This window comes from Thamnophis sirtalis, unplaced genomic scaffold, assembly GCF_051295495.1.
Source record: "Thamnophis sirtalis isolate CommonGarterSnake01/CBP01778 unplaced genomic scaffold, rThaSir2_p1.2 scaffold_18, whole genome shotgun sequence".
In the NCBI taxonomy this organism is placed as follows: domain Eukaryota; kingdom Metazoa; phylum Chordata; class Lepidosauria; order Squamata; family Natricidae; genus Thamnophis; species Thamnophis sirtalis.
In genome coordinates this window covers 37,687-108,097 of record NW_028261398.1, presented here as the reverse complement: position 1 = coordinate 108,097, position 70,411 = coordinate 37,687, and the positions used below count along the sequence as shown (strand labels likewise).

General features: G+C 47.3%; 3 protein-coding genes across 3 annotated transcripts in view; 2 read left to right on the top strand and 1 right to left on the bottom strand.

The window, feature by feature from the left end:
- The window catches only part of LOC148042286 (SLAM family member 6-like), a 979,974-nt gene extending 960,448 nt beyond the window's left edge, over positions 1 to 19,526 (top strand). Inside the window, exons 2-6 of the mRNA XM_087703035.1 lie at positions 5,116 to 5,439; positions 6,078 to 6,335; positions 13,901 to 13,936; positions 16,331 to 16,382; positions 19,451 to 19,526. Coding sequence (XP_087559161.1) covers positions 5,116 to 5,439; positions 6,078 to 6,335; positions 13,901 to 13,936; positions 16,331 to 16,382; positions 19,451 to 19,526 — 746 coding nt within the window. The remainder of the gene's footprint in view (positions 1 to 5,115; positions 5,440 to 6,077; positions 6,336 to 13,900; positions 13,937 to 16,330; positions 16,383 to 19,450) is intronic.
- Positions 19,527 to 30,247: 10,721 nt separating this feature from the next.
- Positions 30,248 to 46,009, top strand: LOC148042285 (SLAM family member 6-like). Its single transcript, XM_087703015.1, has 4 exons — positions 30,248 to 30,375; positions 33,066 to 33,386; positions 42,102 to 42,374; positions 45,668 to 46,009. The coding sequence occupies exons 1-4, from the start codon at positions 30,321 to 30,323 to the stop codon at positions 45,877 to 45,879; spliced, it is 861 nt and encodes a 286-aa protein (XP_087559141.1). The 5' UTR covers positions 30,248 to 30,320; the 3' UTR covers positions 45,880 to 46,009.
- Positions 46,010 to 53,478: 7,469 nt separating this feature from the next.
- Positions 53,479 to 55,677, bottom strand: BGLAP (bone gamma-carboxyglutamate protein). Its single transcript, XM_014070615.2, has 4 exons — positions 55,617 to 55,677; positions 55,366 to 55,410; positions 54,670 to 54,730; positions 53,479 to 53,667 (listed from the first exon to the last, which is right to left on the bottom strand). The coding sequence occupies exons 1-4, from the start codon at positions 55,675 to 55,677 to the stop codon at positions 53,517 to 53,519; spliced, it is 318 nt and encodes a 105-aa protein (XP_013926090.2). The 3' UTR covers positions 53,479 to 53,516.
- Positions 55,678 to 70,411: the final 14,734 nt, after the last annotated feature.

Sequence of the window (70,411 nt, the reverse complement as noted above, 5' to 3'; positions counted from 1 at the left end):
GCAGTTAGAAAATTGTAATACTACCAGAAATACAAAAGTGGGCGGTAGGTATAAAAAGGTTGACTACCCCGGTCTAAACGCATGTCTCCAGGCGATCCGTGAGGGAGCTGGGCCATAATGGTTCTTCAGCTTCACAGTGAGTGTGTCCTGTGGAATGGCATAGGCAGGCATGGGGGCTGACAGGGCTTGAGCCGTATTGAACATCTCCAGACCGAAAGAGCTCAAAAAACAGCCCCTTTTCCGGTCGCTCGACAGTTCTGTGAAATCGTTGGCCTGTAAGAAACATTCAAACCACTCCAAATAAGCTTCCCGTGACTCATTTGCTGGGCTAAACACCACGAAACTGGGAATTGTGACCGTCCTGACTGGATCGGCTAGTATGAGGAGACCATTATGGTCCCGACAGAATGGTGAGAAGCTCTACATCAAAATCAGAGTCTTTCAGAATAACAAATCCTATTGAAAGGAATCAGATTTTGTGAGCGGCTCCCAACTTTAACACTCACAATGGACTAAATAGACTGAGATGGAATTTAATCAAAATGTCAGTCCTGAAGCAAACCTGGCTGAGGCCATCTTGGGGACTTCAGGATAGTCAAAAGGCAGAAGAAGAGAAAGGGAAGGGAAAAGTAGATAGCTGGAGTTTTGTAGTCAAGTTGTAGTCAAGACAAACAAGTTTCCTGTGGGAACCAAGGAATAGCAACAGGTGCCTGAGAGAGAGGAGTAATGCAGTAACCAAGCAACCAGCCAGCACCTCAATTGGACAATGTGACTGATGACTTGGGGGAAGGGGGAACTTTCACTTTTTAATTAGTTGAAAACCACTGGAACTTTCAGAGTCAATTTTCAGTAGTTGTGCCAATATCTCCAATAAAACTGTTCTTTGAGGAATGTACCGACCTTAGAGTTCTGCTTCCTATGGGTGTACTGCTTGGAAATACTGACATTAAACCAACTCTCCTAGTTCTCCACTCCAACCAGAGCTGCTCTCTTGAGTCCTGAGACCTACTCCTCATCCGATTTACTGAGGGAAGACTCAGGGAAGACTGCAGAGATGGAGAAAAAGAAGAGAAAGCTGCAGGCACTAGCATTGCCCCCTGGAGAGCCTGAAGACCCTCATTGATAGCCAGCAGGTAGTAGAAGTGGTGGTGGAGATCACCTGGAAAATGACCCAGCTGAAGGTCCACACACCTGACTACCAGAGATCTGCACCAGGCAGAGGAGGACTTCAGATGCCAAGGTTCAGTCCAGGAGGAACCTCCCAGTGAGCTCAAGGAGGGAATTGGTGACCACAGTTCTCCAGTGAAGAGCGAAGGGACTGCTGGACCTGAATGAGTCGGGGGACTGGAGATACTGGATGGCATTTCACAGGCAGACCTTGGAGGGACTAGTGGAGGGGTTCAACCGAACGAGTCTCAAACACCTGGGGCAAACAAACGGGCCTGAACGGACAAGAGTGATCATGAGCCAATCTACCCTGAGGTTCCCTCCCCAACAGGACAAGGCTTCTGCTTCAGCAGTTTGATTGGCATTCCCCGCCAGCGGCCCCATCAGCCCAATTAATCTTGGGCCACAATAAAGAGTGCTAACATGCCATAGAGCAGATAGCCCACTAGGCCACCCACATCACCAGCCAAGGTGGCAGATGCTTCCCAGTTGGGCTTACTACCCCAGACACATCTGGGTCCAAGCTTAGTGGGCTCCTATTCCAGAGCCATGGTAGCCCCCTGCAGCATCTCCTCCAACTCCCCATCCCGCCGCTCCACCGTCAATCAAAGCCTTCTTTGTTGGGGACACAGATAAGCTCACATTCTTCCTGAGCCAGGTGTAGGCCCACATCAACGAGTATGTCTGTGACTACCCCACAAACCAAGCCATGGTCCAAGCGAACCTAGAGGGAGAGGTGGCTGGATGGGTGGCCCATGCTTCATGATGAAGATGCACCAGAACTGGGAAACATTGATGCCTTCTGAAGGAGCTGAGGGTTGGATTCGAAGACCCTACAAGCCAAAGCGGAGATCCATGAAATCAAACCAAAGGGTCATCCTGCCGAAGAGTTTGTCAGGGAGTTCAGAAGAATAACGGGGAAGCTGTGGCATTGGCCAGAATGACTCCTGGTCTACTTCTTCAAGAGCTGCTTCACACATGCATCTGCTGAGCGGTCCCTGATCATATCCATGAGTGGTACCGAATGGCAGTGGCCATGGACCTCGTACTCAACTGGTATAAGAAATGTAGGTCAACTGAGAGGAAGCCAAAGAGTCAACCTGAAAAACGTCAGCTTGGCCAATGGTCCAGCCCCAGCCAAGCCGAAGAGCCAAGAGGGACCTCAGGACAATCCATCAAATGCTTCCATTGAATGAGTCGGCACTGGGGACTCATCAATTTTGTGGTGGTGCCAAAAATGACCAAAGCAGTGATTCTAGGCCTGGCATGGCTGGACAAATGGGCCCCCACCATTTGGTGGGAAGGATGTAACAGAAAGCTGAGACTGGGAGTGGGGCCCTCCCCTCCCTCCCAGTGCTGCTGCGGGGGAAGCTGTCCAGTAGATGAATGGCATTGAGTGAAGCGAGAGAGCTGCAGCTACATCTGAGCCACTCCCAGACACTCCCCAGGTCCCAAAAGAATACCAGGACCCAGTAGGGGTATTTAGTGAAGAGACGTGTAATACCCCACCCACACCACAGACTGCCATAGAATTGGAACCTGGGGAGAAATTACCTAAGCCGAAGATGTACTCCATGACCCCCAAAGAGATGAGAGAGTACATCTACATGAACCTAGCCTGGGGATTCATTCAACCACCAAATCCAGAATGGCCGCCCCAGTCCTCTTTAAAGTAAAAAAAAAGAAAAGAAAAGTTGATGAGGCTAAGATTGGAATTTACAAGAATAAACTCTGTTTGCATTGAAAATACATACCCACTCCCCCTCCTGACAGTGACGTGCGGTGAGGTTCATGGCCAGTGAGGCAAGCTGGCAAAAGCCGCCCTATGTCTGCCAGTGCTGGGGCTTCAGTGGGGCTTTCCAAAAGCCCCGCCAAAGCCCCGCCGCTGTGTCCACCATAGAGTGGGATGCATCCCGCTCTATGGCGGACTCAGCGCCGGGACTTTAAAGCCCTGCCGCCGGGGCCCTGCCGCCACAGTGAACCACTGCTCACCTCGAACATAAGCGAGATCAACATGGAGAGCACCAGGCAGTAGCCGATGTCAGCGTGGTTGTGGATGAGAAACTCCTGGCTGAAGAGTGTTTGGCTCTTCGCCCACCTGCGGAACGCCATGGGCGGTAGGGACGCCAGCGAGCGATCAAAGGGAAAAACGAAAAAGCAATGTTTCCAGGTCTCAACCTCCAACCTCCAAGTGGCAGTGAAACTTCTTTTCCCTCTAAGATTACCCTCTTTATATTCCTTTTATATCTTCTTTATTTTTCAGGGTTAGAAGAAACAAAATTCTTAAATGAAACAAAATAAAAAGAAAGAATCCATTCCAATCAGTATTGTAGAAATAAAGGAAAAGATTTAATCTATAGGAAAAAGAAATAGCAGAAGAAAATCTGATACTTTCACTTTAAAAAGTAAAAAATGTTCACAAAACTTCTATCAATGGAAAATAAAAAATAGAAAAAAGATAACACACTGTCCAATAATGCTTAATTTTGCCGCTTATTTCCTTTTCTTTACAAGTTTAATTTAACTTCAATCTTTTTTGGGCACTCTTTTATAAAAATTAGATTTCCTCACCAGATGGACACACTTTCTCTTTCCGCTTTCCTTCTGTTGCGGAGCTGTCCCAACTTCAGCAGCTTGAGCCTGTGCTTATTGCCGCTGGCTTGAAGAGATTCTCTTGACTCAATCAGGGACTTTGCGATGTCCCTGAGATCAGCAAGACATACTCTTCCCTGTCACCTTCTCTTCAGGATGGTTTAGGTATAAATGGACCGTCCAGCGGCAAAAGTGTCGACTGTGATCTTTGAGCTCCAAGGTCGCAATTCATACCGTCGTGATGTCAGCTCCTTTCGCAGGTCGCGGAATTCTTTGATGCATTCAGCCACCATTCGGCGTCCTTGCCTGATGTGCTTGATGCCGTCTCTGGCCTTTTGGTCAGATAGGGAGTCTTCCGTCTCAAGGCCATCATAAAGCAGTTGAAGTTTCAAAGATCTGGGGTGTCGGCATTGGGGAGAGTCACCATTCAGCTTTTAAACTTTTAAAAGTATGCTGGTACTATTTTATATCTTGGGGTTTAAATTCTAGGAATTCTAGGCTTTTTCAGATTCTCAATTTTCCAGGAGCATAACATTTGTAGAGTTGGGAAAGACCATGAGGAACATCTAGTCCATCAAAACTATTCCAAGGCCCCTACCTTGCTATTTCCACTCTTATTGGAGGGGGGGAAATGGTAAGCCAATAACAGAGGCATCCTGTGAGGGGATTGATGACAATTTGCTGCAGCCAATTATACTTGGCCAACTTGCTATGGTCAACTTGCCATGGGACAACTCACCAGTCAACTCATCCTGGGACAACTCGCTGGAGGACAGGAGTTACACTAATATCAAGGAAATGGTGGAATAGAATCATTCAAGAAAGAATGCAAAAGGAGGGAGGAGTTGAAATCTGAATGACAAAAATTAAAATAAAATTAATTTTTGTTTATTTTAAATAATTAAATTTTATTGTGAAATAGTCCCACAGCCAGTTGCCCCTGGTGAGTTGGCCACAGCAAGTTGGCTGTGGCAAGTTGTCCTATGCCACAGGTGGGGTTCCAGGAGACCAGCCTGGTAGCAGAAAGAAGCTAAACCCAAGCAAAGCTTCCAATGATCACTCAGGTGTTCTCCAGGACAGTCCTTCCTGTGTCCTGGTCCTTCTGAGGCTTGGCGGACTGTTGAGTCTCTCTGGTGGGGCAGATCCTCCTTTTAAGCAGGCTCAGCTCCCACGTGGGACATTTGAACCCCACTTGCTACTCTATGAAAGAAAGGCCATTGCCCAGAGAGCCCTCATCATGTCTTCTATCTTGGAGCCATTCTGTCCTTGCTCAGAAAAGGCTTCCAGGGCCAGAAATGGGATGCATAGAAGGTCTCTTCTAACCCAACTTTGAAGGATTCCTCTTTCTTCTTGCAGGAACGTTTGGAGCAGAAGAACTGATTGGCATTCTGGGGGAGTCTGTCACATTCCAAGTGAAGACCTCTCCACCATTTGAAACAATTTCCTTTAGTAAAATTGTCAACAGCAATTCTATAAATGTTGCTTTGGTGACCTTCAAGGAGCTGCCATGTGCCTTCTTGTTCCTCCGCCCAGACTTTCAAAAGCGACTGAACATCACCAGTGACTGCAGAAATTTACATCTTGGCCCTCTAAAGAAAGAGGACACTGGCAGATACAGTGTAGAAATTTTTTTACCAACTAAAAGGACAGTGGTCGAGTTCTTTGATCTGCGAGTTTTTAGTAAGTATCCCAGCCACAAATTCCTGGAATCTCTCCTTTGCCCAGGAAGATGTGGAGAGGTGGGGGAGATTTCTGTGGGAGGATGGAGGGCTATTAGAAGCTGAAATCAAGCAATATCTTGCACCCTTGGAAGGAGGTCTATGGGGGTCTATCACAGCTCCCTTCAGGCTCCCCTGCCCATGGGGCACAGGCTGGACTGGATCAGGCCAAAAGTGGATTTCCATGAGGATGAAGAGAGAGGCAGGTTGGCTTTGAGGCTGGAATCTCCAGAGAGTCAGTTCAGGATCCTCTTTGTGGATCTGGTGGGAGTGGCTGGACCCACAAACTCTTTGGGGAAGAGTCAGGGGATCTTTGAGGGTCTGAGCCTGGAGCCTCATCCTCTTGCCCTCAATCCATGGCTTGGTATAAACAGGGTTTGGAGGAATGCAGAGGATGAAGGGTACCTCCCCCCACAAACGGTGGGCCTCTCTCTTCACAATGAGTGTCCCATGTGAGAGGGGAGAAATTCATTGTCAGAGAAATGAGTTGACACATATTTTGCTGCTCTAATTCAAGCAAAACTATTCATTGACTTTCAACTGTTGCTGCTTGGCCTTCTGCTCTTTCACAAATGGTGTCTCTCCATCTCTCCTGCCAAGAACGTTTGGTGGACTCTGAGCTGAAAGTGACCTGCACTCCTGAAGGGACTGGAAACAGAACCTGGCAGCTGAATTGCTCTACAGGGACCTGGGAAGACAGAGTGAACATCAGCTGGACCTCATCTGCCCAGAGCACAGGTCCTACCCCTGGGAGTTCTGTGATCCGATTTGTCTCCCAGGAGCTCGATGCAACATGCAGAGGAGAAAACCCTGTTAGCCAGGCATCCAGGACAGTCTCCTTAAAGGAAGTTTGTTCAGGTATGATTTTCTCCTCTTAAAAGAGCCCGTGAGACCAAAGATGTATCTGAGATTCTCTGGAATGGTATAAGGTCTCCTTCTTGAGCAGGGGTGTCAAAGTCAATTTCATTGAGGGCCACGTAGGGGTGAAATCCAGCCAGTTCTGACAGGTTCTGGAGAACCAGTAGTGGAAATTGTGAGTAGTTCGGAGAACCGGTAAATGCCACCTCTGTCTGCCCCACCCCCATCTATTCTATGCCTCCGGAGACCCAGCTGATGGGGAGGGAATGGGGATTTTGCAGTATCCTTCCCCTGTCACGCCCACCAAGCCACGCCCACAGAACCGATAGTAAAAATGTTGAATTTCACCACTGGGGCTGCATCAGGGCTGTAGTTGACCTTGAGGGCCAGGTGGGCATGGCTAACTGGGTGGGGGTGTCCATCTTGATGCCACTCCCCAAATTGCTGGCATGTTTCCTCTTCACATTCGGTAGACTGGGCCAAAGTGACGTTGGCCAGCCCCTTACATTTTCCAGGACAGTCCCACAGGCTGGTTCCAAAGACATCACGGGTCGAATCCTGCCCACAGACCTTGTGTTTGACACCCTCCATGGGGTTGGAGTAGGAGACCCCCAAGAAGACATAGAAAATCTTCCAACTCTGTTATGCTGTTACATTTAGCCAAGAGACCAAAGTTTCTGGAGAAAGTAGATCTTCCCATGCAGAAGAACCATGGGATTTGGAAAGGGGTTGAGCTACAATCAACAATCCAGAAATATGTCAGCATTTCAAATAGCACCCAAAATTAAATCAGAGTCTGTGGCAAAGTATTGTTCAAAATTCCCATTTATTAAGAGAGCCATGTTGGCACATCTGGGAAAACCCACATCTGAAAGCTTCCCGGTTTTCCCCACCCAGTTGAACATTCAAGATCTTGCCCCCACATCCATAAGTCCATCCCATGGTCCCATCTTCCATTGCTGTGCTGGCAGTTCCACCCATCCAGTTCCAGTCAGGTGTAGAGACAAAGGATGACCTTGGCTTTCTAGAAAGGAATTTTATTTTGGCTACATAGTATTTAACTCCGTGCAAACATAAACAAAACATAGTAGAATGAAAAGGCCAAAGATCCAAAAGGAATATGGCTGCAGGCCTGACAGGCAGCCTCTCCTCAGAAGAAAAGTGTTTCCTGAAAAGAGAATAATGTAGAGGTTAACATAAGCAGAACTAACCACCTTCCCCTCCCCCCCCCCGCAGGGGTGCCTGGTGGCTTATCGGGAAACCTATCATGGAATTGTTTTACTAACTTATCAGCTTTTACATTCCAAGTTTTCACCCAAGTAGCTTCGGACAAAGGGTATCCCTTCCGATGCACTAAATATTGCAAACGGCCTCTATATGAGTTATGAGTTATGAGTAATTTATTTATATGCCGCTCTTTTCCCTGGGGGAACTCAGGGCGGCTTACAACTCGAAAAGGGGGGGGACAAACAAGTAACACATAGGACAATACATCATTAAAAGCACAACATTCATACCCGGAGATCAACCAGTAGTCAGTGCAGCTCGCGGAGGATAGGTGTAACGTGGGTGAAGCGAGGTGCACCCACGATCGCTCGCGCGGCCGCATTCTGGACTAGCTGAAGTCGCCGAATACTCTTCAAGGGCAGCCCCATGTAGAGCACATTGCAGTACTCCAGCCTAGAGGTCACAAGGGCATGAGTGACTGTTGTGAGAGCCTCCCGGTTCAGGTAGGGGCGCAACTGGTGCACCAGGCGAACCTGGGCAAATGCCCCCCTGGTCACAGCTGACAAATGGTGTTCAAAAGTCAGCTGTGGGTCCAGGAGGACTCCCAAGTTGCGGACCCTGTCTGAGGGGTGTAATATTTGACCCCCCAGCCTGAGGGATGGAATACTTGCCGAATTAGTGGGAGGGAAACACAACAGCCACTTGGTCTTATCTGGGTTGAGCACAAGCTTGTTAGCCCTCATCCAGTCCCTAACAGCTTCAAGGCCCTGGTTCATCACGTCCACCGCTTCATTGAGTTGGCACGGGGCGGACAGATACAACTGAGTATCATCCGCATACTGGTGGTATTTTATCCCATGCCGCCGAATGATCTCGCCCAGCGGTTTCATGTAGATGTTAAAAAGTAGGGGGGACAAGACCAAACCCTGCGGCACCCCATGTGTTAGGGGCCTGGGGGTCGATCTCTGCCCTCCAACTAACACCGACTGCGACCTGTCCGAGAGGTAAGAGGAGAACCACCACAAAACAGTGCCTCCCACCCCCACCTCCCGCAGTCGTCGCAGAAGGATACCATGGTCGATGGTATCGAAAGCCGCTGAGAGGTCAAGGAGAACCAGGATGGAGGCGTGGCCTCCGTCCCTGGCTCTCCAGAGGTCATCGGTCAATGCGACCAAAGCAGTTTCTGTGCTGTAGCCAGGCCTGAAGCCAGACTGGAATGGGTCAAGATAACTAGCTTCCTCCAAGGACCGCTGGAGCTGAAAGGCCACCACCTTCTCAACAACCTTCCCCACAAAGGGGAGGTTGGAGACTGGACGATAGTTGTTAAGAACGGCTGGATCCAAGGATAGTTTCTTCAGGAGGGGTCTCACCACCGCCGCCTTAAGAGCGGGGGGAAAGACCCCCTCCCGAAGGGAGGCGGTAACAACCGCCTGGATCCAGCCCCGTGTCACCTCCCTGCTGTTAGCAACCAGCCAGGAGGGGCACGGGTCCAGTACACATGTGGAGGCACTCACAGCTCTCATGGCCTTGTCCACGTCCTCAGGGGCAACAGCTTGAAACTCAACCCAGCGATGGCCTACCAGATTATCCCCCTGTGCCCCGCTGGATCTGCGAAATTGGAGTCTAAGTCCGACCGAAACCGAGCAACTTTTTCCGCTAGAAACTGGACGTAATCCTCAGCCCTACCCTGCAAAGGATCCCCCGTATCCCTCCTATTTAGGAGGGAACGGGTTATCCTGAACAGGGAGGCTGGGCGCGACTCAGCGGAGGCAATCAAGGTGGCAATGTAGGTTCTTTTCGACGTCCTGATTGCCCTGATGTATTCCTTGATGCAAGATGTTAAAAGTGCTCGGTTCGATTCGGATTTATTGGATCTCCATAAGTGCTCTAGGCGTCTCTTCCGGCGCTTCCTCTCCCGGAGTTCCTCAGTAAACCAAGGAGGCCTCCTGGATCCACTGCCTCGGAGCGGCCGTAGTGGCGCAATCCGGTTAAGAGACTCCGTCGCTGCTGAATTCCAAGCAGCAACCAGAGTCTCTGCCGGACTGTGGGCGAGAGTATCAGGAATAACCCCAAGCTCCGTCTGGAACCTCAAAGGGTCCATAAGTCGCCTGGGGCGGAACCACCTGGTCGGTTCCTCCTCCATACAGTGGGGGTTTGGTCTCCGAAAGTCAAGCCTCAGTAGGCAGTGGTCTGACCACGACAGGGGTATGATCTCGCTACCCCTCAGACCAAGATCACAAGTCCACTGCTCCGAGAGGAATACGAGGTCGAGCATGTGACCCGCTGAGTGGGTTGGGCCCCGAATTACTTGGGTCAAGCCCATGGCTGTCATGGAAGCCATGAACTCCTGCGCTCCATCAGAGTGTTCAACGAGCGAAGGCAGATTGAAATCCCCCAGGACCATAAGCCTGGGGAACTCAATTGCCAGCTCGACTACTGACTCGAGGAGCGAGGGGAGGGCTGCTGCAACACTGTTGGGAGGCAGGTACGTTAACAGCAAACCCACTTGACCCTTGAGGTCCAACTTCACCAACAGGGACTCGCACCCGACAAGCTCCGGAGCAGGGATCCTACGAGGTACTAGAGACTCTCGGATAACAATAGCCACACCCCCACCCCTTTCCTGAGCTCTCAGCTGATGGAGCACCTGAAAACCTTCTGGGCACATCTCTACGAGGGGGACTCCTCCCTCCGGGCCCAGCCAGGTTTCAGTAATACATGCCAGGTCTGCCCTCTCATCTAAAATTAAGTCCCGGATGAGGGGAGCCTTATGAACTACAGACCTGGCATTTAGCGACAACAGCCTGAGACCAGGGTCCTGATTACTCACGCCATCTGGCCTTGGAGTGGGACTCATAGGGCCAGAAGGAGGGATCTCTGTAACGTAGCGAACCCTCCTTCCCCAGTAATGGCCTGCCCTAAAGTCCCTGCCATATCTGCCCCTCCCCATTATGACCGTGATGCTCCGGCCCACTCCCGTGTGCGTAATCCCCCCGACCACCCCAATGACCCCCGCATTCCTCGGCAGGTCCTCCGAATCAAACATACTCATTCACTCACCCAGGCAGTCCCCACGTAATAATTAAAAACACAGAAGTTCAACAATAATGGCAGTAAAAAGTGGGATCATTCACTCAATTACATACATATCGCATGCATATCCCATACAAAGAAAGAAAAGGAGGGAGAGAAGAAAGAAAGAAAAGATAGATTGCGCAGCTGTTAAGGTGCGAGTTCAGGCTCTCAGCGTTCAAGGTGGTTGAGATAATTGGCGTCCAGCTATGGTCCAGAGAAGGTATACAGGGGAATAACTTGTATCCCCCTCTTCTGTAGATCTGAACAGGTCCAAAAAGTCCGGAACAATTGAGGGAAGCAGGGGGCCTTCTTACACAGGCGTTGTCCCAGATAGAGCCCCAAAGGCAATGGCGGGTGGTGATGATAATAATAGTCAGAGCCAGGTGGGGCTGCGCCAGCGAGCCTGAAAGTCCAGAGGCCGCGGCCAGAGGAGGCCAGATGATAGAGTGCCACAGTAGGGGAGTGCCAGGTGCCAAATGGCGGAAAACACAGGGGGAGACCCCCCAGCAACGGGGACGGGCAGAGAGGAAAACGCGCCCAAAGAGCCACCCGACCAAGCAAGAATGGAGGAGGAAGGAGGCAATGCTGGAGAGGAAGTGAGGCCGAGTAAGGAGGGGAGCCATCCGGAAAGGCCGATGCAGCATCAGGAAAAGCCAACCGTCCAATTTGCCCAGTCCCAACACTGTTCCGGCTCGTTCACTCTCCCTCCGGGGCGATAATAGCCCAACGAAGCCCCAACGAAGCAGCTCAGCAGGCAGAGTGGAATCGCCGAAGCCGCCGAAAAACGCCACTGCTGTAGCCAACGTGGCGCCCCCCCAGCCCACCGCCGAGCAACGCAGGCAGCTCACAGACCTCCGGAGATTGTACAGTCCGGGGTCGCCCAGAAGCAGCGACCCCCGCAAAGGTCTGAGCTCCTCGGGTCCCCTGGATTCCGGACATCCCCAAGGACCTTTTTTCGAGGTACGAGGTTGTTGTTCTTCGGGGGTTTTCAGCGTTTGTTCACCTCGTTAGATCGGAACAAAACGCCTGGCAGCCATCTCTGATCTCGCACATGCGCAATCTATACCCACTCTATACCCACCTAGAGTCTAAAATTTTCTTCCCTTCACAGTGTGTTTCTCCTTCTATCGCTACTGGGGGAGGGGGAGGCTGGGGGTGGAGGGTCTTAGGCTGGACCCAACTACTGCAACTCCTTAGAGGCAGTAAATTCCGAGGCTTCATCTTGCAGAGCTAGTTCCGATTGTGAGGGAGGCTCTTTGCGCCTGGCTCCCAGCTGGCTCTCCCTCTCTGCATCCTCCACCAGGGCTTTGGAAGGCACGTAGATGGTCTCGACATAGATAGGCGTCATCTGCTGCTTTCCCCACGGCTTTCTTCTCCTCCTCCGTCTTCACTGAGTTTCTCCACTGCCCAAGCTTGGGTCAGTGCTGGGGCTCAGAACCCCGAACAGCACCCCAATTTTCAGGGTAGCTGGTCAAGTGTTTTAAGGGAGATTCGGGTTAATGTCGGGGTTCCAAATAGCATCCACACAACAGGCCAAGTCATGCTGTCCAATAGCTCACTGACGGTGGTCCTTTAGTTCATTGTTGAGTGCAATTATAGCTCTGGGATAAAAGTTATTCAGAAGGCGTGTGGTTCTAGTTTTGATTCTTCTGTATCTTCTGCCTGAAGGCAACAGACTAAAAAGATTGTAAGCAGGATGGGAAGAGTCTCTGAGTTGCTCTCCAACAGGGACACTGAATCGGGGGCAGGGGAGGAACCTGGAAGGATCCTCAGACAAGGAGTCAAAATTCCTCATTTGATTCTTTGCTGGACAGATCTCTAATGCGGAGGCGAGAAGGACCCTGCACAGACATTTCACTTAATGGGAATTGACTTTAACTTGTTAAATCTAGGAAAACTGGCAAAGCTGTTGGATAGAAATATATTTTGCAACTTGGTAGAGGGTGGTTTTACTTTAAGCTAGTTAGCCATTCACATATCCTGTGTTTAAAATAAGGAGGTTAATGCTTCAAGCCTTCAGTGGCATTTGGTGTACTTGTACTTGTACTTGACGCCTCTTCACTCATCGTGGGTATAGGCGACTTCCATGGAAATTTGACGCCACTGTTTTCGGTCCTGGGCTAGGGTTGTCAGGTGGTGCAGCCAGTCGCTATTATATGATTTTCGGCTAAGATTGAATGGGCGCATGACTATATCTTCCGCTTTCCATTTGAAGTGATGCAGAGTGATTAGACGAACACCTCCTTTTGGCCGTTTCCAGGTCGGACAGGCTCTGCAAGCAGGGAAATTTTTGGGATTCGATTTTCTGGCATTCTCAATGTATGGCCTAGCCAGCGCCAGCATCTAAGTTCTATAATGGCAGATACATTTTCATTGATCTCACATTTTCGGCGGATTTCAGCATTGGATATTCTTTCAGAGTACTTGATTTTCGTAAGTCTACGCAAGCAATGGTTTTGAAATAAGTCCAGTTTGTGTTGATGAGCAATTTTTATTGGCCAGGTTTCACAACCATATTATAACGTTGGTATAACAGCCTTGTATATACGGACTTTGGTTTTCAGGCGAATGTCTTTCCTAGCCCAGAGTTTCTTGAGTGAGCTCCAGGCAATTGTTGCTTTTTGAATTCTAGCACTTATTTCTGAAGAAACATCTCCATTTCCCGTAATGTTGCTGCCAAGGTAGGTGAAATGATCAACAGCTTCAATTGGTTCATTTTGAATGTGGATGGTTTGGTCGTCTATGTGGTTGCAGCATATCATAAGCTTGGACTTGTTGCCACTAAGGACTAAGCCTAGACTTGCAGTTTCTTTTGCCACTCTATCCACCATGCCTTGTAGTGAATCCAACGAATCTGCGAACAGGGCAATGTCATCGGCGAATGTTAAGTCGGTCAGTATAAAGTTATTTGGGTAGATAATGACTCCTCATTTGGTGAATGCAGTTACTCAACTCATTTTGCAAGCCTTTTAACGCAGAGACATGATGAAGATCGCCCTGCATGCATTTCCTGTTCTACTTTGGCTCTCATTCCTCCCATTTTTGTTTGCAGTTGTTTTGTGTTTGTAGTACAGAATGGAGGAAAACAATTGTAAAATTAACCAGGCTTAACAATCGGCTTCAGGGAGGGTTAATGGGGTCTTTTGGCTGTTAATCGGATGGCTTCCCCCAACCAGAGATGCTCGATTTCTCACTGCCTGATCTCTGTTTCCTTTCGATCTGCTCTCTTCCACTTGCATTCTGCCCATCACGCTGAACCCCAGAAGAGAGACCTGGGACCGAAGACCCCCAAGTGAATGGTGAGCTCCACCCCCTCCTTGTAGCTTCCACCCTTCCTGCCCCTCCCTCTTGGCAGTTTTTCCAAAGGGTCACCCCCCCCTCAAATAGTTTCCAATTTCCTTCATTGCCTGCACAGGTCGCACAGCTTTTGACATAGTCCCCGATGTCCCTTTTCATTTCTGGCCACCAAAATTGTCTCCCTGCCAGGTTTTAAGGAAGCCGAAATGTCCCCCCTGCTTGGAACCTTCTCTGGAGGAACTGTAGATGCTAGCTATTGGGGACAGAGAGTTTAGAGCCCTTCGGCCTAGTCCATCTTTCAGGGTTAGGACCCCTTTGTTGCCCTGCAACCTGCATGTTGCAGCTGTAAGCTCAGTTTTTATTTCTTTTGAGTCAAGCCCCCTCCCTCCCTCCCTCCCTCCCTCCCTGGCTCTCTGTCATTGTGGCTGCCCTCTGGGGGGGGCTTGTGTGGCTGGTTGGGGAGGGGGAAGCATGACATGGACCAATTCTTCTTTTTCCCCAAAATCTTTTATTTTTTGAATAAAAAACAAAGAAAATCATCCTCCATTACAAATCGTAGAAAGTGTGTCAATTGATTACAAAGAACTTTCGTGCATCCCTTCCACAGTCATCACCTCTGATTCATATCAAGTTATCTATTTTACATCACATATATTTATATATATTGCTATCATCATACCTCATCCTTCATATGACTATAGTTGTTTTATTGTCCCTTTATAACAACATTCCAAAATTTAAATCAAAACCACATAGTGGCATTCCCTTATCTATTTTCAATATCATCCAGCCATGTTATACCTTTATAACACATTCAAAATAAAAATTAATTATATTTAATAACAAAAAATATTAAACCTCTTTTCTTAATCATTGTATACAATTTATATCTAATTTTCCCTTTTATCCTATCAATACAAATTATTACATTGTTATTATCAGTCATTTATTTAACAATAGTTTAACTAAGGTTAACTTAGTTTTTCCCCTTTTTTTCACCATTTAAAATAGTTACCAAATTTCCCCTATCAAACCAATACATATATATGCATTGTTATCCTTTATCTAACTTTATCCATTAACACTACATTTTTAACATAATGCTCTAATTTTGACAAATTTTATTAAACCTCTTTTCTTAATCATTGTATACAATTTATATCTAATTTTCCCTTTTATCCCATCAATACAAATTATTATATTATTATCATTATCAGTTATTTATTTAGTGATTGTTTGATTATGTTTAACTTACTTTTTCCCCATTTTTCCCCTTTTAAAAATTTATACCAAATTTCTTCTTGTCAAACCAATATATATGTGTACATTGTTATCATCAATTATTCACCTAACTTTATCACTATCACTACATTTTTAACATAAAGCTCTAATTTTAAGTAAATTTAACTAGTGTTTTATTATTAATTTTCATATCTCAACCTGTGTCTTTCCAGTAATAGTGTAGCCTTATTTCTTTTGCCATTTGTGGAATTGGTCTTCTGGTTATTTCCTTAATCAAATTTGTTTGGACTTCTCTTCGCAATTTGTTGCTTGTTACATATCTTGTAAAATCTCGAAACCCTCCATCAGCTTCTTTAATCAGCTTATCTTTCGTTTTCAGTAGTGTTTTGATCAAAAATTCTCTCCTTAAATCCATCAATTCTTCTATTTTTTCTTCTTCTATATCTTGAAATCTGTAGTAAAACCCCTTTCCATCTATCTTCCCTTTCCTTGTTCCACTCTTTCCATCTCCAACCACACTCAGTTCACTGTCAATATCCACGGTTATCTTCCCTCTATTCATTTTTAGGATTCTAGCCTCCACTTTTTCCATTTGCTGAATATCTTCTATTTGCTGAGTATCTTCCATTTTTTCCATCAGGTTTTGCCACATTAAAGTTTATATTTTCAATATTTTCCCATCTCTTCTCAATTCTCTCCGTAATAGGGAGGGCAATCTCAGCAAAATAGGGGATGAACTACTGTCTGTAAAAGTTCACAAACCCCAAGAAACTTTGGAGTTATCAGTCACATTGTCCAATAGAGATGCTGGCCAGTTGCTTGATTACTCTGCTCCCCCTCTCTCTCAAGCACCTGTGGGAATGTCCTTGGTTCCCACAGGAAACTATTTTATTTGGATTACAAAACCCCAGCTATCTCTATCTCTGGACAGCTGACAGGGATATTTTGAATTACTCAAGTGTCCTCCAGATGTATTTTTCAGGTGGCCTGGTCTGCCTGAGGCTTGGTGGAGCTTTGGGTCTCTCTAGTGGAGCAGATCTTCCTTTTGAGCCCAAGAGAAGGACTCAGCTCCCACATATGGCTGGTTGCTCTTCTGCTGCAAGGGGGCCCTGAACTGTCCATTCTCTGGTGTTTGCTCTGTGGCTCTTTTTCAGGTCAGACCGAGAACTTCTACCAGCTGCCTCTCTGGGCCCTGCTGTGCCTTAGCACATTTCGCATCCCCATGGTCACGAGATCAAAACTGAGGTGCTTAGCAACTGGCTGATCTTTATGAGGATTGCAAGATCCTATGCTCATGTTTGACCCTTGTGTGACTTTCTGACCAGCAAAATCAATGGGGAAGCCAAATTGACTTCACAACCGTGTTACTAACCCAAGAACTGCAGTGATTCTCTCTCTCTTTTTTTTTCCAAATATGTTTTATTTTCATTTTCATTTTCATTTCATACAGTCACATATATACTGTGCATGACCGGGGCCATATAACATTGAACAATAAACACAGCCATCCTTGTCAAAAATACTCCCCAAAATACAAACCCAATATACCACTTCAACCCTCCATACACCCTTTCTTTCACTTCCCTCCAACTTTCCTTTCTCCCCTCCAACATTCCCCTCTCCTACTTCCCCTCCCCCTCTATCACTCCTTTCTCCCAATACACTCCCTCCCTTCCATCTCACCCTCCTTCCGATCCTCTCTCCCACCCTCTCTACCCCTCTTTCTTCTTTCCCTCTGCTCCTCCCTTCGGTGTATTTCTACTATCTATCAATATATTCAGCTTCTTATTTTTACACTAGAATTAAAAAGGCAACAGTATACAAGTGCAATCATATTACTTTAAAATCTGGCACATACTATATTTCCCCCTTCCCCTCCTCCCCCCTATGACCCCACCTCCCTCCCCCCCCCGACTTCCCAGAGCCCGTACACGGTATAGCTTTTTATCAAACACAGTCTAAGATATATTAAAGCCAAGGAAATTAAAAAAAGAAAAGAAAAAAGAAAGAGAAAAAAAAATCAGTAAAATCTCTGCGTTGAACTCAGCAAAATCAATGGGGAAGCCAGATTGACTTCACAACCGTGTTACTAACCCAAGAACCGCAGTGATTCTCTTAACAACTGTCATAAAGTGGGGCAAAACTCACTTAACAACTGTATCCCATAGGAAATTTTGGGGTCAATTGTGGTCGTAAATCAAGAACTACCCGTAGTTTTGCCTTGCAGTAAACAATAAAGAGGACCATTTTGTCTCTCTATCAGTCTGAGTAACAAAGCCCAGGAGACCTATAAACCTCAGGAGGTTTTAGGCTTCAAATAGTCTCCACCCCCCTGTTTTATTTATTTTATTTATATAACCTATAAACATTCAATTTCCATCAAACAGTGAGTTGACTGGGTACAATTGTTTTAGGCAATCATAATCAAAATGTTTACAACAGTATTCATCACAATAACACTAATACTATAATAGCAATAATATTAAACTTATCTACCTTAACAAATCTCCCTTTTAACATTTATCCTTTTTGTGTCCCCACATTTCTACATTGGTAAAATAGGTCCCATATCAAAAAATGTTCAGTTTCTTCTTTGTCCTTCCTGGTGAGCATTAGTCTATCCATTTCTGCACACCCTCATCTGTTGGGACCTCATCATTCTGCCATTGTTGTGCAAATACGATTCCAGCTGCAGTTAATACATGTAAAATCAAATATATAGTCCTTTTGTCATATTTTTCCAGCAGAATGCCCAATAAAAGTATGTGTGTGTGTTTGTGAGAGAGAGAGACACCTCCCTAGAAGGGACAGCTGTGTAATTCAGGGACACTCTTGGACTCGGCTGCTCATGCTCAGCTGTGGCCAGGAGGGATCAGCGCAGACGCATCTCCTGGGACAATTGTACTCATTCCATGCTTATGCTGAACCGCCTTGAAGACCATGTAGGAGCTTCAGATGGTCCATCAGGCATCAGCACAAGCAATCGTGGGCAAAGCTTGGTCCACCTGCTCTAAAGGTGCTTCTTCAGGAGGCACCTGGACTTCCTTGTTTTTTCTTTGAAGACGTTTCCCTTCTCCTCCAAGAAGCTTCTTCAGCTCTGACTGGATGGTGGGAAATGCATTCATTCATTTCATTTATTTCATTTGTATGCCGCCCTTTTCCCCGAGGGGGACTCAGGGCGGCTCACAACTAGGGAGCCAAGGTGGCGCAGTGGTTAAATGCAGCACTGCAGGCTGACTGCTAGATCAGCAGTTCAGCGGTTCAAATCTCACCGGCTCAGGGTTGACTCAGCCTTCCATCCTTCCGAGGTGGGTAAAATGAGGACCCGGATTGTTGTTGGGGGCAATATGCTGACTCTGTAAACCGCTTAGAGAGGGCTGAAAGCCCTATGAAGCGGTATATAAGTCCACTGTTATTGCTATTATTGCTATTGAGCAAGGGAAAGGGGATACAAACAGTTTGACACCAACACAAAACAATACATAATTTAAAAAGTGCAACAATCATACCATTCGAGATAGGGGCAACGGTTGTTTAGCCCCAGGCCTGTCGGAACAGCCAGGTTTTAAGGGCTTTGCGGAAGGCCTGGAGGGTGGTGAGGGTGTGAATCTCTATGGGGAGTTCATTCCAGAGGGTCGGAGCAGCCACAGAGAAGGCCCTCCTCCGGGTAGTCGCCAGTCGACACTGGCCGGCAGATGGAATTCGAAGGAGGCCTACTCTGTGGGATCTAATCGGTCTGGTGGAGGTAATTGGCAGCAGTACGGTCTCTCAAATGGAAGGATTTATAGTCCTTGTGGACAGCTGGTCCTTTGCATCCTTTTTGAGAGCCATTTCCACTACTCAGGTGACTCCACGGAGACAGAGAAACCTCCAAGTGACCTCAACAACTCTAAAAGGATGCAAATGACCAGCTGTCTGCGAGGAATATAAATCCTTACCCCAGAATCCAGTCAGAATTGAAGAAGCTTCTTGGATGAGAAGTGAAAAGTCTTCAAAGAAAAAACAAATAAGCACGCCTCCTGAAAAAGCACCTTTGGGACAACCATGACCTGGGAGATTTGATGCGCCTAATAACTCTTGGCCTTCTGACCAGATGGAGTAGGGGTGGGATTCAAGGTGCTGGTCCCCTGCCTGGAAGTGATGGGTCTTCTGCTGCAGATGGGCAAGCGCTGTCCATTCTCTGGAGGTGCTGAAAAGATTAACAGGACCCGTTGTTCTTTTTCAGAACAGACCACAAACCTCTCCGGGACTCTCTGGGCCCTGCTGTGTCTTATCAAAGTGGGAAATCTTCTCCTCCTTGGCTGTTTGGGGCTCATTTTGATGATGAAATCCAGGAAAGGTACCCTCTGAGAAACCCCACTTCTCTTCTTCTTTCCTTCTCCTTCTGCCCCAGAGGAGATCATTGATGATCCAGAGGAACAGGGTTAATTTGCTATTAGAATAAACACCGTAGAGAATATTTACACTGGAGCAGATGAATTTGCTCTTTCCTACCCATTAAGGGTCTGCTTCATCTAGGGCTCTACTGTCCACCTGCGGTCCAATCATCACCTCAGCATCCCCAAAGGCAAAGGTTGAAGAACATCTCTTCAGCAAAGATGCATTTGCCACCGCCTCCATCTATCCCCCTAGCACCTCCCTCGTCACTCTGACCAACCAGCAGAAAAGGGATCTAATCCATAGGTAGCACAGCTGAGACCCCAAAGGATCCTCTTTATTTCTCAAGATCTACATGTTGAGATTGATCCCAAGTACTTCCACAATACAAAGCCTCTTTCATCTCAATCAGTCAGATTTGCCCACGTCAAGAGATCATGTCAGGCAAGCTGTGAAAAACAGTTGCACAAAGTCTCTTCATAGGATGAACATCCACTTTGAGCCCCCCTCATTCATAGTAGCAGGAAGAACATGAATGAGTGAGTGAATGAATGAATGAATGAATGAATGAATGGACATAAATACTGCAGCCAAGTTTCCCCTTCTTCTCCTTTTGCACCTTCTGATCTGCTCTAGCTGGTTGTCCCTTGGACCTCTGCCTTGTTTCTCCTGAAGCTCAACTGTGGCCTTGGTTTTCTTCCCAGCAGATGGAGGAGGAGGAAGGCGGGCCCAGCCACACCCTGGAGATGATTGACAGATGACTGAGATGAGTCTCCCTCCTGCCGCTTCACTTCATCGTCTTCCTTGGCAGCTTTTAAGAGGAGCCTTTGGGAGAAGGGTGCTTCTATGGACCAGCCAATCAGATCTTTTACTAGTGTGGCTAGTGGGAGGGGCCGGAGGGGTGCTCCACCTTGCTTCTCTGCATATGCTTTCATTGGTGCCTTGTCTGCCCCCCCCAAAGAACACACACACACCCAAACCACATTTGCTTCATTATTTAATCTTTGGGAGTTGAAGGGTGAGACTGGGAAGACAGCCATGAAATGAGGGAGAGTTGTTTGATAGCTTTCCAGAAATTTGTAAACTTTTCAAACCTGGGCGAGTCTTTTCTATAAAGGTATCACCCAGTTCCTAATGGGTTCTACAAAAGTATAAATCCGGAGAAATTGGTCAGTGACGTGTCCTTCTCTCACCCCTCCCACTCCGTGTCTGCTCCACTCTCTGATCAGAGGCCCCTCACACAACCCCACAAGTCAAAGTGAGAGGAAGCATCATCCTTCTCCTGTCCTACCAAACAAACCAAGAAAAGCCATACAAAACCATACAAGTCACAACAAAACAGAAATTACCAGCTCCATATCAAGGAGAAGATGGAACTTGCGGGTGCTCCCTCTGCACCCTTTCCACACCCCAAGTTCTGTCCTGGGCGAGGTTGTCTCTGCATCCTCCCACCCCAGTTGCTCCCCAGGCAGCACAAAGCAAGGGCTCTACCTATTTATCTACTCACATTTGCATGCTTTCGAACTGAATTGAATTGAACTGAATTTATTATATTTCTATGCCGCCCTTTTCCCAGAAGGGACTCAGGGTGGCTCACAACCCAAGTCGGGGGGGGGGGATAGGGGATACAAATAGGAGGAAAAAAGACATAGACAAACAATACCACAATTTTAAAACAACTCAACAGGCACACCATTCGAGCGGGGACAGGAACTCATCAGCCCCAGGGTTTTAAGGGCTTTGCGGAAAGCCTGGAGGGTGGTGAGGGGCCGAATCTCCACGGGGAACTCGTTCCAAGGGCCGGAGCAGCCACAGAAGAAGGCCCTCCTCCGGGTGGTCGACAGTCAGCATTGGCCAGTGGATGGAATTCGGAGGAGGCCTAATCTGTGGGATCTGATCGGTCTATTGGAGGTAATTGGCAGCAGGCCGTCTCTCAAGTACCCAGGTCCGATACCATGTAGGGCTTTAAAAGTAACGACTAGCACCTTGAAACGCATCCGGAGACCAATAGGCAGCCAGTGCCGCTCACGGAGGATAGGTGTAACGTGGGTGTACTGAGGTGCACCCACAATCGCTCGTGCGGCTGCATTCTGGACAAGCTGATGTCTCCTAATGCTCTTCAAGGGCTGCCCCATGTAGAGCACATTGCAGTAGTCCAGTCTTGAGGTCACAAGGGCACGAGTGACTGTTGTGATGGAACTGCTAGGTGAGCAGAATCTTAGTACACTTTGTCCTAACTTTATGGCAAATGCAACAGATAGGTTTTTTTTTTTAAATTAAGACAATAATTCCTTCATGAAGACAGTAGCAGTAGATGGTCAGGGCAGTAATGTGAGATGAGTATTGATTAATTAAATAAATACTGCAATGAGCTATGATTATTGGGTTTGGAGACCAGCAGAGCTCCAATGAATCTGACGATGCATTTTACACCACAGATCGAAAGAACTTGGAAGCCTGAAGGGCTTGGTGTTAAGAAGTGTAAATGAAGATCTTGAAAGCTATGGTACTTTTCTTTTTCTGAATTAATTTCCTACTGCGTTACCAGGCTTTAATTGAAACCTGCAAAGCTAATGGCAACCAAATGTTCCTATCATGCCAGTACATGAGTAAGTTATAAAACATCACATTTTCTGTTCATCCGTCTCCCTGTCAATTCTTATTGCTTTTAAGAAAAAGTCAGACGATTCAGATACAAGTTCTAGCAGAAGAAATAGAAAGTATTTCCTCATTTTTCTTTACAAAAATAAGAGACATGCACGCAATACCATTATCCATGATTCATATGAATTTATTATGTTACTCAAGCAATAGAGTCTTAATGGACTAAACATTTCAGACAAAATGTAACAATAGTGCACGTCCAGAGCACGTATTTGGTGGAAGGTAGAGGTAGATTCTCCCTTGGGAGTTCTGTGATCAAACCCGTCTCCCAAAACATGGGTCTCAAAGACACCTGCACAGGAGGAAACAGTGTTAGCAAGGTGTCCGGGACCGCCTGGTCCTTTAAGCCAGTTGTTCTGATAATTTCTGAGAAGATGCACCAAGGGTGGGATGGGGGAAAGGCCTTGGGAGAGACAGCAGGAGAGAAACTTACAAGAGACTGTTAATGCAACTTACAAGAAGGACAGAGCTGGTCTTTCTGGTTGTGCTTGATGGGTGTTTTTTTTTAATTTTTATTATTTATTTTATTTTATTTTATTTATTTATTTATTTATTTATTTGTCTTGTATGCTGCCCACTCCTGGAGGACTCCGGGCGGCTCACAAAAGACAAGGGAAAGGGGGGAACGAGACAAAGACAACATATTAAAAACAAAACCAACATTCACAATTTCCGTGGAGGTAGATGCTTCTCAGCTCCCCCCAGCCTGCTGAAACAGCCAGGACTTGGTGGCTTTGCGGAAGGCCGGGAGGGTAGTAAGGGTCCGGATCTCAACAGGGAGCTCGTTCCAGAGGGCAACAGAGAAGGCTCTCCCCGGGGGAGTCGCCAGCCGACATTGGCTGGCAGATGGAATCCGGAGGAGACCCAACCTGTGCGATCTAATTGGTCTGAGAGAGGTAATTGGCAGGAGGCAGTCTCTCAGGTACCCAGGTCTGATGCCATGTAGGGCTTTATAGGTAGCGACCAGCACCTTGAAGCGGATTCGGAGACTAATAGGTTGCCAGTGCAGCTCGTGGAGGATAGGTGTGGCGTGGGTGTACCTTGGTGCACCCACAATCGCTCTTTTTATTAACAAACATGTAAAATACACACGCACCCAAATTAGACGTACACCACATTTATACAATACAGTGTGAACAGGAACTTCCTGTTTTTTATATTAGCAATCATCAATCGATACCGCTCACCTTATATTATTTCCCCTTCTATTGTATTTCATTTGGATTTCACCATTCTTAACCCTCTTATTTTACTCATAACTATTATTTTTGAGTGTTGTTATATTCTTTCATTGATTTTTGTTTCTTTCCTCCATCCACCTGTACCATTTATCCCATATCTGGTAGAATTCTGATTCTTCCTTTCCCTGTATTTCTTTCATTAGTTTATCCATTTCAGCACAGTCCATAATCTTTCTTATTATTTCATCTTCATTTGGGGTTAGTTTGTTTTTCCATTTCTGGGCAAAGGCGATCCTTGCCGCTGTAAGTATATGTAGTATTAAATATTGGATTTCTTTTTTGTATTTCAACGACATAATTCCTAATTAAAAAAACTTCAGGTTTCCATTCTATTTTAACCCCTGCCTCCAGCCAATTTTTGATCCTTTTCCAAAAAACTTTTACCTCCTCACAGGTCCACCATAAATGATAATATGTTCTGTGTATTGATTCGCATTTCCAGCATTTTGGGTGTTTGTTATGGGTGGTCAGAAGGAAACTGGGCTTGGGGACTGAGATTAATTTGTTTTGGAGTGGAACTGTGAACCCCAAAACATAAGGGATTTATTATTTATAAATAATAAACAAATCAAAATCAAAAATAAGGGGGTGCAATTGCATTGAGGGCTTCAGAGCCCCGAATTTGCAGGTGGGAATTGTGGTGAGAGGGGCTTTCCATTTGGGTTCTGGGCATTGCTAAAGACTCTGTAAAACGTCTGTCTGCAAATCACTGTTCCCTCTAAGGTGCGCGGTTGCGCGGCCGCACACATGGCTGCAATACGCCGCGCAGTAGTTTCTAACTGCCGCGCGGTGTCACGTATCTGCTGGACACGAACTACAGAGCGGCTACGGAATCGCAATCAAAAACCCCTCCGGCTCAACCTTTCCTACTGCAGTACATTGCCGCCTGACTTCAGTATTCTCCCTAATCAGTGTGGGTCGAAAAGAAAAAAGGGAAAGGGGCGCTTAAAGGTTCAAAACACTGGAGCAAATGCTTCAGAGGCAACAGTTTTCATAGGGAATTAGAACAGAGAGCCCTGGAGTTTCTCTGCCCACCCAGTTGAACCTTGCTTTCCGTGTGTGCCGCGTGATTGGCTAATTTGCTACTGCCCGGTTTCCCAGTTAGATTTTTGCTGGGAGGGGGGAAGCTCCTTGGCCTCCATCTCTTTTTCTCCCTCCTCGCTTCTCTGGGCTCCACCATTGGGGGAGCAAGGCCCAGCGCCAGGCTTTGGGCTAACACAGGGGTCTGCAAAGTTGGCTGTTTTAAGACTGGTGGACTTCAACTCTCAAAATTCTGGAAGTTGAAGTCCACCAGTCTTAAAAGAGCCAACTTTGCAGATCCCTGGGCTAACATGATTGATGCCCTCGGAGTCAGAAAGAGGCGAGAGAGCCCGGTCACATGACATCAGCTTTGTGACCACATTGCTGAGTAATAAAAAATTCCAGTCCCACGTTGTAACGAAGGAGTACCTATATTTGATAACTCATTGGGATTTTCAAAGTCATTGAGAATATTTTTGCTTTTAATCTAATTAAACTTCCTATCTGTCAGTTAAAATAGTTAAATCATTTGGAGCAAACTAAAATCACTACTTTATAAACAAAAGGAAGGTGTTTTTTTTTCTCTTATTTGTTATGGTAGAGCCATTTTAACAATTATTTATATTTGCAAGTAGTATGGAGTTTAGAAATTTTTTAGAATTAAAACCTTAACTACAATATAAGTACTTTAAAGTCATCCACGCAGTTCACTGGGTTGTAGGAGGAGTAAGATTTGAAAAAAGTGTGGCTAAAATATTTTTCACTTCATTTTTTTAGAGTTTTGGATAATGCAATTTCCTATTCTGTTTAGCTATTCATTATTAGAATGTGCTTTTTCCCAATAGCAAAGCAACTTCTATGTGAGCATTCATGAAAAAAAATAAGATTTTATGAGTCAAATTATTTTTTCATATTAAAAATAATAAAATTTAATGTTTTGCTATTAGTTTTGCAATTAGTTTTGCAGAAGTAGTAGGTTACTGAAACCCCCTGTACAGAGAGGAACAAATTCTCACAAATTTTTAAACAATCAGCAAGCATTGTTGAACATGCAGACAATAAATCCTTGAGTTTACAAATTAACAATGGAAGAAAACTGTTAGATGTGAATGAGACTTTACGTATGGGGATTTTAATAATTTTACTCATTTAAAATAGCAAATTGCATATAATACATTCACAGAAGCATACAGTGTATAGACAACTTTTGCAATTGATTGTTAACTCATTAAGATGAAGTATATCAAGCGAAATTCATTAAAATGAAGTATATCAAACATTGACTATTTTAATATTACTGGTATTAAGTGCCATTTATGTATTCATTTCAAAGCTCTTTTTTATTTAATCCAAAATGAATTTGAAAAGATAATTGCAATAATTGATAAACCCTAACCCTATAGGTACATCATCAGTCAGTGCTGATGTCGAAACGTAAAGCTGGAGTAAATGTTGTTACGAAGAAAAAGTGCAGCTGGAAGTTTAAACCAGACTGAACTGCCAACTTCGTCTAGAAAACAGTTAACAAAACTGGGTGACATCTTCACTTATCGTGAAAGTAGTGACGACATTGTTTGCCAGATATGCCAAGAAGCTTGTACAGGTGGCACATTCGCCACTGGAAAACGATGGAACGATTGGAAAATTGATTATTTGAAGCGTCATATCAATCAGAAGATTCACCTGGATTCGATCCCTAAACTACGATGCCAGAAATCTGGAGGGCTGCCGAGGCTACTGACTGAAAGTGCAGAAGACAGAGAGAACAGAAAATAAGTTTCACTGCGCAGAAATGCCAATGCTGATGAAGTCAAAATTTTGATTGATAATGTGTTGCTGGGCATAAACATGAATGTGTCAATATTATCAGTCAAAGCCATACATGACCACATAGGCAAGTATGTGTCCATTCCAGAGAGCTGGCGCAGCAAGAATTATGGCTTTGAGTTTGTGGAGTGCATCAATGCAGTTGTTCAGAAAGAAGTCATGCATGATCTATGTAATGCCAGTTGTCATACTATTATTGCTGATGAAAGCACCAATGTATCAGTCACTAAAATGTTGATTTTGTATGCGAAATTCCGCCCGTCTAATGCTGCGATTTGTAAGACCGTGTTTGCAGGAATTTTACAGTTGTCGACGGGCGACAGCACAGCAATCAGAGCATCCATAAAAGAGTTCTATGCTACAAACAACATCAACATTCAAAAGATGGTCATGTTTACGTCAGATGGTGCATCTGTGATGCTGGGTAAGAATAATGGTGTGGCTGCTCAGCTTCGTCGAGATGTATCCCATTTGCTTGAACAGCACTGTGTGGCACATCGAGAAGGCCTGGGGATTGATGATGGGTGTAAGCACGTCTCACTGATGAAAGACATCGAGACTTTACTACGAACTGTCTACACTCTGTTCTGCCGCTCTTCTGTGAAGAAAACGGCATTTGCAGAACTAGCAGAAGTTCTTGAGTGTGAAGTAAAGCTGGCCAGCCAGCTCCGCTGAGCGAAGCTGAGGCTTCGCCAAGTGGCGGTGGGCAGCAATCGGGAGGAGAGGGGAGGGGGCAAAGCTTGGAAAGCCACTCCCATCCCAAAGGAAGGAAAGAAGGGAGGAAAGAAGGAAAGAAGGAAGGACGGAAGGAAAGAAGGAAGGAAGGACCCACGGCGGCCCCCTGTCCTGAGTGGGGCAGTGCCCCACGCACAATCCTAGCATGCTGTGACATTAAAAATCACTGCACAGCCGTTGGAAGCTTAGAGGGAACATTGGTGCGCATACGCACTGAGTATCTCCTCTTCCAGTTTGCGGCACTCCGGAGCATGCACTCGCTGCCGAAAAGGTTTGCTAACACTGTTCTCCATCTGCTGCTCAGAATTTTTGCTGGACTCTGAGATGAGAGTGACCTGCACTCCGGACGGGGCTGGAAAGGGAGCCAGGCAGCTGAATTGCTCCACAGGGGACTAGAAAGACAGGGTGAGATTCAGCCGGGAATCCCCCATCTACCGCCATTCTCACGCACCCGATGTTCCAGTGATCAAGGTCACCTCCCAGGATCTGAATGTCAAAGTCACCTGCAGGGCAGAAAATCTGATTAGCAAGGCATCCAGGAGAGTCTTCTTAATGGATGTTTGTTCTGGTACATTCTTCTCTCCATGAAAAAGGCCTTGGGACTGAAGATCCCAGGGAAGGGAGGGAGGGGCTGCAGCCCCCACCAAAGAAAGGAATCCCTCCACTTGTCTTCTCTTCACTGCAGTAAACATTGTCCCAACAGACCAGTTTTGAAATTGTGGCTTGGGGAACCCCACTCAGCATTTCAGCCAAGATCATAGGACTCTAAAAATCCACTTGAATAAAAAAAAATCATGGAATAATAAGAGTTGGAAGGTCCCTTGGAGATCTGGAGGGCCATAATAGGAATATTGCCCTCTTGAAGACGAGACGAGTCTCTCCAGAAAGCAACAGTGCCAACTATCTGTGGAGCTTCTCAGTCATCCAGTTCATGGTCGTCCCAAAGGTGCTTCTTCAAAGGTGCTTCTTCAAAAGACAGCTGGACCTTCTTGGGTTTTTCTTGAAGATCTTTCACTTCTCATCCAAGAAGCTTCTTCAGTTTAAGAAGCTTCAGAACTGAAGAAGCTTCTTGAAGGAGAAGTGAAACATCTTCAAGAAAAACCCAAGAAAGTCCAGCTGCCTTTTGGAAAAGCACCTTTGGTGTAGCATTTAGGGTTCCCGAGGCTGAAGATGAAAGGAATGTCCACTCACGGATAGCTGAATCAACCAAAGTTTATTGAGCATCCAGAATTAACATGAGAACCAACAGCAGAATCAACAGCAAACTTATTAATCATGAAACATCATTCTTATAGTGTTTTCAGCTTCTTTGAGCTTTACGTATTATCTCATTATTGGCTAACAAATCTCCAAGGCACAATAATTGGTTAGTCCTTACATCACAGGTGTTCGTGAGAATGTTCACGTTGTAATAGCTAAGTAAATCAAGTGTTATCAAATGAGTGAATAAAATGTTGCAGGTTATTACTTTGTTTCATCCCGTGTCCTCGAACATGCCTGGGAACACTGCAAGCAAAGAATAGCTGACAGGCAAATATTTTCTGCAGATTGCTGCAGTTTCTACTTACATGTGTAACCTCAATTCTAAGGACCATCCAGATGATTCACTGTAAAAGCCCTACACTTTGGGACAATCAATCCAAATATGGTTGTGGTCTGCTGGCAGCCTGCGGAGCTGGCAGCAGATTTGGACAATGAGGAGGTTGGGGAGGAACATGGGCCAGTCCCGGAGTCTGGGGAAGGCTCAGACGAGGGCTCTGCGTCAGAGGCAAAGAGGGGGCCAGGGGCATCTGGGAGTTATGTGCTGCCTCCGGAGCCTCCAGAGTCAGTCATCAGCAAGGCAGAGGAACAGGCTCCCCCTGTTCCCAGTGCGCACATGCGCAGAGCTGCCAGAAGGCAAGAACAGTTAAAACAGAAGGGACAACTTGGGAGTAAGGCTCCTCCCATAGGCCATAAAGGAGGGGCAAAGGCACGTGAGCCTTTGCAAGAAGCAACTTGGTTCATGCTGGTCAGTTTACCTTCTGAGACTCCGTTTGGACTCTGTGCTCCATGTGGCCTTGCCGAGATAATGGCCAATTAAGTCTTTGGCAGCGTTTTCAAAGAAAATAAAGGCTGGTGCTTATCAGCCTTATCCCGAAGGACTTTGGCAGCCTGCTGTAGAACTCCTTACTACTATTTGGAACTCATTATGGGCTGTGAATGAATATAATTCGCAGCCTTTGAAATAAAAAGAGGGTTTTGATAGCAATAGCAATAGCAGTTAGACTTATATACCACTTCATAGGGCTTTCAGCCCTCTCTAAGCGGTTTACAGAGTCAGCATATTGCCCCCACACAATCCGGGTCCTCATTTCACCCACCTCGGAAGGATGGAAGGCTGAGTCAACCCTGAGCCGGTGAGATTTGAACAGCCGAACTGCAGAACTGCAGTCAGCTGAAGTAGCCTGCAGTGCTGCATTTAACCACTGCGCCACCTCGGCTCTTAACTTGGACTTAATTGTGTGCATTTTACTGTATCAGGAAGCCTCGGTCAGAACAGATATTCCATCTAGGAAGTTTTGTACCAGCTGAAGAAAGAAATTGCCGGAGGGAGGCAGTGCCAGCCCTTCCTGGACAAGCAAGGGTGAGGTTCTGCCTTGAAAACGTTGGCCTGCAAAATACATCCAGCATTCTAAGTAATGCACCCACCGAAAGCAGAACTCCAAAGCCAGGTAGATTCCTCAAAGAACAATTTTATTGGACACATCATATTGGTACAACTGGTGACAACCATCTCTGAAAGTTCCCACAGTTTTCAACTAATTAAAAAGCGAAAGTTTTCCCTTGCCCCCCTCCCCCCCAGGTCATCAGTCGCAGTGTCCAATAGAGGTGCTGGCCAGTTGCTCGGTTACCCCCCTCTTCCTCTCTCTCTCAGGCCCCTGCTGGAATGACCTTGGTTCCCACAAGAAAGTTTTTGTTTTGGAGACCAGACCACAATATCTATTGACCCACCCCACTCCCTGCCCCGTCTTTGGCCTGGTGGCAATCATGAAGCCCCCAAGATGGCCTCCAGCCAGGTTCGCTTCAGGTTTGACCCAAAGTTTCGAAAGAAGCCAAAACTCCCAGGAGCAAATTTGGGGCAGGGAAGCTTCACCTAGTCCCCCTCCAGGTAAGTCATTTGCATACGATGCAGGCTGAGTCACTGGATTGTGAGGTCTCAGCCAAGAGGGGCCAGTGGGAGCCACCAGTGGCAGGGACCTGGTCTTTGCTTTGCTTGAACCCAAGCAGGAAAGTGCCTGGCATGCCACACCAGGATGCTCTCTGGCTGACACTCCTACTTTTTCACTTCCAAGCTGGTAACTTCTGTGACGGTTTCGATTGTGTATGTGGGTGTGTGGTGGTGGGGGAGTTTGGTCCTTCTACATTCCCTCCCAGTCGAGGCTCAGAACTGGAGCAATCAGGATGCCACACTTGGGAGTAATGCTGTACAGCTCAAGAATTGCGGGAAATAGTTCCTACGTGAATGAAACAAGTCCGAAAAGTTTGATTCCAGTGTCAACCTAGGACAGTGTTTCTCAACCTTGGCCACTTGAAGATGTCCGGACTTCAACTCCCAGAATTCCCCAGCCAGCATTCGCTGGCTGGGGAATTCTGGGAGTTGAAGTCTGGACATCTTCAAGTGGCCAAGGTTGAGAAACACTGACCTAGGATATTCAATTTTGCCAAATTGTTTATCTCCCCAGAGTAGGCAGAATTACCTTTATAGGTGCTACTTGCCTTTTCTTAGAAACAACAACTCTTAATCCCTTCTATGAATGAATGGAAAATGCTTCTATGTTCCCAACAATGTCCTGACTTAAAAGTTAACTGGAGATTTCTTAAGCTATAATAGTCTGTGGCATAATACCTAACTGATACCACATCCAAAATCTGGGCTTATATGTGCATAGAATCCAGTGGTGGGTTTCAAATTTTTTTTGAACCTACTCTGTGGGTGTGGCCTCCTTTGTGGGAGTGGCTTCCTGCCATGTGACCTGGTGGGAATGGCTTACCGGCCATGTGTTCTCTCTCTCTCTCCCTCCCTCTCTCCCTCTCTCTCTCTCTCTCTCTCTCTCCCCCCTTCCTTTTGTCTCTCTGTCCCTTTTTTCTTTTTTTCTTTCATCTCTCTCTCACTTTTTCTTTCTTTTTTCTTTCTTTCTTCTTTTCTTTCTCTTTCTCTCTCTGTGTGAGTCTGTGTGTGTGTGTGTGTGTGTCTTTGCCTCTCTCTCCCTCCCTCCCTCCCTCTGTGTCTCTCTATGTGATTCTCTCTCTGTGTCTCTCTGTCTGTCTGTCTCTCTGTCTGTCTGTCTCTCTCTCTCTCTCTCTCCTTCCTTTGGTCTCTCTGTCCCTTTTTTCTTTTTTCTTTCATCTCTCTCTCACTTTTTCTTTCTTTCTTCTTTTCTTTCTCTTTCTCTCTCTGTGTGAGTCTTTGTGTGTGTGTGTGTGTGTGTGTGTGTGTGTGTGTCTTTGCCTCTCTCTACCTCCCTCCCTCTGTGTCTCTCTATGTCAGTGATGGGCAACCTTTTTGGCGTGGTGTGTCAAAAATCGGCCAAAAATCGAGCATAACTCGCGTTGTGTGTCACTTCGACAAAAACATAAGACTCTCTGTGCCGGCCTGACTGGAGAGAGGCGCGCACTGTTCCCGCGCTCCTCTCCTGCGGGTCCTCCCTCGCCGCGCTGATGACGTGTGTGCGCACGGCACGCACGCCTTACCAGCAGCCCCTGCACTCAGAAAGGGGCGGCGGCGATACATTAAGTGAGTGTGGGCGTGGGAGATCACACATCCCGCCCCCCCCTCCTCCAGCACAGATTCTTTCATCCTCAGCGGCCGTGCAGGAGCCGAGGATGAATCACATGAAATCCTGTGCGTGTCACCTCAAATGGCTACGCGTGTCAGCACTGACACGCGTGTCATAGGTTCGCCATCACTGCTCTATGTGATTCTCTCTCTGTGTCTGTCTGTCTGTCTGTCTCTCTCTCTCTCTCTCTCTCTCTCTCTCTCTCTGTGTGTGTGTGTGTGTGTGTGTGTGTGTGTGTGTGTGTGTGTGTATCTCTCTCCTCCAGTGGTGGGTTTCAAAAAATTTTGGAACCTCTTCTGTAGGTGAGGCCTGCTTTCCGGGTCCACTGGTGGAACCTCTTCTAACCGGTTCGGAAGATTTGATGAACCGGTTCTACCGAATAGGTGCGAACTGGTAGGAACCCACCTCTGATAGAATCTACATTTTAATGTTACAAGAGTCAGTTTGTGAAGGAACCAGGCTAGAAACCAGGAGGTGGTGAGTTCAAGTCCTCCCAGAAAAGGGCTAAGTGATATTGGGCTTACAGGGTTGTTGTGGGGAAAATAGGAGGAGTGTGTTTGCCATCTTGAGTTATATTTGTAAAAATAATAAAGGTGGGATATAAGTTAAATAAATGAAATACCAAAATCAGGATCGGTTCTTGCTTCTATGGATGGAACACTATTCAGTGATTTATATTTTGTTGACCAGCAGTTCAACAGTGATCCTTAATATTTTTAATATGAGATATTATATATTTAACTATTTACAACTAATTAATGAAAAGTTAAAAAGCCCTAACCTTCACAATATTTAAAACCCCCAATTTATCATCTATCGTGTGTTCTTTCTTATGATATGTGGGTGGTGCAGTGGTTAAAGTGCAGTAATGCAGGCTACTTCTGCTGCCTGCCGGCTGCCTGCAATTTGCCAGTTCAAATCTCACGAGGCTCAAGGTTGACTCAACCTTCCATCCTTCCGTGGTGGGTGAAATGAGGACCCGGATTGTTGGGGGCAAATAGGCTGACCTTGTAAACCAATTAGAGAGGGCTGTAAAAGGACTGCAAAGTGGTATATACGTCTAAGGGCTTTGCGATTGCTTTAAATCTTTTTTCCCATTGATCTTTGTATTTGTTTATTTTGTTGAAGTGTCTAATTAAAAAAAAAACAAGTTGCCTTGGATAGTTGTGTCACTTTTTGCTTCTTTTGTCTTCTCTTGGCTCTCACAGAAACTTTGGCCACCCAACTGAATGGCATTCTGGGGGAATCCGTCACTTTCCAGCTCAATGAATCAAAACCGTTTGTAACCATTTCCTGGTCCAGGAATGAGAAAAACAACGGGTTCAGGACTCTCGCCCTGGTGGCCCCCATGAGCCCCTGCAAAATTTTCATCCCCCACCAAGAATTTAAAGAGCGCATCCACTCCGCCAGGGACTGCCGTAATCTGCAGTTCAGCAACCTAAAGCAAGAGGACAGTAACCGATACACAGCAAACATTGCGTTAAAAAGTTCGGAATCGATCAACGAACACTTTGACCTGAAAGTTTACAGTAAGCAACTAACCTTCTGAGTAATCCAGGGGCTTTAACGTTTTCTCATGAGCTCCTTCGTTTTGGGCTGAGGGGAGATCTTTCTAAGTTTATTTATTTTATTTATTTATTTATTTGTCTTGTATGCCGCCCGCTCCCGAAGGACTCCGGGCGGCTCACAATAGACAAGGGAAAGGGGGATAAATAGACAAAGACAACACTTTAAAAAGAACGCAACACTCACAGTTTCCGTGGAGCTGGATGTTTCACAAGCCCCCCGGCCTGCTGGAGCAGCCAGGACTTGGTGGCTTTGCGGAAGGCCGGGAGGGTAGTAAGGGTCCGGATCTCCACGGGGAGGTCATTCCAGAGGGCTGGAGCTGCAACAGAGAAGGCTCTCCCCCAGGGAGTCGCCAGCCGACATTGGCTGGCAGATGGAATCTGGAGGAGACCTAACTTGTGCGATCTGATCGGTCTAAGGGAGGTAATCGGCAGGAGGCGGTCTCTCAGGTACCCAGGTCTGATGCCATGTAGGGCTTTATAGGTAACGACCAGCACCTTGAAGTGGGTCCGGAGACTAATGGGTAGCCAGTGCAGCTCGCGGAGGATAGGTGTAACGTGGGTGTACCTGGGTGCACCCACAATCGCTCGCGCAGCTGCATTCTGGACTAACTGAAGTCTTCGAACACTCTTCAAGGGCAGCCCCATGTAGAGCGTGTTACAGTAATCCAGTCTTGAGATCACAAGGGCGTGATTGACTGTCTGAAGGGCCTCCCGATCCAGGTAGGGTCACAATTGGTGCACCAGGCGAACCTGGGCAAAGGTCCCCCTGGTCACAGCCAACAAATGGTGTTCTAAAGTCAGCTGGGGATCCAGGAGGACTCCCAAATTGCGGACCCTCTCTGAGGGGCGTATAATTTCACCCCCCCAGCCTGAGAGATGGAGTAATTGGCCAATCTTTGGGAGGGAACATCAGAAGCCACCAAGTTGCGGTGGGGTGATTTCAGGCTTCAACAGGCTGCAGTGAGACACTGGGACACTGGGTGGATTTGCCTTAAGGAAGTTGTAATTCTATCCTAACTGGATTTGCATTGCATTGGCACCTGGCAGCCTCAAAAGACGATAGTATCTTGCTTTGGAAAGAGGTCAGAGCGGGAGTGTCCTCTCCAGAGCACGAGGCCTGGGTAGATTAATATGGAGGATAGACTGTTACCCAAGCAGCAGATCCTCCCTCTCCACGTCACTGAAATAGTCCAACGGAGCGGCAGAGCTGATACGATTGGTTCCAGCTGCGTCGCAGGAGTCACCAGAATGTGGTTGTACACAGTCACAAACTCCTTCCATTTTGCCTGGAGGTTGACTCCTGAAGCCGTTTCCAGGAGTGGATGTAGCTACAAGGCAGTGGAGGTTTCTAATCAGAGTTTCCCTTCTCCTAGAAGATAGTTCTCCCACTTGATCTGCCGTTGGGGCGTAGAGCCCTCTTCTGCCTTCAAAACCATAGTCCAGTGGTTCCCAAACTTGGCAACTTTAAGACTTGTGGACTTCAACTCCTAGAATAGAAGCACCCATTCAAGCTGCAGATGTGGCACCTCTGGAGAAAATAAACAAAGAGCGAGAAATCTTAGGACCTCTGAAAGAAACTAAGCTGGGCCAAGCTAGGAAGGACTAAAAATTGTGCAGGCCCAGGGTAGCTTCTGTTGAGGGCTGATTTGCTGGCTGGAGAATTCTAGGAGTTGAAGTCCACAAGTCTTAAAGTTGCCAAGTTTGGGAACCACTGGGATAGAGTTGCTAGGTCCTCTGTGGAGAGGGAGGGGGTCTCTTCTGCCCACCCAACAACCCACTTCCACCAAAGGCCATCAACAATCCCCGGATACCTTCGTCCAGACTGAGCTTGAAGCACCCATTCAAGCTGCCGATGTGGCACCTCTGGAGAAAATAAACGAAGAGCGAGAAATCTTAGGACCTCCGAAAGAAAATAAGCTGGGCCAAGCTAGGAAGGACTAAAAATTGTGCAGGCCCAGGGTAGCTTCTGTTGAGGGCTGATTTGCTGGCTGGAGAATTCTAGGAGTTGAAGTCCACAAGTCTTAAAGTTGCCAAGTTTGGGAACCACTGCCATAGACCCTCTGCTCCTGTAACCCTGGAAAGGGGACCTTACGAGGTGCTACCAGCCATGCCGGCTGGACCAAGGTTTTTTTTAACTGGATTTATGATGCGTGTAATAGGGGAAAGCCCTAGCCTTTTGGAGGGTTGCAAAGGCTGTAGAAACTGGGTTGAAATATATACTCACTCCCCAATGTTAAAGGGTTTAGGTTCTATTCTCTTTTTATCAGCTTGGGCTTTGTCAGTGACATTGGCTTCATCTAAGGCAATGCTTCTCAACCTTGGAGGCATTAAGTCCTGTGGACTTCAACTCCCAGAATCCCCCAGGAGTTGAAGTCCACAGGACTTAAAGTCCCCACGGTTGAGAAACACTGATCTAAGGCTTTCTGGACTACTGGCCGGGTGGTGTTTTTTTTTTTCATCTTTTAGTATATTTTATTTTCATTTTCATACACTCACATGTATACCCCATACAGTATTAAACAGTAATTGCATCAATTCCTCTTGTTGACAATGCCCCAGAAAATAAAAGCCCAATATACCTCTTCCATCCTCCATACACCTCTTTCTTCCACCACCCTCCAACTTTCTATCTTCCCTCCATCATCCCCCTCTACCCTACTTCCTGTCGCCATCTACCACTCCTCTCTCCAGATCTGCTCCCCCCCCTCCCTTTTCGCTTCTCCCCCCACCCTCTCCCATCCCTCTCTACCCATCTTTCTTCTTTCCTACTCCTACTCCCCTCGGTGTATTTCCACTATGTTTTAATGCATTTGGCTTATCCTATTTTTAAAGAAAAATTAGAGAAAAACAGTATACATGTGAAGTCACATTGCATTGAGATCTAACACATTGTGTCTAGCCTAATGTATATCCCTCCCTCCCTCCACCCAACCCCCCAATCCCCCTCCTCCTCCCCCCCCGACTTCCCAGAACCCATACACGGTATAGATTTTTAACAAACACAGTCTAAAATCTATTGAGAAAAAAGAAATTAAGAAATTAATAACATCTCTACATTGATCTTAGCTTCTTCTTGCTAAGCTAACTTTAAACAATTTAAATCATTCCTGATCTTAAGCATAGGCTAACTGGAATTTCTTGGTCCCATATTTATTTTGTATATAGTCAATCCATTTTTTCCAGTCTCGTTTATATCTCTCATTTGAGTGGTCTTTAAGATATGCCGATATTTTAGCCATCTCGGCTAAGTTTGTCACTTTCAATGTCCATTCTTGAATTGAAGGCAAGTCTTCCTTCTTCCAGTATTGCGCCACCAACAGTCTTGCTGCCGTTATTAGGTGCAGAATCAAGTTAGTCTCTACCACTGTAAAGTCAGTACTTATACCTAGTAAAAATAACGTGTGGTTTTTAATTGGATTGACCCACTCCTTTAAGGAGGGGATGGTGGGTTCCCTAGCAACATTGGGTTGAACTCTCGTCCTGTGGCCACTTGGAAAGGAGTGGAACCAGTGTCGGTGCACACAGTGTTGTTGTAAGGGACTTCAGCACATGGCAGAAGGTGGGTCCAATTGTTTTGTTGTTAGTTAATAAAGCATCCAAGGCAGGGGTGTCACACTCAAGGCCCAGGGGCCACATTCACCCCATGGGGAGCTTAGATCTGGCCCACGGGGCCTCTCTGGAATCAGCAAAGGACCAACCCCCAGTGCCTCTGCCAGTGAAAATGGAGCCCGAGTTCTGTTTTAGCTGGCAGAGGTTTACAGGAAGCCATCACAGTCAAAAACAGATCTTAGGAGCCTGTTTTCGCTGGCAGATGCCACAGGTGCCCCAACACAAGGGACGTTGAGCTGGCCATGCCCACCCCACCTCCCCTGAGGTCAATCACAACCCTGATGCACAATGAAATCAAGTTTGACAGCCCTGATCTAAGGTTCTCCTCCAAAACCAGGTTTGTCGTTCAATGGTAAAAAGAGTCAGGTTCTACATTTAGGCAAGAAAAAAAATTGCACAGGTGGTATCTTCCTCAATAGTAGTAACTGTGAGAAGGATCTTGGAGTCCTAGTGGACAACCATTTAAAAAGGAGCCAGCCGTGTGCAGCAGCTGCCAAAAAAGCCAACACAGTTCTAGGCTGCATCAACAGAGAATCCAGATCACGTGAAGGGTTAATGCCACTTTATAAGGCCTTGGAAAGGCCACACTTGGAATCCGGCATTCAGTTTTGGTCTCCACGATGTAGAAAAGATGTGGAGACTCTGGAAAGAGTGCAGAGAAGAGCAACAAAGAGGATTAGGGGACTGGAGACTAAAACATATGAAGATCGGTTGCAGGAACTGGATATGTCTAGTTTAATGAAAAGAAAAACTAGGGGAGACATGATATCAGTCTTCCAATATCTCAGGGGCTGCCACAAAGAAGAGGGAGTCAAGCTATTCTCGAAGGCACCTGAGGGCAGAACAAGAAGCAATGGGTGGAAACTAATCAAGGAGAGAAGCAACTTAAAACTGAGGAGAAACTTCCTGACAGTGAGAACAATAAATCAGTGGAACAGAAGTTGCCTCCAGAAGTTGTGAATGCCCCAACACTGGAAGTCTTTAAGAAGAGATTGGACATCAATTTGTCTGAAAGGATGTAGGGTTTCCTGCCTAGGCAAAGGGTTGGACTAGAAGACCTCCAAGGTCCCTTCCAACTCTGCTATTGTATTGTAAAAGAAAGAGTGCAGAGAAGAGCAACAAAGAGGATTAGGGGACTGGAGACTAAAACATATGAAGAACGGTTGCAGGAACTGGATGTGTCTAGTTTAATGAAAATAAGGACTAGGGGAGACATGATAGCAGTCTTCCAATATCTCAGGGGTTGCCACAAAGAAGAGGGAGTCAAACTATTCTCCGAAGCACCTGAGGGTAGAACAAGAAGCAATGGGTGGAAACTAATCAAGGAGAGAAGCAACTTAAAACTGAGAAGAAATTTCCTGACAGTTAGAAGAATTAACCAGTGGGACAACTTGCTTCCATAAGTTGTGAATGCCCCAACACTGGAATTTTTTAAAGAAGAGATTGGATTTGTCTGAAACAGTATAGGGTTTCCAGCCTAGGCAGGGGGTTGGACTAGAAGACCTCCAAGGTCCCTTCCAACTCTGCTATTGTGTTCTATTCTATTGTATTGTATCCCCTCATCCATTTGAGGATGACAACTCAAACTCAGAGCCTAACCTGTCCCTAAAAGTTTCAGAAATGCCCTCCAGGCCTTTGAGGTGAATTGGGCACCGTTACCCCACTTGGAAAGGATGCGTTGCGGGGCACCAGGCAGTCGATATATGTGATGTAAGAAAAACTTCATCAAAGGATCTTCTAGCACTGCTTTGAAAAGAGGTCTGGCTCCACCTAGAGGACATGGGCAGTTCTTCAATGAACTCCGCGGGCATCTCTGTCCAGGGTGCTGAAGGGCCAGGCGTTTTCCCTTGCCTCCGTTTGGCCGCTGCACAGGTGGGCAGTTGGCTACGTAGCTTCCGATGTCCTTCTTGAGGGACAGACACCAAAACAGTCTTTTTAGGGAGGGGCGGGTTAACCAATCCAAAGTGCCCAGCCTATTTGGAGCCATGGAATGTTTGCATAGTCCTTAGTATTTGACTGACTGATACGTGTATCTTACCCTCTACCCAGGGTAGCCCCTCCTGCATGGAACATCTGGAGACTATTATAGTCTGCTAAGAAGTTCTCCCCTCCCGGCAGGTAGTGGAGGGGGAAATGAAAACATTGGAAGTGTTGAGCCCAACACACCTGTTTAGGGGAAAGCCTCCATGGAGTCTTGATTCTTGTGATCTGCCAACACCTGGAAGGCGTTTTTGCTCCCTTCCAGAAGGTGGGGAGAAGTGAGAAGAGCCCACCAGACTGCAGCAGCTTCTTCCTCCCACACCGCCCAGCGCTGCTCTATCTCTGTTAGCTTTTTTGAGGTGTAAGCGCCTGGTTTCAGCTTGTCTTCCTCATTTTCTCGCAGGAGGGCTGCCCCCATGGCTACCTTGCTGGACCCAACTTCAATGACAAAAGGTTCCTATGGGTCCAGATTCGTACCGCTGGAAGAGCCTCTTTCTTTTTCTGAATGTGGCTTAGCTCTCCAGGGTCCAGTTTAGAGGCTGGATGGACTTTTGGCTCGTCCACCCCTTTTGTTTTCAACAAGTTAGTGATGGGGAGGGGCAATTTGCCAAACCCGGGAATAATCTGCCTATAGAAGTTGGCAAAGCCAAGGGAGCTTTGCAGTTCTTTCCTGGGGAGGGGTGCCCATTCCAAGACGGGCCACACCTTTTCCTGGATCTTTCTCTGCTGGAGTTAGTTAAGACAAAACAGATGGCCCCTCCCTCCCGCTCTCCCCTCTATTCCCAAGCAGGTACATCTAAGCAACAGAGCAGAAAGCGCAGAGCAAATGTTACATGGTTTCCTGGTTCTCCCCCCACCGTCCTTCCCTGCCAGAATGGCTGCATCCCCAGAGGGATCTAATGTTTAAAAAGAAAAGGAATTGATGTAGAAAAGATGTGGAGACTCTGGAAAGAGTGCAGAGAAGAGCAACAAAGAGGATTAGGGGACTGGAGACTAAAACATATGAGGAATTGTTGCAGGAACTGGGTATGTTTAGTTTAATGAAAAGAAGGACCAGGGGAGACATGACATCAGTCTTCCAATATCTCAGGGATTGCCCCAAAGAAGAGGGAGTCAAGCTATTTTCCAAGGCACCTGAAGGCAGGACAAGAAGCAACGGGTGGAAACTAATCAAGGAGAGAAGCAACTTAGAACTGAGGAGAAATTTCCTGACAGTTAGAACAATTAATCAGTGGGACAGAAGTTGCCTCCAGAAGTTTTGAATGCCCCAACACTGGAAGTCTTTAAGAAGATGCTGGATAGCCATTTGTCTGGAACGGTATAGGGTTTCCTGCCTAGGCAGGGGGTTGGACTAGAAGACCTCCAAGGTCCCTTCCAACTCTGCTATTGTATTGTATCGTATCTATGGGATCTTAGGGGGGGCAGACACAGTGGAACAGCTTCCTTCCAGGCATTCTGGTGCGCCATCACTGGAGGCTTTTAAAAAGAGACTGGACTTTATCTGGAATGGTAAAGGGCCATGATTGCGAACCTATGACACCTGTGCCACAGGTGGCACATGGAGCCCTCTCTGTGGGCACGAGAGCAGTTGCCCAACTCAGCTCCTCCTCGCATGCGTGTGCACTTCCCACTGGCCAGCTGATTTTTAGGTCTCTGCCACGCATGCAGTAGATACACGTGCATGCACAGGAGGGGAAGGGGAGGTTGCGCGGACATGCACAGGGAGAGCGAGTGGCAGGAATCCATGCACAGGGGGTGGGCGCATTGCACTATGGGCGTGGGCTAACACACGTGCGCGATTTCAGCATGCGAGGAGAAAAAGGTTAGCCATCGCTAACCTTTTAGTGGTATAAGGCCTTCTGCTTGAGCAAGGGGTTGGACTAGAAGACCTCTAAGACCCCTTCCAGCTCTGTTATTCTGTTATTTTGATGAGGTTGGCCAGGCTGTCTTGTGCACAGTCTATAGGAAGCAAGAGTAGGTCAGGGCAGAGGAAAAAGCTCTTGTGGCTTCCTTCTTCTGGGTTTCGAGGCCTCAAGGGCCCTGGGAAAACCCTCCCTTAAGCCACTCCTGGTGGGAGGGTTTTCCTTCATTTTCCTTCAAGAGCCGAGGTGGCGCAGTGGTTAGGATGCAGTACTGCAGGCCACTTCAGCTGACCAGTTGCGCCCCTTCCTGAACCGGGAGGCACTCGCGACAGTCACTCACGCCCTCATGACCTCAAGACTGGACTACTGCAATGCGCTCTACATGGGGCAGCCTTTGAAGAGTATTCGGAGACTTCAGCTGGTCCAGAATGCAGCCGCGCGAGCGATTGTGGGTGCACCTCGGTACACCCACGTTACACCTATCCTCTGCGAGCCGCACTGGTTACCGATTGGTCTCCGGATACGCTTCAAGGCGCTAGTCGTCACTTATAAAGTCCTTCATGGTATTGGACCTGGGTACTTGAGAGACCGCCTGCTGCCAATTACCTCCCAAAGACCCATTAGATCACACATTGTCGGCCTCCTCCGGGTTCCGTCCACCAGCCAATGCCATCTGGCTACTACCCAGGGGAGGGCCTTCTCTGTAGCAGCTCTGGCCCTCTGGAATGAACTCCCCGCGGAGATTCGGACCCTCACCTCTCTCCAGGCCTTCCGGAAAGCCGTCAAAACCTGGCTGTGCCGGCAGGCCTGGAGTTGATGAGTTCCCCTCCTCTCTCGACTTGTATGGCTGTATGACTCTTGTGTATTTTAATTATATGTATTGTGTTTGTATCCCCTTTTCCCTTTTGAGTTGTTCGCCGCCCTGAGTCCCTCCCGGAGAAGGGCCGCATACAAATAAATTAAATCTGAATCTGAATCTGAATCTGACTGCAGTTCTGCAGTTCAGCTGTTCAAATCTCACCGGCTCAGGGTTGACTCAGCCTTCCATCCTTCCGAGGTGGGTAAAATGAGGACCCGGATTGTTGTTGGGGGCGACATGCTGACTCTGTAAACCGCTTTGAGAGGGCTGAAAGCCCTATGAAGCGGCATATAAGTCTAACTGCTATTGCTGCTGCTATTGCTATTTTAAATCTTTCACTTCCTGTCCTTTCTGTCTCCTGCTCAGAACGTTTGCAGAGCGCGGACCTGTCCATTGACTGCATCATCAGAAGGGGTCGGACCAAATCGTTGCAGTTGAACTGCTCGGTGGAGAAATGGAAGGACAAGCTGAAGGTGCAGTGGTTTGTGGCAGAGGGAGTCGCCTCTGGGGTCATCCAGGGGAGTTTGTTTTCCATCAATTACACCAGCAGGGAAATCTTTGAGCAGGAGGTCAGCTGCAAGGCGGAAAACCCCGTTAGCAAGGTATCCAGAACCATGCTGCTCAAAGAAGCCTGTAGCAGTAAGTCCATCTCCTTACGGGGCTCTTTATGGGGGCTGGCTGGGAAGAAACCTGACAAGGGCTGGTCTTGGGTGAGGTTTGAGGAAGGAGCAGCTCTCCACGATGACTGTGGAATACAAGGATTGCAGTTGGCCAACAAATCACATCCCCCGAAGCAATGCAACATTTCCTTCTACTCAATTCATAAATTATGGAGGAGATATTTCCAAGAGGCCCCTGGACTTCCTGTTGTTGTTTTTTTCCCTTGAAAAGGTTCCAGTTCTCACCCAAGAGCTGGACAACCTGAGGGAAGACCTTTGGGAGAACCATGACCTGGATAATTGGGAATCTCCACAGACACTTGACTTCATAACCTTGCTAGATGACTGTCTATGGCAGTGTTTCTCAACCTTGGCAACTTGAAGATGTCCAGGCTTCAACTCCCAGAATACCCCAGCCAGCATTCGCTGGCTGGGGAATTCTGGGAGTTGAAGTCCGGACATCTTCAAGTTCCCAAGGTTGAGAAACACTGGTCTATGGAGATATTCAATCATCCAGGTCACAGTTGTCCTAAAGATGCTTTTTCGAAAGGCAACTGGATTTCCTTCCTTTTTTTCCCCCCTTTAAAATGCTTCTCATCCAAGAACCTTCTTCAGGGGCAACCTGTAGAAAGACCTTTGAGAGAACCATGATCGGAATGACTGAGAATGTCCACAGAGAGATGCAGGGGGCAGCTTCTGGAAGGGCAGGTGGAGCTGGGGACACAGTACAACCATACTACATGAGTAAATACACTTACAGAATGAGTAAGGGTTCAGCAGAGTGATGGTGCAAGGAAAAAAACTGAGGAAGGAGATATTTCTGCCCAGCTTCTTTGCCCCCCCCCCAAAAAAAAACAACAGCATAAATGCCTGCGGAATAACAGGGCCTCCCAGAAGACATGGGCAGGAGTCTCCGTCCCTCAGATCACACCTGCCCATCCCACCAGAGCTGACAGAGGAGACCCATTCCAGGTGCCCGCCCTGAAATGTTCTCCTGGAAATGTGCCTTTTCTGTGTGCCCAAGAAGGACCCCTCCCTTTTGGCCTTATGGAATCTCCGGTTCCACCACAAAACCGCGGTCGACTAAAGCGCGCTCGACGAAACCGCGTACCTGACGTCATCACAGCGCGACGAAAAAAGCACGCTGTGAGCGGTAAAGCTAAAATTAACGCGTAAACCTAAACCTAACCCCCCCAAACCTAACCCTAAACCTAACCCTTAACCTAACCCTAAACCTAACCCTTAACCTAACGCTAAACTTAACGCTAACCCTTAACCTAACTCTAAACCTAACCCTAACGCTTAACGTAACCCTAAACCTAACCCTAACCCTAACCCTAAACCTAACCCTTTACGTGAATCGGCTTGCTTTAAAAGCGCTTTTTAAGCGCCCTTTTTTCTCCGTGGTCGTTGTTGTCACGCTGATGATGATGTCAGCGACGCGCTTTAATCGGGCGCGCTTTAGTGGACCGCGGTTTTGTCGTGCCACGGGAATCTCCATCAAGTTCTGGCCCTTCACTGGGCCTTGTGGGACGGAGTGGGATCAGATTAACAGAGTTGGAAGGGACCTTGTAGATCATCAAGCCCAAGTCCCCATTCAAGCAGGAGACCCTACACCATTTCTGACAGATGGCAGTCCAGTCTCTTCTTGAAAGCCTCCAGGGATGAAGCTCCCACAACTTCTGAAGGCAACTCCTGTTCCTTCAGAAGTTGTGGGCTCCTGTTGATCATTCTCACTGTCAAAAGGTTACTCCTTATTTCTAGGTTGAATCTCTCCTTGTTCAGTTTCCATCCATTATTCCTTGTCTGGCCTTTGGGTGCTTTGGAAAGTAGCTCGACCCTCTTCCTCCTCTCTGTGGCAGCCCCTCAAATATTGGAAGATGCTCTCCTGTCTCCCCTGGTCCTTCTCTTCCCTAGACTAGCCAGGCCCAGTTCCTGCAACCATTCATCATCTGTTTGAGCCTCCAGTCCCCTCATCATCCTGGTTGCTCTTCTCTGCACTCTTTCCAGAGTCTCCACATCTTTTTTATAGTGTGGGGAGCAAAACTGGATGCAGTTTTGCTAAGTGTGGTATTACTAGGGCTTTATAGAGTTGTACTAGAACCTCACTTAATCTTGATTGTATCCCTCTGTTAATGCAGTTTAGGATTGCATTGGCTTTTTTGGCTGCTGGCTCCTATTTAGCTGGTTGTCCACTAAGACTCCAAGATGCCTCTCACAGTCACTGCTATTAAGCCTGGTTTCACCCAGTTTATATGTGTACTTTTGATTTTTCTTACCTACGTGTAGGACTTAACTTTTCTCTACATTGAATTTCATTTTGTTAGCTAGGGCCCAGGGTTCAAGCCTGTCACGGTCCATCTGGATCTTCAGCCTATCTTCTAGGTTGTTAGCTATTCCTGCCAGCTTAGTATCATCTGAAAATTTGATGTTCCCCTTCTATTTCCTCATCTAAGTCATTTATGAAAATAACTTGAAGATGGAACCTTGTGATACTCCACTGCTTGCTTCTCTCCATGTAGACTTGGACCTATTAAGGACTACTCGTTGAGTACGGTTTGTCAGCCAGTTGCGAGTCCATCTGGAGGTGAAGCTATCTATCCCACATTTTTCTAGCTTACCAAGAAGTAGTTTGTGGTCTACTTTGTTGAATGCCTTGCTGACATCTATTATGTCCACAGTATTTCGCTAATTTGGTCACTATGTGGATCGCTCTGCGGCAGTGGATCCAGGAGGGCACCTTGGTTTACCGAGGAACTCCGGGAGACGAAGCGCCAAAAGAGACGCCTAGAGCGACGTTGGAGGGCTAGTAACTCTGAATCTGATCGATCACTATTAAGAGCCTTTATTAGGACTTACCTAGTGGCGATACGGGTGGCAAAATATACGCATTTTTCCGCTTTTATTGCGTCAGCGGAATCTTGCCCAGCTGCCCTGTTTAGGGTGACCCGCTCCCTCCTGAAAGGAGAGGAGACCAGGGAACCCCTGCGGAGGCTTTGGTGAATCAGTTGATCCCCCTCTTCTCTGTGGCAGCCCCTCAAATTCCCAGTTCCCTCAATTGTTCATCCTATAGTTTAGCTTCCAAACCCTCCATCGATTTTGTTGATCTTCTCTGCACTCTGTCTTGTTTTTTGAGGTTTGTGGATTTATTACTGAGGCGAACCACAATAGAATTGTACTCTAGGAAATCTTTGGAATAAACCAATGAAAGGTTTCATACAATTATCCTGTTCGTGCAAGAATGATGAATACACCTTCTGCTTCTTTCACCAGAACAAAAGAGATTCGTGAACAGAAAGGACACCGGATTCATGATTGTGGGTCTCTCTATGTTATTTGGCATCATTGCTGTGGTTATGATATGGCTGATGCCATGTCGCACCACACATCCACAGTTTCCAAGCACCGCTCCCTCCAGGACTGCTGAAGGAGCCCAGCTGGACCCAGAAAACCCTCTTCCTCCGCCACCACAGCCACCTGGATGAGAAAGAGGAGCTGTGAGGAGGGGGCTTCCCATGTGGACAAAGTAATAAACATTCACACAGGTTCTTCCAAGGATCTCCACCTCCCCTGGTCTCCTAACCTCAGATTTCCTTTTCTGAAACACAGCCTAGCCGGTTCTTGCCATAATCCAGATCTCAAACCAGCAGCTATAATATCATGTATTATTATTATACAATTGTATCACAGCGGCCAGTTGTTTCGCCGGATTTGGCATTGGTTACTAGTCGGGCCCCACCCAGGGGCCTAGGACGTCGTAACGTATTTTCGTAATATGCGTGCAGATCCAAGCAGTGCAGCTTTTTGCATTTGACTGATGGTGATTTTGTCAATTTTTAACTGTTTTAAATGTAATTCCAGTGCTTTTGGAATAGCACCCAGTGTGCCAATTACCACTGGAATTACCACTGCTGGTTTGTGCCATAGTCATTAAATTTCAATTTTTAAGTCCTGGTATTTTGCGATTTTTTTCATGTTCCTTCTCGGCAACCCTGCTATCCCCTGGTATTGCGATGTCTATGATTGTGACCTTATTTTTCTCAAGCAGTGTGATGTCTGGTGTATTATGCGCCAGTATTTTGTCGGTTTGTATACGGAAATCCCACAAGATTTTGACCATCTGATTTTCGGTGACTTTTTCAGGCTGATGTTCCCACCAGTTTGTTGCTGTTTTAATATTATAATTTTTGCACAAATTCCAATGGATCATTTGCGCTACTGAATTGTGCCGCAATTTATAATCAGTCTGTGCGATTTTTTTACAGCAGCTGAGTATGTGATCAACAGTTTCATCAGCTTCTTTGCAAAGTCTGCATTTGGCATCATCAGAGGATTTTTCGATTTTGGCCTTAATGGCATTTGTGCGGATAGCTTGTTCTTGCGCAGTCAGGATTAGTGACTCTGTTTCTTTCTTTAATGTACCTGTTGTTAACCATAACCAAGTTTGTTCACTGTCCACTTTATCTTTTATTTTTTCCAGAAATTGGCCATGCAGTGCTTTGTTCTGCCAACTCTTCATTCTTGATTTTATCACATCTTTTCTGTATTCTTGTTTCGTCTGTTGGGCCTTCAGTAGATTTTTGTTCTTTACTTCCATTAATAGATGTTCTTGACTTTCTCTTAAATAATCAGCCAGTGCATGTTTTTCCTCTTCAACTGTTTGCTTCACTTGTAATAATCCTCTGCCACCTGATTTTCGGGGCAGATATAGTCTATCAGTATCACCACGTGGATGTAAACTGTAGTGCATTGTCATTAGTTTCCTGGTTTTTCGGTCCAAAAGGTCCAAATCAGCTTGTGTCCAGTTAACTATACCAGCTGTGTATCTTATGGTATGATCTTAGGAACAGGGTCATGGCATTGTAGGTAGTCAGTTTGTGAAATTTTGCTGCATCCACTGATCAAGTGGTTGACTGTCTTGTCTTTCTCATTACCGAGGCGACATTTGCTGTTGGTAGTAACATGTTGAATCTTTGCCTTCATGTAGTTTGTGGCTAAGGCTTGTTCTTGAGCTGCCAAAATAAAGCCTTCTGTTTTTTTTTCAGTGCCCCTGATCTTAACCAGTTCCAAGTTAGCTTTTGGTCAGCTTTGCCTTCAATACTTTTCAAGTATTGGCTATGCATAACTTTGGTTTTCCAATTTTCAGCTAGCTTCTCAATTACTTCTTTCTTATATTCAGCTTAAAGGCACAATGACTATACATGTATACTTTTTTGTTCTATTTCTTAAAAAAGGAGGAGGAAGATATATTTTAAAATTACATATGTATATTGAAAAGGAATTATAAATACCATCAACATAAAATGGAGCTCACTCAGGGGTTGAAATACACCATGTAAATGAGATGAAGAGTGTGGAAGAGAGTAGAGAGGTAAGGGAAGGAGAGAGAGATAGGAGAGAGGACAAGGGGGGAGAGGAGGAGAGAAAGAAGGAGTGGAAATGGGAGAGAGGAGAAGGAGAGAGGAAGGGGAAGTAGAGAAGGATGACAGAGGGAAGAAAGGAGGTAAGGAAGAGGAGGAGGAGGAGGAGGAGGAGGAGGGGGGAGGAGGAGGAGGAGGAGGGGGGGGAGGAGGAGGAGGAGGAGGAGGGAAGGAAAAGAAAGTGATGGATAAGATACAAATATGGTGTATGGAGTGCAGAAGAGCCAATAATTGTTTTTGGGAGTTGATGGTAAGGTGAATTTGATGTAAACATTTAATAATACAATACGATGATGGCTATGTAATAGGATACATGTGATTATAGGTTATGAAAATGAAAAAATAAAAAAACTTTAAATGAAAAAAGGAAGAAAGGAAGGAAGGAAGGAAGGAAGAAAGAAAGAAAGAAAGAAAGAAAGAAAGAAAGAAAGAAAGAAAGAAAGAAAGAAAGAAAGAAAGAAAGAAAGAAAGAAAGAAAGAAAGAGCTTCTGCAGCGTTCAGTTCCTTCTCCACTCTTTGTGGAGAAGTTCAAAGCAGTCGGTGGAAGTTGCGTTTTGCCTTACAGCCTGCATCACCACAGATGGGATGATCTGGTGGTTGGAGAGCTTCGCAGGTGGATTCTTTCACCCTTCATCTGGCAGGGAACCTCTGCCATCCAAATCCCTGCACAATAACGTCTCCTAACTGGCTCTCCTGTGTTGCCCAGAGGGCATCGCAAATGGTCCTTGATTTACAACGGCAACTCAGCCTGGAACTTTGTTGTAAGTCATGCTGGTCATTAAGCGGGTCACACACACCCCTGAGAGCGCCTGATTTTATGACTTTTGTGCAGCAGTTATTAAGTAAATCGCCATGGTCATTGAGTGAAGGCGGCAGTCACTAAGCGAATCCATCGTCTGCAGTAAGCATTTTTTTTTTGCCAGAAACTAAAAACCAGGAACAAATTGCCGTCATAGGATCAGAGGACACTATAAATGGCCATAAATGGGGACCAGTTGCCAAAATGGGGGAGGGGGCATAGGAATTTGAAACCCAGGTCCTAAGTAGCGCAGGAGAGGTCACTCCCACAACTGGTTATAAGCCAGAACAGAACAGAATAACAATAGCAGTAGACTTATATACCGCTTCATAGGCCTTTCAGGCCTCTCTAAGCGGTTTACAGAGAGTCAGCATATTGCCCCCAACAATCTGGGTCCTCATTTTACCCACCTCGGAAGGATGGAAGGCTGAGTCAACCCTGAGCCGGTGAGATTTGAACCGCTGACCTGCTGATCTAGCAGTAGCCTGCAGTGCTGCATTTAACCACTGCGCCACCTTGGCTCTTCCAACAAGAGTTGGAAGGGACCTTGTAGGTCATCTAGTCCAGCCCTTCCAAGGACTACTGTATTAAATGACTTGGGACTCCATGTGTTCCTTAGTTCTTTGCCCCCCAGGGACCCCCAGCAAACCCCTGGGTCCTCCAGATGGCACGCTTTCTCTGTGGGCAGAGGAAGTGGGACCTCAGCCCCCCAAATACCCCCTGTGACCCCCTGTGACTGCAGCCCTGAGATCCGGAGGCCTACGGCGCTTGGAAGAAGCAGCTGATAGAAACTCATCAGAGGGGGGACCCTACTTAGAACGAAGGAGATACTTCCCGTCAGTCACAACAGCTGAACAGCTTCCCTTCAGAAGTTGGAAGGGCTCCAGCACTGGAGGCCTTTAAGGAGAGATTTGTCCGGAATGGTCTGGAGGTCTCCTCTTTGAGCAGGGGGTTAGTCTAGAAGACCTCCAAGGTCCCTTCCAACTCTGTCATTCTGTTAAAAACTGCATGGATAACATCTGGAAGAGTAAAGGCATCAGCTTCACAACCAAATGCAGTTTAATAAATGCCATAATTTTTCCTTCCTCTATAGCAGTGATCTCCAACTTTGGCAACTTTAAGACCTGTGGACTTCAACTCTCAGAGTTCCTCAGCCAGCAAAGCTGGCTGAGGAACTCTGGGAGTTGAAGTCCACAGGTCTTAAAGTTGGCAAGGTTGGAGACCACTGCTCTATAAAACTAAATCAGCAGCTCTTTAGGCACTCTGAGAGCTTCCCGAATTGGCGCAGAAAGAACATTCTTTATTGTGCTTTTTTGATGACATTTTTGATGATGGTGTCCAGTCCCGAGATAGGATAGAACCTAAAAACTTAAAAGGTTGATACTGTTGATACTGTGTTGTCTAGTATTAAAAGAGGTGGCACAATGCAGGAGGGTTTCTCCTAAAACCTACCAACATTTCTACAATTTCGAGTGTGTTTAGTTCACGATTGTTCCAGCCGTACCACAAGGTATTATTGAGTCTGTCATCTGCACCTCGGTAAATGTCTGGTTTGGCTTTGCAACCCAACAAGACAGACACAGGCTTCAACAAACAGTTAGGACTGCAGAAAAAGACAATTGAGGACCTGTAAACTGCACGAGTCAAAATGAGGGCTGTGGGAATATCTACAGACCCCTCGCATCCTGGACACAAACGGTTTCAACTTCTACCCTCAAAATGAGGGTACACTGGGACAACTAGACACAAGGACAATTTCCCCCCCATGCTATCCCTCTGTTAAATAATCTCTCTGCCCTCTGCACTAATTCCCACAACATGGTCAAACTATTTACTAAGACTGTATTACCATCCTCTGCTACCAAATGTGATGTTCCCGTGGGTCGTCCATGAGGCCAATGTGGAGAAAAGACAAGACACAACCTTTCTCGGGATGGAGCGACCCAGATTGGGGGTCTGAGAGCCCCTTTTATTGAGATAGGACAAAGGCAGGAGGAGCAATCAGCATGTGCTTAAAAACAGCCTGTAAAAGTACAATTTCTAATCTACTGCTCAGGGAAGTTCTGTCTATATATGGTCAAATCCTGGGCGTCATTGGTAGGGCACATCTCAGGATGTTATGTTATGAACTATCAGGATGTTATGGAGTTTTAGGAGTTTGTTTTCTCCTGTGTGGTTCAGCGTGGCTCCACATGCCCTGGTATGAACTGGGCCATGGGTGACCCACACCTACACAAGGAGTTATATTACAACAATTATTCTTCTCATCCTTCCTATTACCTATCTCCTTTTCTGCTTGTGGCTATAACTTTGTTGCTCGTATCTTTATGATTTATAGTTTTATTTAGTATCCTAGTAGGGTTTATGTTGATTGCTTCTTTAGTATCCTGTTGTGGCCCGGCAGGAACCGTTGGAGCTGTCACCAGACTCCGACAGTGAGGGGTCTTATGAGTTGGCCTTGGAGGAGGTGGAGGACCCTGGACAGGGTGTCAACGCCGAGCAGGGCGAGGAGAGACTGGTTGGCCACCAGGTGGTGGCAGAGCATTGGATCAAAGGGAATGTTCCTGAAAGCATTTGGAAGTTGTATCAGGAGGCAAGCAGGTTTAGGTCTACTCAGAGTAAAGGACAAAGTAGGAAATACAGGAGATGATTGCGAGCAGCTGTTGCTCATAGGGATCCTCGCCTGAGTATAAAGAGACTGCTGGTGCCACGCCCGGGTTGCAGAAGTCAACGTTCTTGTTCACGTTCATGAATGAACTTAAAGCAACTTGGAGAAGTGGGAAGCCTGTTTGCATTGCCTAAGTTTGTGAGACTTACCGCCAGCATGCTTATCTGTGTTTATTCTGGGCTCGCAGCCAGCAAGAGCCGGGACTGATAAAAAACATTCCTTCAAACGTTCTGTTTGGCTTTCGTTTCTGAACGGACAAGGTGGGGGTCAGAACAGTATCCTATGACTATCACTAAGTGTTGAAACTTTTGATGCATGATGAAAGTATTTAGGATGGCTATGATCATAATTTATCACATGGCTTTTATGTACATTAGTCTCCGGACCCGCTTCAAGGTGCTGGTCGTCACCTATAAAGCCCTACATGGCATCGGACCTGGGTACCTGAGAGACCGCCTCCTGCCGATTACCTCCCTTAGACCGATCAGATCTCACAGGTTAGGTCTCCTCCGGATTCCATCTGCCAGCCAATGTCGGCTGGCGACCCCCCCGGGGGAGAGCCTTCTCTGTTGCAGCTCCAGCCCTCTGGAACGACCTCCCCGTGGAGTTCCGGACCCTTACTACCCTCCCAGCCTTCCGCAAAGCCACCAAGTCCTGGCTGCTCCAGCAGGCCGGGGGACTTGTGAAACATCCAGTCCTACGGAAACTGTGAATGTTGCGAATTTTAAAGTGTTGTTTTGTTTATTTATCCCCTTCCCTTTTTTATTGTAAGCTGCCCGAAGTCCTTCGGGAGTGGGCAGCATACAAGACCAATAAACTAAACTAAACTAAATTACAATGAGAGCTTATGCACCGAAGAGAAATTCCTTGGGTGTCCAATCACTCTTGGCCAAAGAATTCTATTTCTATTCTATTTTTATGGCTGGGAAACTTGGGACGCTGAAAAAGGCCAAAAGGAGAAAGGCCTCACCAGAAACCTCACCAAAAATATCACTGGGGGGCCGAGATCTCTAAAAGGGGCTGTCCTGCTTTGGTCATGTCATGCAAGCCCACCCCCTTGAAAAGCCAATCTTGCCAGGAATGACCAGTGGAAAAAGGAGAAGCCCACCCCCAATACCAGTGGTGGGTTTCAAAAATTGTTCGAACCTACTCTGTGGGTGTGGCCTCCTTTGTGGGAGTGGCTTGCTGCCCATGTGACCAGATGGGAGTGGCTTGCTGCCCATGTGAACGGATGGGAGTGGCTTGCCGCCCATGTGACCGGATGGGAGTGGCTTGCCGCCCATGTGACCAGATGGGAGTGGCTTGCCGCCCATGTGACCGGATATGAAGATGCCGACGACACTTGTCAGAACCACCTTAAATTACCTCACACACAGCACTGGCATGCATAAGAATAGGATGTCAACTTGTTTTTTAAAAGGCATCTTTGGTTTGCGTTTAAAACAATTTCAACACACGCAATGTTCTGATTGCACCACAAACGCAGTAGTCATCCTTACCTTTCACAGAGGCACCGAGTTTTATAAATAGGAGCATGATAGTGTAGAATAATCATATCCAAGGACCAGTGGTGAGTTTCAAACAATTTTGGAACCTCTTCTGTGGGTGTGGCCTGCTTTCCGGGTCCACTGGTGGAACCTCTTCTAACCGGTTCGGTAGATTTGACGAACCGGTTCTATCGAATAGGTGCAAACTGGTAGGAATCCACCTCTGCCCGGTACCCACTCTCTTGGCACTATAAAGGACACCATTGTGATGACCCTGGTGGATGTGAATTAGGTGGTGTGGGTCGGAGGAGCAGGGAGGTGGCTGATCCATAGAGTGGCCGCAGGTCAGACACGGCCGAATGGCTGACGATGAATGACAGTGGAAAGAAGAAGACATTTGAGATTTCTTTCGCCAGGGGGTGGGGTGGACATTTAGGCTCGTAGGTCTCCTGAGATCTTCATGCTTGCCGCATTGGGGGAGGGGGCGGTAAAGGGCAGAAAATAACCTGCCTGGTGGGGAGCCATTGGACAACACCCCGCTCTCCACCACCTAAAACTCCGTCAGCTCCATCCTGTGAAATAACCTGCTGCCTTTCATAGGTTTTTTTCCCCTTTATTTCTTTTTTTTCTAGAATAATAAAACTACACATTTCCCCGAGCGTCTTACAGAGAGAGCAAAGTTACAAGCAGCTTCAGTGGGGTGGGGGGAGGGGAGGGGTCCTCTGGGGGCTGCAGAAAGGCTGGTGGGCTAGACGGGCCCGTAGAACTGCCGATAAGCTTCCTGGAAGCCGATGTGGTCGGCCAACTCGTCGCAGGCGGGGCTGAGCTCGCAGACCTCCCGCTGGGCCTCGAGGGGGTTCACGGCCACTTGAGGGGCGGCCCCAGCAGCACCGTAGCCACTGCGAAGGAAGCAACAGGGAGAGGGTGAAGGGGGGGGCTTCGCTTGGACAGGGCTTGGTCACTCTGTGGTGGAAGGCAGGGAGGTGAGCAAGCGAGAGTGTGGGCCCCCAGGGGGGCATGGAGACGGCTTGGGACCTATTGATGGGAGTGGGTGTCTCCTCTGCAGCCCCTTTGTGTCACCACCACCACCACCCCAACTGCTTCCCCTGCTTAGGGGATCTGTGATGTGACCCCTAAGAGCAGAGTTCCTCAAGTTACCTCCAATAGACCGATCAGATCCCACAGATTAGGCCTCCTCCGAATTCCATCCACCGGCCAATGCCGACTGGTGACTACCCGGAGGAGAGCCTTCTCTGTGGCTGCTCTGGCCCTCTGGAACGAGCTCCCCATGGAGATTCGAACCCTCACCACCCTCCAGGCCTTCCGCAAAGCCCTTAAAACCTGGCTGTTCCGACAGGCCTGGGGCTAAAGAGTTTTTGCCCCCCTTCTCGAATGGTATGGTTGTTGTGTGTTTTTAAATTTTGTATTGTTATGTCTCGTCTTTTTTATCCCCCTGTCTGTACCTCCTTCCCTGATTGAATTGTGAGCCGCCCTGAGTCCCCTTCGGGGAAAAGGGCAGCATATAAATGTAATCAATCAATCAATCAATCAAGTTTGGCAATTATGAGAAGTGTGGAACTCCCAGAATTAAAGTTGCCAAGTCTGAGGAATTTTAGACAAAGAGGTTGGCCTGCTGGATTACGCCTCCTTCTTCGGGGCCAGGAGGCTAGACTAGATGGCCTCAAGGGTCCTTCCAAATCAATGTTTTTTGACACACACACACACACACACCAAGTTGTGGCCTCTCACAGCAATCTGGAAATGCTCATGGAGTCCAATTGCAGGGGGAGGGGAGGGGGACTGGGAATTTAGGGAGTTGCAGACTGACACCCCACCCCCGGGAAATTCAGGGATGGGAGGGGTCAGGCAGCCCAGGTGAAGAGCCCCCACTTGTCCTGTACCTGTTGAGGTTCCTCTTCTGCCGCTTCACCATTTCAGCCCCTTCACGCTTGGACACAAAAGCTGCGGGGAAGGAGGGGGTGTTTAGGTCAGGGGCCCCTCCCCACCCGTCAGGGAGGGCAACTGGGAAACCCCCTTTCCAATTGGAAGTATACTGTCGGATTCTAGTCCTCATGGTTGGAAGAGAAAGCAGAGGTTGCCACTTCCTCTAAACCAGAGGTCTTCAAACTTGGCAACTTTTAAGCCATGTTGGACTCCAAGAATTCTCCAATTCAACAAGTCTTAAAGTTGCCAAGTTTGGGAACCTCCGATCGAAACCCTTCCTGCAAAGCAGAGCATGGAAAAGCAGGCCATCCATCCCCCACCCCACCCCTGAGCGGAGAGCTGGCACAAGCGAGGTGGGCACAACCTCCGTTTTCCCTCCACTCTCTAATTCCCAGCCAGGGCCAGAGGGCGCCATCCCGACTTGCGGGGCAGGGACGGGGGTCTCTGCCGCCTCTGCAGCCCCCTTTGGCACAGCTCCAGCGGAGAGGGGCGCTTCGAGCGGGGCAGCGCCAGAGGGGTGCCAGCCTCAGGAATTCTGCCCAGCGGGAAGATGCCGGGAGCCTCAGAGGCGCCTCGAGGTTGCTCCTCTCCTCTGCTGGGCTGGGGGCGAGGAGAGGGGCTTGGGGGGGGCTCAGAGAAGCCGCTCCACTCACCTGCCGACTTGGGCGACCCGTCTACACTCCGCGACTGAGCGGCGTCTGCAAGAAAGGCGGAGCGGGAGGGGGCTCAGCCAGGGGCTTCCCTCCGCCAGGCTCGTCCTCCCGGGGGGCTCGCTGCCTTTGGGGAAGGGAGCCCGAGTGGGGAGCGGGGAAGGAGGGCAGGCCGCCCACACCCCGCAGCGCCCTTCCCTCCCGATGGAGCCCAGCGCTTCTCCCTGGGGCCCCGCTGCCCACCGCCCCCTTACCTGCGTGGGCGAGGCCGAGCGCGGCCAGGGCGCAGAGGGTGGCCAACAGAAGGGCGTTCATGGCGAGGCTCCGGGCGGTTCTCTCGGTCCGGGATGCCCGGCGTCCCCTTTATACCTGCCCGAGCCGGCCTCGGCAGCCGAAGGGGCGCGCCGCCACCGCCTCCGGGGCGTTGCGGGAAGGCTGCCAGGTTCCGGGCCGGGGGGGAGGCTGGAGCAGACGGCGGCTCCTCCGCCAAGCGCCTTTGGGGCGACTCCTCGGGAGTCTGGCGGAGCTCCGAGCACTTTGGTGGCTGCCCCTGAGTCGACCCCCCCCCCTTCAAGGTGGGGTGTGAGGGGAGATGTCAGTTTCAGGTAGTTTCCATTGCCGCATATTGGGAGGGCAATCCAGAGGCCATCTAGTCCAGCCCCTGCTCCGTGCAGGCTCGTTTCTCAACCTTAGCAGCATTTAAATTGTCTGGATTTCCACTCCCAGACCTTCACCCATTCTTCAGTGTGCCAAAGTTGAGAAAAGACTTGGGGGGACTTCAACTCCCAGAATTCCCCAGCCAACAGGTCCCCAGCCCAGTCTTAACGTTGCCAAGGTTGGAGACCTCTAGGCTAGAGCAGTGTTTCTCAACCTTGGCAACTTGAAGATGTCTGGACTTCAACTCCCAGAATTCCCCAGCCAGCGAATGCTGGCTGGGGAATTCTGGCAGTTGAAGTCCAGACATCTTCAAGTTGCCAAGGTTGAGAAACACTGGGCTAGAGCATCCCCCAAGGGGTGCGGGGGTTGGGGGGTGGGACCGAAGCCTGCATCAAATATGTGCTGTGAGGGAGCTTCAATTCCTCCCTCTTGACTGTATCCTGTGGGTGCCCTGGGCCAGTTTCCTTCCACGCCCAACTGCCCTGCAAGACCCAGGTTCCCTCTTCAGCTCCATCGCTTTCCTCCCAAAAGACCAGAGGCCGCCCGGGGTGCTCTGCCTCTTCAGGGACTGGCAATGTCCCGCCAGCAGGTCCCACCACCGAGGGCAGAGGCTGGACTCCAACGTCCACTTCTTTCAAGCAGGGATTTCCACAGAGAGCCAAGAAAGTTGAAGGCTTCAAACTCCCCTCAAACTGGATCGGCAGGCACTAAGCTGGGAACTTTCTAACACCGGTTATGGCCTTATTTATCAACATTTAACCGTCTGGATTTAGGCATTGCTATAATTTCATTCTGTGCCCTTGTTTGGTATCATCTTTTTTTAAAGAATTGGTCTCGTGAAACAAACCAAATTTCCTTTTAAATTGCTGCTTTTATTTTTTTATTTTTTTAAAAAAAAATATTAACAAACATATGAAATACACACAAACAAAAATTAGACCTACACCACATTTACACAATACAATATGAACAGGGGCTTCCTGTTCTTTCTAATAGCAATTATCAATCGATATTGCTCACCTTATATTATTTCCCCTTCTATCGTATTTCATTCGGATTTCACCCTTCTTAACCCTCTTATTTGACTCATAACTATTATTTTTTGAGTTTTGTTATATCCCTTCATTGATTCTTGTTTCTTTCCTCCATCCACCTAAACCATTTATCCCATATCTTGTACAATTCTGATTCTTCTTTTCCCTGGATTTCTTTAGTTAGTTTGTCCATTTCAGAACAATCCATAACCTTTCTTATTATTTCATCTTCGCTTGGAGTTAATTTGTTTTTCCATTTCTGGGCAAAGGCAATCCTTGTCGCCATAATTATATTAGTATTAAATACTGGATTTCTTTTTTGTGTTTCGCAGACATTATTCCTAATTAAAAAAACTTCAGGTTTCCATTCTATTTTAACCCCCGTTATTGCCTCGAGCCAATTTTTGATCCTTTTCCAAAAAAATTTAGCCTCCTCACAGGTCCACTGTAAATGGTAATGTGTTCCTTGTATTGATTCGCATTTCCAACATTTTAGGGGGATATTTGTTAAGATTTTAGCTAACCTTGTTGGTGCCAGGTGCCATCTGTAAAACATTTTGTACTGGTTTTCCTTGAATGCAACTGATAGTGTCATTTTTAAGTTTATTCCACAAAATTTTTCCAATATTTGTCTAATTCAATATTATAGCCAAAGTTCTATATCATTTGTTTATCATTTGTTTTTTCACAATTTCCTCTTCCATTTTATACTTCATTTCATTTCATTTCATTTCATTTTATTATATTTATATGCTGCCCTTTTCCCCCGAAAGGGGACTCAGGGCGGCTAACAAATCAAACCAGGGAAGGGGGGTACAGACAAAAAATAAAAAATGAAACATAACAATACATAATTTAAAAACACACAACAGTCATACCATTCGAGACGGGGGCAACAGCTCTTTAGCCCCAGGCCTGTCGGAACAGCCAGGTTTTAACGGCTTTGCGGAAGGCCTGGAGGGTGGTGAGGGTTCGAATCTCCACGGGGAGTTCGTTCCAAAGGGTCGGAGCAGCCACAGAGAAGGCTCTCCTCCGGGTAGTCGCCAGTCGACACTGGCCGGCGGATGGAATTCGGAGGAGGCCTAATCTGTGGGATCTAATCGGTCTAGTGGAGGTGATTGGCAGCAGGCGGTCTCTCAAGTACCCAGGTCCAATACCATGAAGGGCTTTATAAGTGACAACTAGCGCCTTGAAGCGTATCCGGAGACCAATAGGCAGCCAGTGCAGCTTGCGGAGGATAGGTGTTACGTGGGTGAACCGAGGTGCACCCACGATTGCTCGTGCGGCTGCATTCTGGACAAGCTGAAGTCTCCGAATGCTCTTCAAGGGCTGCCCCATGTAGAGCACATTGCAGTAGTCCAGTCTTGAGGTCACAAGGGCACGAGTGACTGTTGTGAGGGCCTCCCGGTTCAGGTAGGGACGCAACTGGTGCACCAGGCGAACCTGGGCAAATGCCCCCCTGGTCACAGCTGACAAGTGGTGTTCAAAAGTCAGCTGTGGGTCCAGGAGGACTCCCAAATTGCGAACCCTGTCTGAGGGGCGTACTGTTTGACCCCCCAGCCTGAGAGATGGAAAACTTGGCCAATTAGTAGGAGGGAAACACACCAGCCACTCGGTCTTATCCGGATTGAGAACAAGCTTGTTAACCCCCATCCAGTCCCTAACATCCTCCAGGCCCTGGCTCATCACGTCCATCGCTTCATTGAGTTGGCACGGGGCGGACAGATACAGCTGTGTATCGTCCGCATACTGGTGGTATTTTATCCCATGCCGTCGAATGATCTCACACAGCGGTTTCATGTAGATATTAAAGAGGAGGGGAGACAGGACCGAACCCTGCGGCACCCCATACGTTAGGGGCCTAGGGGTCGATCTCTGCCCTCCGACCAACACCGACTGCGACCTGTCCGAGAGGTAAGAGGAGAACCACCGTAGGACAGTGCCTCCCACCCCCACCTCCCACAGTCGTCGCAGAAGGATACCATGGTCGATGGTATCGAAGGCCGCTGAGAGGTCAAGGAGCACTAGGACGGAGGCATAACCTCCATCCCTGGCTCTCCAGAGATCATCGATCAATGCGACCAAAGCGGTTTCCGTGCTGTAGCCAGGCCTAAATCCCGACTGGAAGGGATCTAGGGATCTTCAGGAGGAATTTATATATTCTCCCTATCATCTTTCTATCTGATGCTGCTTTTATTTTAACATGCATCTGGATTGATGGATGGATGATGTACTTATCCAAATGATTTTGCCCATCCTGGTCCTCCAGGCATCCATATTCCTGTAATGGCATCTCAAATGGCCATCCAAACTTCCTTCCTTCCTGCCTGCCTTCCTTTTTCAATCTTTCTTTCCCTCTTTCCTTCCTCCCTCCCTCCCTCCCTCCCTTTCTTATTAAAATTTTGTACCACACATCTCCCCCCTACAAGGTGACTCTGGGTGGCTTACATTATAAAAGAAATAAAAATAATTAAAACATTAACCCCTTAAAACCATGCAGGTTAAAATATGGCTTAAAAAACTTTACTGGAACCAAAACCAGGAGACAGGGAGCAGTTCCCTCCACCCATGGCCGAATGTGGAGCTTGTTAGCAAGGGAGGAACCGAGAAGGAAAGTGGGATCATTGAGGCAACCTTTTCAAATATACTTTTTTATTTTCCATTTTCATAACATACAATCACATGTATACTATTACATAACCAGTATCCTATTGCATTAAGTAGTAATTACGTCAGTAATTCTCTTGTCATCCTCTTGTCATCAACGCCCAGAAAGATAAAAACCCATTATTAGCTCTTCTGCTCTCCATACACCTCTTTCTTCTACCTCTCTCCTACCTCTTTTCTTCCCTCCATCATCCTTTCCTACTCTACTTCCCCTTCCTTTCTCCTTCTCCTCTCTCTACATTCCACTCCTTCTCCTCCTCATCTTCCCCCCTTACCCTCTCTCCTATCCCTCTCTTCCTATCTTTCTTCTCTCCTCTGTTTCCCACTCTTCCTCTCATTGGTGTATTTCCGCTTCTGCGCAAACTCCATTCTATGTTGGTGGTATTTATGCTTCCATATCAATATACTTAACATATCCTAGTTTTAAAGAAAAAATAAGAGAAGACAATATACATGTGCAATCATATTACATTAAAATCTAACACCCCTCATCAAACCTAATATACATCCCTCCCTCCCACCCTCCCCCCCAACACCCCCCCCAGCCTTCCCTCCCCCGACTTCCCAGAACCCATACACGGTATAAATCTTTAACAAAAACAGTCTAAAATATATTGGAAAAAAGAATAGAAAGTTGATAACATCTTTACATTGAACTTAGCTCCTCCTTGCTAGGCTAACTTTAAACAATTTATATCATTCCTGATCTTAATCATAAGCTATCTGGAATTTCTTAGTCCCGTATTTATTTTGTATTAAGGCAACCTTGAAGTAGAGGTTCTCCTTGACTTACAACCGTCCATTCAGTGATAGTTCAAAGTTACAACAGCACTGAAAAAAAAACCCTTCTTCACACTTGTGACCTTTGCAGAATCCCCCGTGGCCGTGGGATCAAAATTCAGCCTTAACAACCGTGTTGCTATCTTAACAGCTGCAGTGATTCACTTAACAACTGCGGTAAGAAAGGTCATAAAATTCTTCACTTAAGAAATGTGTGTCTTAGGGTCAAGGACTGCTGGGGGTCAGTTCTCAGTCCCCTTTATCCAAACTGTTTAAATGTTTCCATCTTTCCGGCATGCTCCCAACTCCTCCAAAGCCTTTTTTCCCACACCTGGAAACAGCTGCAGTTAACCAGCAGATGCACACAGCGCACACCGCAGCTCTTAGCTCGTTTCGCTGTGGCACGAGTGTTCCCGAGTCCCCAGGGAAAGGAGGGCTGGTCCTTGGCCCAAGAGACGGGGCAAGAGTCAGGCCAGGAGGTTCAAGGGCCCCAGGGCTGTAATTACCCTCAATCTGCGTGGTTTTCCTGTCTGTGCAGATAAGCTGGGACAAAGTGGGGGAAAGGCTGTGATTAACGTCCCCGCTTCCTCCATCCTTTCCCCCGCCAAGCATCCTGTCTGGGGCAGCCGCACTGCTGAACTCAAGCCCTGGGAAGGCTTCCAGATGCGGGGAGAGGAAACTCGGTGGGGCTTCTTTGCATCAGATTCCCCAAGTGCCACGTGTGCCTGTTTTCCTCCGCTTGGGATCTGGGCAGCGCCTGAGATACCAAGAATAATGACAGGCTGGGCTTTGACAGCTGGAAGTTACTCATTCCCCAAATACAGGGCTGCTCTGGAGGGCCTCCCATTCACCCCAGGGCTCTGGCCGGGTTGAAACACGCAAAACACCCAGCCCGAGATGCCAAACTATGAATATCCATTTTCTCCTAGCCTGGCAAGTGGAGCCTAACGCCATGCCCGGACTGCTCCTCCGTCCACCCGACACTTCTCTCCGGACAGACGTGGCACTGAGACCAGCCTCTCTCTCCCCCACCTCCCAGCCTGGAAGGAGGACTCTCAAAACTCAAAAACAACAATTTGGTGCCAGTTCAGCTGCCCTAATGAAGGTGCCCGGGAACCAAACGTAAACCGTTCTGAATTAATTGGAAGCAAAAGGTAGCGATTTAAAGAAAGCGTAACCCGGTAGTCAAGCTAGCACAGGGGAGGCTCCAACACGTAACGGAAGCCGCCGGAAAGAACCCTAAACGGCTTGTCCGCTACTGAAGGCTCAACTGGGAAGGCTTCACCCCAGGGGCGCCCCGAGGGCAGAATATAGAATAAGGGAGCTGGAAGGGATCTTGGTGGTCCTCTGGTCCAGTGGTCTCCAACCTTGGCAACTTTTAAGACTTGTGGACTTCAACTCCCAGAGTTCCTCAGCCAGCTTTGGGAGTTGAAGTCCACAAGGTTGAGGGTCACCTACACCAGTGGTCTCCAACCTTGGCAACTTTTAAGACTTGTGGACTTCAACTCCCAGAGTTCCTCAGCCAGCTTTGGGAGTTGAAGTCCACAAGGTTGAGGGTCACCTACATCAGTGGTCTCCAACCTTGGCAACTTTTAAGACTTGTGGACTTCAACTCCCAGAGTTCCTCAGCCAGCTTTGGGAGTTGAAGTCCACAAGGTTGAGGGTCACCTACACCAGTGGTCTCCAACCTTGGCAACTTTTAAGACTTGTGGACTTTAACTCCCAGAGTTCCTCAGCCAGCTTTGGGAGTTGAAGTCCACAAGGTTGAGGGTCACCTACATCAGTGGTCTCCAACCTTGGCAACTTTTAAGACTTGTGGACTTCAACTCTGGGAGTTGAAGTCCACAAGTCTTAAAAGTTGCCAAGGTTGGAGACCACTGCTCTAGTCCAGCCCCCTACTCAGGCAGGAAGCCCTATACCCATGAGGGCGAACCTGTGCCACAGGTGGCGTGCACAGCCATATTTGCTGGCACGCCAGTCGTCTCTTCGGCCAGCTGATTTTTGGCCTTCTGGATGGGAGGGGGAGGCCGTTTCCACCCTCCCCGGGCTTCAGGAAAGCCTCCGGAGCCTAAGGGGAAGGTCGTGCAGGCATGCGCGGGGTGTGTGTATGTGATTGAATTGGTGTGGGCACGCCATAAGGAAAAGGTCCGTCATCACTGCCCTATATCATCCCAGATAAAATGGCTGTCCAGTTTCTTCTTGAAAGCCACCAATGACGGAGCCCTTCCACTGTTCCTCCCTGTTGGAAAGTTTCTCCTGAGTTCTAGGTTGCTTCTTTCTTACAGTCCTTCTGTAAAGTTTGAGCTTACGTTGAGACCCATAGAAGTTTGAGAACACATCCACGTCACAATGAGACTTAAAGGGAGGCATGAATAGCAATCAGCGTTTAATCTTTGATCAAAGCTTAAAGACATGATGTTCAGTTGTTGTCCCCAACAGCGTGGCACGACAAAACCGCGCTCGACTAAAGCGCGCCCGATTAAAGCGCGTCGCTGACATCATCAACAGGGCGACAACAGCGAGCGCGGAGAAAGAAGGGTGCTTTAAATAGCGCTTTGAAAGCAAGCCGATTCAAGTTAAGGTAAGGGTTAGGTTTAGGGTTAGGTTTAGGGTTAGGTTAAGGGTTAGGGTTAGGGTAAGGGTTAGGGTTAGGGTTAGGATTAGGGTTAGGTTAAGGGTTAGGTTTAGGGTTAGGTTAAGGGTTAGGTTTAGGGTTAGGATTAGGTTAAGGGTTAGGTTAAGGGTTAGGTTTAGGTTAAGGGTTAGGTTTAGGGTTAGGTTTAGGGTTAGGTTTAGGATTAGGTTTAGGGGGGTTAGGTTTAGGTTTAGGGGTTAATTTTAGGTTTAGCGTTTACAGCGTGCTTCTGTCTCCGCGCTGTTGTCGCCCTGTGATGATGTCAGCTACGCGGTTTCGTCGAGTGCGCTTTAGTCGAACGCGGTTTTGTGGTGGAACCCCCAACATAACCCCAAGGATACGCAGGGAAGAGCCCAACCTTCAGAGAAGGAGTAGCTCCTTTGTATACAGTTAGAGACATCACAGAATAGCATCCTGGATTTACAATACTCCCCACTAGCCTCATCAGCATTATCTCTTTCCTCTGTTCCCACCACTGGCCATTTGGTTGTGAAGGGCACAGATCAAAGGTGAGATACCTTCTCAGGCAGGATGGGGACATATGAAAGGTGTCAGTTTTACAGCTCTTTACAGCTCCATTCCGGGATAAATTCTATGCCCATAGATTGCAGATTGATAAGAGTTCAAATGGCAAGGATTTGACATCTGCCAGATATAGCAATAGCAATAGCAGTTGGACATATACCGCTTCATAGGGCTTTCAGCCCTCTCTAAGCGGTTTACAGAGTCAGCATATCGCCCCCCACAGTCTGGGTCCTCATTTCACCCACCTCGGAAGGATGGAAGGCTGAGTCAACCTTGAGCCGGTGAGATTAGAACCGCCGAACTGCAGATAACAGTCAGCTGAAGTGGCCTGCAGTACTACACCCTAACCACTGCGCCACCTCGGCTCACATATCCCACAGACCCTAATAATGCTGTAGGAAGTCAGCCTAGAATTGCTCTCCACCCCACCCCCCCACAGGCCTTAGGGATAAAGAAAATAGAATAGAATAAAAGCCCTGGGTCAATGGGATTGCGAGACATCGGGCAAGGAATAAAGAAACTCGGGGGAGTGGAGAGGAATTCTAGAGCTAGGCCAGGCCTAATGGTCCTTGGTACCCAATCGTCCTTGGTAGTAGCATCCCATTGGTCTGCAAAGTACTGCAACCTCTCCCAATGGGAATGGGGAACCCTTGGGATCTATGGTATTCAGGAGTTACGATCTCTGCCCCCCACAAAAGGGCTTCTTGGCCTGGCTGCCCCTCTGGTAGCGAAAGGACTGATGGTGCTGCCTCTGGCGGTAACACCCCCCCTTCGGGCCCTGTAGGCCAGAGGTGGGTTCCTACCAGTTCGCACCTATTCGGTAGAACCGGTTCATCAAATCTACCGAACCGGTTAGAAGAGGTTGCAGCAGTGGACCCAGAAAGCAGGCCACACCTACAGAAGAGCTTCCAAAAACTTTTGAAACCCACCACTGCCACACACACACACACACACACACACACACACACACACACACACACACACACACACAGAGTTTGTGTGTACAAACTGACAGAGAGAGAGAAAGAGAAAGAAAGGAACAAATAAAGAAAGAAAGAAAAAAGAAAGAAAAAGAGGGAGATGAAAGAAAAAAAGAAAAAAGGGACAGAGACAAAAAGAAGGAAAGAGAGAGAGAGAGAGAGAGAGAGAGAGAGAGAGAGAGAGAGAGAGAGAGAAAGAAAGAAAGAAAGAAAGAAAGAAAGAAAGAAAGAACGAACATGGCTGGCAAGCCACTCCCACAAAGGAGGCCACACCCACAGAGTAGGTTCCAAAAAATTTTGAAACCCACCACTGCTGTAGGCATAGGAGCCATAATCATGGCCTCGAAAGGAGGCATCGTGGTCCTGTGCCAGAAAGGGTTGCCTCCTAGAATATGGAGTAGCACGTGAAGACTCTCCTTGATTCTGGAAGTGGACAGCAAGATTGTTCGCTTATCCTTGTCCTCGATAAGAATTGGCTGTAGAGCCTCTCCAAACAGGGACCCCCCTTTATAAGGGCCGGAGGCTAGCCGTGACCTACGCCTCATATCCGCCTGCCACTGGTGGAGCCAAAGCAGACGGCGGGAGGCAACCGAGGTGGCCATCACCCTCGAGGCAAGCGAGTGGAATTAAGTGTGGCGTCAGCCGTAAATTGGATGACAGCCACTACTTTATTGAGGTCTTGCGGGGACCTCAGGCAGGTAGACATTGTTGAAGCTGCTGTAGCCAAAACAGGAAGGAATGAGAAAAGAACGATGCGGATGTGGAAGCTTGGACTGTCCAAGCCGCCGCTTGATACATCATGAGGTCGGCCCTCTTGTCCTCCAGCTTGAGGACATCTTCCTGGGAACCCGGGATGTTGGCTGCCGAGTGAAGGGTTGCTACCGGGGCGTCGACCTTCGGAATTTGAAGCAGCTGTCTCAGGTCAGTGGCCATATTGTAAAAAATTTTGTCTGTGGATGACGGTGCCGGACCCGATGTTGGGGATGCCCACTGGCGTTGCACCACATCGAGAAATTGCTGTGAAGGTAGCAGATGCTTCGGCCTTGGTCAGCAAGGTCTTGAAGTGGGCAGGATGGAACAAACTCGAAAATGGTTATCTTTTCTGGTGCTGCCTCCTCATCCCCAGAAAACTCAGCATCCTTAATCTCCCCATCTTCAGAGACAGGGGATTAGCTACCCTGGGATCTAGCCGGTGACAAGGGCCTCTGCACAGGTGGGGCTGGCAGTGATGTAGAATAGGCCACCGGTGGGGCTGGCAGTGATATAGAATACGCCACAGGAGGCACTGGGCCGATTCAGGGCCTCACCTCCTGCCTCTCCGTTTTGAAGGGATCCGCAATAGCACTGCGATCTTTCCTTGCCGTCCGAGATAAGTGGGGATTCGAGGTCCAGTTTTTCACCTTTGAAGAGCGCTACGCTCTCTCCCGCCTAGTCAGGGGCCTGGGAGGCAGATGGCCCACAGGGCGAGCTATGGGCCTAAGCCCTCCAGCCCAAGTTGACAGCTGAGAATACTATCCCAGTCCCCCCTCAGTATCAATTAATACTTCATTCAATACAATCATTAAATCAGCAAAGTGCTCAGGAGATACACGATGACATCACCGTCCATGAAGTGGACTGAGTCGAAAAGCTGGGTAAGGCTAGCAACAAGGGGCGTGTCTTAACTAACTTTTATCAGACTCAGTCCAATCAGAAGGAGGACAATGCCAACCAGGGATGGGTTTCAAGCAGTTCGCGGTGGTCCCTGCGAACCGGTTGGTCGGCGAACCCGGAAGTAACTAACTTCCGGGAATGGTAAAGGGCCCACCCGTGCGCGCTCCTTACCCGGTTTTGACGAGTTCTGCGCTTCCACACATGCGCAGAATGCACAGTGCCTGCGCGATCCTCCAGGAGCAGCTGGAGCATCGCACAGACGCTAGTACGCATGTGTGCACCGTGCGCGTGCACGCACGCTGCACGCGTGCACGAGGACACCGCCAGCCCCGTTCCAACTGAACCGGTTGGAACGGGGCGAGAAACCCACCCCTGATGCCAACCCATGTATGGGTGCCATCTCCACCTCTATCGAGAACAAATATTTCTACTAAAACCAAGTTTGTATCCTTATTACTATTCCCCTTCACTTCTTTTTCTTCTGCCTTCAGGGCAAGAAGAGACAGACTGCTCCCCTCTGGTACAGGTTTACCATCTGGTGGTTATTCATTGTATTTAAACAAAATACAGGTGGCTGCAACTTATAGCCCTGGAGATTTCCCAAGGAAGGAGACAATCCTTTGGACATTTTGTAGAGCTGCAGCTCCTGGACTTTGGGGATCCAAGTTCACTCAACATTTAGCTGCTACGTGCAGATCTTGGTTGCATTAACAGCAGTTTACTTTTTTTACGGCTTAGCAGGTGTGTGAATCCAGCCTATTATAAGAACATTATTGATTTGATAGTTCTCAAATGTGGGGATGACAGCAAAATATAGGTTCATGAGGAAACTGGAGGAAAGGGAAATACAATACAATAGCAGAGTTGGAAGGAACCTTGGAGGTCTTCTAGTCCAACCCCGTCTAGGGAGGAAACCCTATACCGTTTCAGACAAATGGCTATCCAGCATCTTCTTAAAAACTTCCAGTGTTGGGGCATTCACAACTTCTGGAGGCAACTTCTGTCCCACTGATTAATTGTTCTCACTGTCAGGGAATTTATCCTCAGTTCTAAGTTGCTTCTCTCCTTGATTAGTTTCCACCCATTGCTTCTTGTTCTGCCCTCAGGTGCCTTGGAGAGTAGCTTGACTCCCTCTTCTTTGGGGCAGCCCCTGAGATATTGGAAGACTGCTATCCTGTCTCCCCTAGTCCTTCTTTTCATTAAACTAGACATACCCAGTTCCTGCAACCGTTCTTCATAGGTTTTACTCTCCAGTCCCCTAATCCTCTTTGTTGCTCTTCTCTGCACTCTTTCTAGAATCTCCACATCTTTACTACATCATGGCGATCAAAACTGAATGCAGTATTTCAAGTGTGACCTTCCCAAGGCTTTGTAAAGTGGTCTTAACCCTTCACGTGATCTTGATTCTCTCCCTCTGTTGATGCAGCCTAGAACTGTGTTGGCTGTTTTGGCAGCTGCTGCCCATGGCTGGCTCCTATTTAAATGGTTGTCCACTAGGACTCCAAGATCCCTCTCAAAGTTACTACTATTGAGCAAGGTACCAGCTATACTGTACCTGTGCATTTGGTTTTTCTTGCCTAAATGTAGAACCTTATCCTTTTCGCCATTGAATTTCATTTTATTAGATAGCGCCCAATGTTCAAGTTTGTCAAGACCCTTCCGTATCTTAAGCCTGTCTTCTGGAGTGTTGGCTATTCCTGCCAGCTTGGTATCATCTGCAAATTTGATGAGTTCCCCATTTATTCCCTCATCCAAATCATTGATGATGTTGAAGAGTTACTGGGCCCAAAACAGAGCCTTGGGGTCCTCCACTGCATGCTTCCCTCCATGTAGATGCAATTCCATTGAGGACTACACGTTGAGTGCGGTTGGTCAGCCAGTTACGAATCCATCTGGTGGTGATGCTGTCCAACCCACATTCTTCTACTTTATCTAGTAGTGGGTTATGGTCTACCTTATCAAATGCCTTACTGAAATCCAAGTAAACTATATCGACGGCATTTCTCTGGTCTACTAATTTTGTCACTTTGTCAAAGAATGCAATAAGATTAGCCTGGCATGATCTGTTTTTGACAAACCCATGTTGGCTTTTGGCTATTACTTTGTTTACTTCTAGGTGCTCGCTAATTTGTTGCTTGATTATCTTTTCCAGTCTTTCCTGGTATTGAGGTCAGGCTGATAGGTCTGTAGTTTCCTGGATCTACCTTTTTCCCCTTTTTTGAAGATGGGAACCACATCAGCTCTTTTCCAGTCCTCTGGCAGTTCCCCGGTGCTCCAGGATCTCTGAAAGATATAGTTCAGTGGTTCTGAGATCTCGTCTGCCAGTTCCAGAGTTCCGAGATGAACTAGGAGAGCTTGAAAACAGAGAAATCTCTTAAATAATAGATTAAGGGGGTTGTAATATTCAACAGCGAGGTTTGTCATTTATAGACAGTTTAAGGGTAATCCAATCCAAGATATGGAAAAATGGAGAGGGAACATGGAATATATCTACAATGGGAAACTATTGAGATTTAAAGACAGAATCACAAACTGGGGGCACGTAAGGATGTATAATTATATAAAGATAATGATCGATGCTGGGGAAGCTCTTCCTTCAGGGGAAGCAGCACCAACTCCCTTTTCTCACCAACCGGCAGAAGCTCAGCCAGAAAGATGGAGGCAGCAAAGTCTTTTTTGGCATCTCCCAACGGCCCCAGGAAGCCCGGCGTGGGCCGCCCAGCCATTCTGCCTTGGCATCTCGTCCTACATTCACCACGGCCTCAAGGCTTTGTTTACAGAGTCTGAGCTGGGTCAGCCTCCCTCGCAAACCGGCTTCTCTTTATCAAAAGCAGATGTTTGAACAGAATTAAAAAGGAGAAAAAAGATTGGAAAGAAAAAATATAGGAATTTCAAGAAAAAGGGGGGGGGGAAACCCTAGGTAAATGGGTGGAGAGAAGAGAATATGATAGAAGTTCCTGAGAGACTAAGAGAAAATGGTTCAAAGGAGGAAAGAAAGAAAAGGATTTACTAGTAAGAATAGAATAAAATCTAGTAAATATAGCCAATGGTATATATGCAATACAATGTGAGGGAAATAGATTAAAACTATTACTCGTGGATAACTAACTAAACGGAATGTTTACTATATAAAATTAAATCTGAGGATGTATGTTATTAACAGTAAAATAGACTCATAGATGGAAAGGATATGTTAAATTTGATTAATTTGGAGACAATTAATATTGTCAATATATTAAGAAGAAATTAGAATTAGGTGGAAGAATATGGAATGAAAATAAGATGACTGAAATGTAAAAATGGAGATACGGTGTAAGGCATAAATAGAAGATGTAAAGGGAGGGGGGGGAACCAGGACTACACTTTGTTTATAAAAGTTAAAATATGTAACAAAAAAAATAAATAACTTTGGTTTTTTTTTTTTTTAAGAAAAAGGTGTTTGGTAGGCAGCAAAGCTCCAGTCTCCAGTCATATTCCTTTTAGGATCTTTGGCCTGCCACACACTCTTATTTTACTATGCTGTTTCATTAGTGGGGAATCGGGAGGGGGAATAGTAAGGAGTAGAACGTTGTTGTCAAAATAAAACATTCTTTTCTAGAAGCCCAAGGCCATCCTATGTCTCCGCACCTCTGCACCTGACCAGAACTAGATGGGTGGAAATGCCAGCGTGACAGTGGAAGATTGGACCATGGGATGGACTTGTGGGTGTGGGGGGGCAAGATCATCAACTTTCAACTGGGTGGGAAACCCCGGAAGCTTTCAGGTTCAGGTTTCCACAGATGTGCCAACACGTCTCTCTTCATAAATTGTAAGTTTGAGGAAAGTTCTGCCTTGGACTCTGATTTAATTCTGGGTGATATTTGGAACGCTGACACCTTGCTTTCTATGAGGGGCCTAGTTGGGGTCCAAGAGGTCTGCACACATCAAAGCAAAATGGGGGACACATTTAGGACCCAGATGCAGAAGCTCCTGGGAGCTTTGTCTCAAGGAGGGGTTCCTCTGCCATTGGTATACAAGCCACTGAAGTCACCCTGAAATGTGAGCCAGACAGCAGATAAATTTGATAAGAGAATAAAAGAAACCACCCTGAAGAGCTGCATGAACAACTCTGCAGAAGA

What these genes read in the sequence shown, in the direction of transcription:
- LOC148042285 (XM_087703015.1), top strand. Translation starts at nt 30,321, where the DNA reads ATGCCACACCAGGATGCTCTCTGGCTGACACTCCTACTTTTTCACTTC. An exon ending in ACTTTTTCACTTCCAAGCTG is followed by an intron (nt 30,376 to 33,065) that starts GTAACTTCTGTG and finishes TGGCTCTCACAG; the next exon opens with AAACTTTGGCCACCCAACTG. An exon ending in GCTCAAAGAAGCCTGTAGCA is followed by an intron (nt 42,375 to 45,667) that starts GTAAGTCCATCT and finishes TTCTTTCACCAG; the next exon opens with AACAAAAGAGATTCGTGAAC.
- BGLAP (XM_014070615.2), bottom strand. Translation starts at nt 55,677, where the DNA reads ATGAACGCCCTTCTGTTGGCCACCCTCTGCGCCCTGGCCGCGCTCGGC. An exon ending in CGGGTCGCCCAAGTCGGCAG is followed by an intron (nt 54,731 to 55,365) that starts GTGAGTGGAGCG and finishes CCTTCCCCGCAG; the next exon opens with CTTTTGTGTCCAAGCGTGAA. An exon ending in CAGAAGAGGAACCTCAACAG is followed by an intron (nt 53,668 to 54,669) that starts GTACAGGACAAG and finishes CTTCCTTCGCAG; the next exon opens with TGGCTACGGTGCTGCTGGGG.